The sequence below is a fragment of the Stegostoma tigrinum genome, chromosome 6 (assembly GCF_030684315.1).
Source record: "Stegostoma tigrinum isolate sSteTig4 chromosome 6, sSteTig4.hap1, whole genome shotgun sequence".
NCBI classification, from domain to species: domain Eukaryota; kingdom Metazoa; phylum Chordata; class Chondrichthyes; order Orectolobiformes; family Stegostomatidae; genus Stegostoma; species Stegostoma tigrinum.
Window position 1 is genome coordinate 14,017,155 of NC_081359.1, and position 72,089 is coordinate 14,089,243.

General features: G+C 39.3%; 1 protein-coding gene across 2 annotated transcripts; it reads left to right on the forward strand.

The window, feature by feature from the left end:
- The first annotated feature begins 639 nt into the window (after nucleotides 1-639).
- Nucleotides 640-55,339, forward strand: ankrd10a (ankyrin repeat domain 10a). 2 transcript variants are annotated; one of them, XM_048533501.2, is made up of 5 exons: nucleotides 640-1,047; nucleotides 16,543-16,695; nucleotides 21,895-21,986; nucleotides 38,326-38,570; nucleotides 53,733-55,339. In XM_048533501.2, exons 1-5 carry the CDS (start codon nucleotides 844-846, stop codon nucleotides 54,233-54,235), a joined length of 1,197 nt encoding a protein of 398 aa, XP_048389458.1. In that variant the 5' UTR covers nucleotides 640-843; the 3' UTR covers nucleotides 54,236-55,339. The 2 variants fall into 2 exon arrangements, with proteins under 2 accessions (XP_048389458.1, XP_048389459.1); XM_048533502.2 differs by lacking the exon at nucleotides 640-1,047 and adding an exon at nucleotides 1,070-4,240.
- The last annotated feature ends 16,750 nt before the right edge of the window (nucleotides 55,340-72,089 follow it).

The window sequence follows — 72,089 nt, forward strand, 5'->3', positions numbered from 1 at the left end:
CTTCTTCTCACCTATCTCCTCCTTCCACCTCCAGCCGCACCTCCATTTCGTACCTCCTAACCTCATCCCGCCCCCTTGACCTGTCTGTCCTCCCTGGACTGACCTATCCCCTCCCTACCTCCCCACCTACACTCACCTTTACTGGCTCCATCCCCGTCCCTTTAACTTGTCTGTCTCCTCTCCACCTGTCTTCTCCTCTATCCATCTTCGATCCAACTGCCCCTCTCTCCCTACTTATTTCAGAATCATCTCCCCATCCCCCTCTCTGATGAAGGGTCTAGGCCTGAAATGTCAGCCTTTGTGCTCCTAAGATGCTGCTTGGCCTGCTGTGTTCATCCAGCTCCACACCTTGTTATCTCGGATTCTCCAGCATCTGCAGTTCCCATTATCTCTGTTGTAATCCAATCCTGGTTTTAATGACCCAGTCTGAATTTTAACCAGTTTGTTCCACTTAGATCCAGTCCAAGTTTTAAAACCCAGCCCAGGTTTTTCGCCTGTGCGCCACGCTTTGAGGTGCCAGTCCGGGTTTTTGATCCAGTCCGTATTTTGATCCAATCAGTTTTTTTGTATTCCAGTCCGGGTTTCGCAGCCGCGCTCCCTCTGGCGGGGTGCCAGTCCGTGCTTTGAAATCCAGTCCGGGCTTTGCGGCTCTCCCTTTGTCTCGGCGCCTGTTGAGCGAGCGGGCGCGCGGGGGGAAGCGAAAGTGGAGTTGGGGCTCGCGCTGCCGAGTGTGGGGGAACGGAGCTGCGGCCGAGAGCACCGGGGCCGTCCCTGAGCCGGGAGTGGCGGTGGGGGATTGAGGGTTGAGGCAGTGAGAGTGAAAGCCGGGGCCGATTTGCTGTTATGGCGGCCTGGGAGCGGGACCGGGAGCGCGGCTTCTCCAGTGAGGAGCTGTTGTCGCTGCGCTTCCCGCTGCACCGGGCCTGTAGGGACGGCGATACCGCGGCTCTCCGCACTTTGTTGGCCGCCTCCTCCCCCACCGACATTGGCGTCGAGGACAACTTCTACGGGTGGACCCCCCTCCACTGGGCCGCTCACTTCGGCAAGGTAAGGCCAGCCTAAAGGCCGCCGATGGAATCCAAAGGCGCGGCTGTGCATCGTGTAGGATCCCTTGTGACATAGAGGTGATGATATGTAACATAGAGAATATGTCAGGTAAGGATGTGAGATTAGGTACGAATAACCAAAAAAAAACCAGCAATAAATACATAAATCTAAATCTCACAACCAAAAAGTCCCCAAAAATTGTAAAAAATCTGCACACTTGTCAACTCGAGTATCTCGCTCACTCCGTGCTTTTTCCCCCCTATGTAAACATGTCACACTGTAGTTACATTGTTCTGCCTGCAGGGGCACCGCGGTACATTTCCATTGTAAACCGGACCTCGGATTAAATCGTGAGAATATACAATACAAAGGAGTTTAAATGTGATTTTGAAACGAGGTCTGGGCTGCGTTCTGCGCTCACATTGGTTCAATTAATTGCCATCCTCCTACCTTTTTTCACCTAAAAACCAGCATTGACTGCATCTGTCTCAGTAACAAGACTTATAAAATACATTTGTGATGTATATTAATCTGGTGGCAGGACGTTACAGCTTTATAGTGTGACAAGTTTACACGAGTAGCTTATTTTAAAAATTCAAGGATATGAATTTAACATGGATGAGTTGACAAGTGTTTACAGATGCAAGTTTCTAAAATACCCGAATTGGGTATGTGTCAGATTTTCTTGAGGTAACGTGTAGACAAATACAAACTGCATAATATGGTAGAAGTAAGACAGTAGGGAGTGTGTGTCAGTAACCTTGGTGTTAAGGCAGGATGCAGAACTATAGGTCACATGGCTGTAAAATGAAATTGCTAACAAAATATTTTGAACCTATGAATGAAATGGGTAGTTAGATATGTAGACTTAAGTTATCAAAACTAAATATTTTAAAATTTTGAATCCAATTGCATTTTATGTCAACTTTTCTATTAATTTGTATCCATATTTTCAGTGGAAACTTCTTTGTGAACTCATCATATTGCAATTATATATTCTTGGTGGAAGCACTCCAGTGCATCACTGGCAGTGGGGTAACCAGCATGACAAGTTTGCACAGGTAGTTTCCATTATAAATGTGGAACATCAATTTCTGATTCACATATAGAAACAAGGATATAACGTCTGACTTCAAAACAGGAAACAGCAACATGTGCCACCTCCACTATAACCACTGACTTGACTTGCACAATAAGCCTCCCCCTAACTTCATATTAATTGCCCATATGATCCCCATGTGTAAGTAGCTCATGAAATATCATGCATATGACTTAACCTGGACCTAAATATACAAATATGAAAATATGAATTCCACATTTATACGTAATCTATAAAGGAATAGTTCACTGCCTAAAATAACCTGACTGGCCAAATTTTATCTCTCATTATAAGTGTCACCCTGATTTTAAAACAACGTGCCTTGTCCTTTGGAGAGTAATTGAATTGACTTTTGTTTTATGTGATGAATTTAGCTCCCCAAGTCAGAAAACACAGCTGTTGGGTTTCTCATTCCATGGCATGAGTTCCAGCAGTTACCCTCATCACAACACAGCATTCGGCTCTTGAATATTGTACATCTGGCCCAACAGGCAGTGCCGAGTCATCTCCAGTGATTAGTTAATTTTGTGCTCTGTGACTCTTAGTTTACGAACAAAAGTATATGTAGCCATTGCCCTGGAAATAAATAGTTATGCCCCTGGTCTATTCCCAAACACCCCTGCCTCCGCCAATTCCCAAACATGCTCACAGCTGTGGGAACCCCCAGCAACAGGGACATTGAGCACCACTTCCCTTTTCAAACCCTCAGGATCAGCACATTGATTGAAGTGAAATGTCCAGGAATCAGCAGTCTCCAGGGACTTGGGTGCTGAGCAAACTGCAGTTGCCAGTGATCCAAGATTTATTCCACACAGAAGAAAGATTGTCACCAAAACCACTGAGTTTAATGGAGAGTTGTGTTAAGTACTTACCATAATGAAGGCAGGGCAAACTGCATGCATTCAGAAGTGGCAGAAGAAAACTAGAGTGTTGAGCTGATGGAAATTCGCAAATCAGCACAGTCTACAACCTGCAAGCTGTGAATTCCATGGGATCATCCCCTTATGATCACCTGGGAACTAGACAGTCAGAAAGCCATGTTTGCTGGGGATCAACTAACTGGCTGTTGCCAGAGCTTCAGCCACTCTGCAGACTGCAGTTCCCATGGTTCCATAATGATAGATGTCTTGTCAGCAGACTGTTTAATATTAAGGAATGGGCTCTTCAGTACTGGCCATGAAACAGATACATCTAATTGTAAGCATCACAATAGTGGATAGTAAAGACAATGACATAATAGGAATAAGCACATAGGTAAACACAGTTTCTCCACACAGTTCACAGGCATCTTGCACAAATATGCCAGAGTTGTGTAATCTGTCAAATTCCTATGGAGCCCTCAGTGAAAAAGTGCACTTCACTTTCTTCCCACTTAAAAAGATGGAACTATCTACATTTTCTTATAAATCCTCAAATAGACATCCAGCAAATGAAGAGTCGTATTAATCCTAGTATCTGAACATTCTAATTTACGCCCTTTCTTAAGAAAGAACAAGATATGTACTTTTTTTAAACAAAAAGCAAAATACTTCAAATAAGAAATCTGAAATAAGAATATAAAAGCCTGGAAAAACTCAGCCAATCAGGCAGCATCTACAGGGAAACATTTTGGGTCAACTACATTTTATCAAACCTGAGTTGTGATGAAAGTTCATAGACCTAAAACGTTAAGATTAGTGCTGTTTACTTTCACTTCCCCCGCCCTCTGCAATCTGATGCAATTCGGAGTTTACTGAGAAGAATGTGCCAGAAATTCTAACTAGAATCACACATTAAACACACTCCTACCTAATCTACAGATTACTTTCATTGAGGTCAGGAGGAATGCCTCCAAACTGACAAGACTCTGTGTTAAGTGCTGCCCTTCCTAATTCACTTTGTTCCTGTATATTGTTTTAGGTACGCTCTAACCTTTTCTTTGTACAAATTGTTGTGAAGATTATTAGGTACTGGATCGCAGTGCTTGAAAGTACAGGTTGATTGGTTGATTACAGCTTTGAAATTTGATTGATACGCTGCGAGGCGGGCCATCAGAAGCACTGGAGCATTCACTCTCTGCTGCTGGCCAGCTCCAAGACAACCGTTTGTACAGAGGTAACATCAATTTAAAGCTAGAAACTACAAGGAAAGGAAGGAACAATGTTTTCACCCAGTACGTTCGAAACAAAAAAAACCTTGTTTTTTCACTGAGCATAAGAAATTGCTAAGTTAATACTGTGGTGTTTCATACGAGCATATGATACATTTCTGGGTACCCCACCCCCCCTCAAGATAGGAGGGATATGAAACTGGTGGGAAAGTTGCATTCTAGATTCACTGGGACCTTCCATAAGATTGAGAGGGTCTGAAGGTTAACTGGCTCCAACTTAAACTTTTCTTTGAGCCACCTGAGATGTTTGAGGGAGGTTTTCCAGGGTACAGAAAAGCAAATACTGATTCATTCTTGATGAAACCCTAATAATGAAACACAAACTGACGCTAATCACAGAACTTTTAAGAGGCATTTCAAGCAGCATATTTGCACATAGAACATAGTATCCTGTACTGCAAAGTATGATTATTTCAAGGGGAACCTGAGACACATGGAAATATCTTGGATGTGTAATGAGTACACTGGACAGTTGACCAGAAAAATAGCTGTGGGGAAGCAACGTGGCAGGCCCTATAAGCCAAGTAGCCTGTAGATCAATGAAACAATCTGACTTCACTCCGGATTTTTTTCTGCCAAGTATAAAACTGAATTCTCTTGGTACGGTGATTTATGTCTTCAGAGTAAAGCTTCTTTTATCCCTAAGCCTGATGAATTAACTGGACACGACAACCGGTCCTGTAGCCCATCAGTAGGCTGTTACAGAGAAACTGGCAGTATTAATGGTGTTGTCCAGTGTCATAGCATTTGCTGTTGTTTCTGATAGCAACCTTTTGGTATTTGCATGTTCCTTTCTGGTCTGCAGATTTCAATAATTAAACAGCATCAAATCAGGGTAATTATATTGAAATATTTACCCAGCTGTATAGTTCTGACATTTCCTGAGTGGTGTTCTAAAACACGATGGCGGCAGAATACAATTCTCCAGCTGGAGCTCCTCAGCTCTGCCTGTTCTTTTTCTTTACCTTTTGTCTCTTGTTTCTTTCTCCCCTCCTTTTCTGCTCTTTTTTCAACATCTGACTTGGACTTACCCAGAGGGAAATTGAAGAGCTGGTGAGCCCCAGAGCGGAGGCTGGCGCTGGGAGGTGAGACCTGGAAAAAAACTTAGCTTCAAGCAGCTGGGAGCCGCTGCAAAGCAGACTTGAAGCTTGGAACAGAGCGAGGTTGTTGGTCTGGGTTCTGGCATGGGCAGTCAGACCTCGTGTGGAAGCACCTGCACTGCACTACTGCAGTGTAATATTTATTTGTATTTTGCTTATCTACCTGTAATGTCTATCCTTTTCAACTGTCATATTTTTAACATATACTGCGAACCACTGTGCTGCAGCTACATTTTTTAAATTCCTGTCTTGTTGATAAGATTTGTACCTGGGTACATTGTACCTAAGGTGGGACCATAAGGTGTGATACGGTAAAACTTTTCACTGTACTCCTGTACTTTTGTACTTGAGTGCACATGACAATAAAGGATATTCTATTCTGTTCTAAACTTGCTGCTTAAAACTGGGTCCAAAGATATATCAGCTTCCCTCTCCCCACTGTAGCTGCAAAAGTTTGGCTTGGCAAAATGGTATAGTGTATGCATTTGGGAATAATGCTAATGGTTGTATGGAAAGGGGAAATACAGGAGCTTCATCTAATCTTCCACTTCACCACCCACCCCTGCTGCCAACGCCTAACCAAAAAGGACTGTACTTTCAAAATTGAGCTCAGAGGCTTTTTTGTAGTGTAACAATACATAGTCAGATTCGAAATATATGGTCGAACAGGTTTGAGAGGCTGAATTGCTTCCTTGTTGCTATTTGCCTACTTGGCAGGAGGACTGAATGGAATGGAATTTGGGAGTTTAAAGCATTTGCAAACATGGGCTACAAGTAGGCAACTGGCTCATTTCACTCTGTGTGTCAGTGCGTGTAGGCAGCTGGTTAGTTTCACTGTGCATGTGTCCAGTCTGTTTTTGGGAGTTAAGTTGTCCAAATTCATCCACACACAGTCACCTTCTGTCAGTCTGATTAGATTGTAAGTCAGCAGACAGTTGTTAAAAGCCTGGAAGCTACTATCTAAGATGGTAGTACTTCATTTGATTGAGTTGAATTTCCTAATTATCTTACTGTGTTATTTAAACAGTTGTGTAAATGACCAGTGAATTTGAGACAGTGCAAATTATAGTAGTTCAGTTTCCTTCTGATGAGGATTGTTTCCTGGTTTGTAGAGATCCTCATTTCTAAATTCTTCAATTATGCCTGCTGTCAGAACATTTCACTGCCTTTTGACTGTTAATTTCCTAATTATGATAATTCTTTTAGAGCTCTTAGGTGCGTGACCAGAAAAGTTGTTACAGCTGCATCCTGAAGTTAGTGCATCTTCAACTAGTCCTTCAGATTCTCGTGCAAAATCTGCATGAGCTGGCATCCTCTGCAACATTCATTGCATACTTGCATTATGTTATGTAAAATCTATATTTCAACTTGCTCTCTATTTTCTCTCTCCCAAGTTTACTTATATCATGGGTCACAAGTAAGGTGAGATCTGGGTTCAGTTTATCTACTCAAGAGCTTTGAATTCATTGGCTTCTGTCCCGAACCATTTCTTGTCTCAATTTTAGGTACTTCACCCACTCCTCACAATTCAGATATAGGTTAATTTTTCTCTGCAAAATCAAATATCTGAATTGTTTCTTATATGACGAACAAAATTGTACAAAGTGTTCCGATTGTGGCACTTTCTATACCAGTTTTTTCTGGCATTTGTTCTATCTTTCTCCAGCTACACATCTGGGTGTGATTAACCTTCTGCACTGTTGTCACACACACAGTTTGGTTCTTGCTGCTGAGCTAAGAGATGTTAAGCCGAGGTCCCACCCATGTCTTATACTTGCAGTCGATGATTAAAATCCGAAGATGCAGTTTGTTGTTCTCCTTGTCTCCTGCCCAAGATATTTCATTTAACCAATATTTTGTCAAAAATGTATTCATTGGTTTATTTCATTTTCCACTGTGGGCTGTTGTTTGGTATAAAATTGGCTGGACATAAACCTGGACCTAAGTGAAGAAATCATATGCATCTTTTTATTTTCAGTTAACCTGTCTTCAGCTAGCTACTTGGAATTGTGTTATCACATCGATTTGGTAAACAGTTTACAGTTTTATGAGCATGGAGGATAGATTGTTAGCTGTTTGCTACTACTGTTGGGATAAGTGTTTTTCTTTCAGGTTACTGCAGCAGTTGCTTTCAACTGAAGTTACCAGAGGCTTTGGAAATGTGATTCTGCTGCCAAGAGCAGTCAGCAGAATTATTTTTAAGTAATGAGAATACATACTTGTAAATATGAATGCCAGATTTTACAAAGCATCTGTGGTAACTGTCCAAATTGAACTTTAAAAAGCATTAGTCATTGATCACTTCTGAATGTGCATTGAGGATTATTCATGGTAAGTACAGATAGTTAAAATGGTTGTTGTTTAAGCACATGTCTGTGAATTTACTTTTGTCATTTTGTTTCTCATAACCTTGGCAAGGTTCATGATACCCTTTTTAAGGACTCGTACAATTGAGGTTGTTGCAGTTCTTTCTGTTTATAAGTTTTAGGATAGCAGCAGATATTATATTGAATAAAACTAATGAATACTAATTTATTTAAAGGAACTGCATTACTCCATAGAAAACACAATTGAACCCATCTATTTATTGATTTAATTGGCAGTAACTCTTTGTAATATAAGTCACTTCATGTATTATGGAGTAGTTTCTCACCTGGTGTTGTTGGGATTACAAATATATTCTCTCAGAATATGGCCCACTCTTTCTTCACATGCAAGGCCCAGAGTTTGTTATGTCTAGTCAGGTGTTTAAGGAGTGGCTAAGGCACTTAATTCAAATATAAACATTTGTGTGATTTATTTGTTGTTGGACATGGATGGCCCTGCAAGACTTTTTTTAAACAGTTTATTAAGTTATTGGTTAACTTGACTGGATGTTGTTCGTATGTTGATATGGTTGAATTTGGAAATTACAAGATAGTAGCACAGGTAAAGAAGGAATGTAACAGCACATAGTCCTTTTGGCTCATATACCTCAAGCAAAAGCACTTTATTTGTGAGGGGAAATTGCAAGTTATGGTGTTTCATAAGATTAATGTACAGTACTTGTCAGTTGGTGAGGTTGTGTCCCCTTTGAATTGCTACTGCACATCTTTTAGCTTATGTACCCAGCAGCCTTCATGCACCCTTGGGTGTGGAGTGTGCTTAGCAAGTTCAGTAGTAGGGGCTTTGAACTGAGCTATATTATTTAGGACAGCAGTTGGGGGTTCTGTTCCTTTGTTGATTTACATTTGCCAATAGAATTTGACAAATCAAGTAGTGAAATACCAGTTGCTGGGAAATCAGTGTCTGATCTCCTCAGTATTCGGTTTGGTTGGCAGTTCTTTTTTGAGATGCATTTAAATGTCCTTGTGTTGTGAACTTTGAAAATTGTTTTTTAGCAAGTTAGATGGTCTCAACAGAAACCAAATAAACAAACTAAAACAGCTACAAAAAGATTAATATTGAGAAACTTTTTATTTGATTTATGCTCATTACAGCTTAGCACAGCAACCATGACTATTTCTTAATTTGCAAAGCTAAGTATTTAAACTTGTCTGTTCTGTAAATCTGTAGTGAGTCATTGCTGTCACTTATTCATTCAGCAAATGTATTTTCTCATAACCATGCTACAGGTTTAACGTACATTCTACTGCCATCTGAAGCGCTGGTGGGAAGTGCATTTGATGTAATCTGTAGCTGATACCACGATAGCTAGAGATTTGTGCAATTAAAATCCGCCTGGTTCTAGAGAGCACATTTAAGTAACTGTGACACTGAACACGTAAGATGGAAAAAAACCTCAGAACAATCCCCTCCCATAAATGTTTGATGAAACTAGCAATGCTTTTAAATACAGCAAACTTCTTTTTAACAGAATCTATGGGACAAGGAATGTGCCGATATTGAATATTCAATATAATCAAGACATATGCACAAAGTAATAGAAAGAAAATAGAAGTAATGCAAGGTGCATACATGTCCCTGTTATATTTTATTTAAGTGATTTATGCTGCAAATAATAATGCAACTTTGCCTTAAATAAAACTTACCGGCAGAGAACCTTCTTACCGTCACACTCAACCAACTACTCAGATTTTTTGGTATATCGTGTATTTGAGGAGAAACTGACTTGAAATTGAATCAACTGTGATATTTTGTGTGGCCATTCAATTGCGATGAATAAATTAAGAAATAATAATTGGCCAGAATAATATAGTAAACTTTGCTGTATTTAAAGTACATAATCTTTGCTAGTTTATCCAGGGTGCTGGTTAAAAAAAGTTTGCTGCAATTACAATTTTTAATTTTCAAGCAATCTGAATTTTTGGGAACTGAAGTTTGATTCTCTGACAGTATTCCTGTTCCCTTCAGATACCCTAAGATTTACATTTGTTTTTTTTTCCTGATCATAAATAAAATAGGTAAATAACAGGATTTGGTCCATTGAGCCTCCTACTCCGTTCAGTAAGATCTTGCTGATTTGATTGTGGGCTTAGCTTCACTTTGTTTCTTTTTCCCATGGCTCCTTTGTAGATCAAAAAAATCTGTCGATCTCTGTCTTGAATGCCTCCAGTGGCCCAGCCTGCACTGCTTTCTGAGGAAGAGAATTCTTAAGGTTAATAATCCTCTCTGAGCGAACAAATTTCTCCTCATCTCTATCTTAATTGGTACATCTCTTATTTTTAAACTGGCCCTTAGGGCTGCATTCCCATTTGAGAAATATTCTCTCGGCATCACGTCAAACTCCCTCAATCTTTTATGTTTCATTTATCGCTTCTAAACTGCAATGAGTATAGGCTGAATGTGTGAAACGTTTTGTCATGAGATCAATCGCTCATCCTAGGAATCAGGCTAGTGAACCTTCTCCAGAGCAAGTACTTTGGTCATTAAGTTAGGTCGCCAAATTTGTGTATGCGACTCAAATTGTTGTCTCAGTAATGCCGTGTACAAACGTAACATGATTTCCTCACTCATGTACTTCATCCCCATTGCTATAAAGGCTAGCATCCCATTTGTCTTAACTACTTGCAGTACTTGGATGTTGACCTTTAGTGGCTCATGTATGAGGATCCCAGATTCCCCCAGCACTGTAGGCTTTTTGAAGTTCAATTTAAGTAATTCTCTACTTTAATATTCTTCCTGCTACAGCGGTCATCCTCCCATTTTCCTACATTATACTTCATCTGCCAATTTTTTGCTCATTCATTTAACTAATCGATATCCCTTTGCAGACTCCTCATCCTTCACACAACTTGTTTTCCTACCTATCTTTGTATTGTTAGCAAATCTGGCTACATTGGTCATTTCCTTTTTCCAAGACATTAATAAATTGCTGAGAGAGACACGTTTAGTTGAACCTTGTCATCTTGCACTGATCTGGTCAATTCGCAAGAAATACCAAGATAAAAAGATGTCACTATTATTATAATGAATGAGAGGAGAGTACTGATGGATTCATAAGCAGATTCTGATTGGTAAAGGAGCCGCTGTGGAGGATATGCCAGTTAATTGCCCAATTTTTCTTAAATTTTAAACAAGTCAGTTTGACTCTGACAAGCCAAGGTAGTGGCCTGAGAAATGAACTGGGGTGAGTTTGTTAGCTATTCTGTTTAGTTGAAATAGATAAAATTTACACATTTTCTCTGCCTCCAGAGGAACAAAGGCCAGTGAATTAATATGTCATCACCAATAACAGGATGTTGCCATCAAGCCACAAACACATTCTGTATCAGAAATAACTGTGGTGGGATATGAATCTCAATGCCAGTGTGATGTTAGGTATACATACAGCACATCCCAAAGAAAGGTGGACTAATAGCACATTCTATCAACTATTCGCAACAAGCAAGGTACGGACTACATCTAACCAGTACTTGCTTGTAACACTACTGTCCAACATTAAATGACATCTTGCCATTGGACAACATTTGCTTAACAATCCTGACTGTGTGAAGAATTACACCAGTAACTAAACTAAGATTCAGTCAGATTTGCAGTGTGGTGCATTTACGTATACTGGTAGCCACATATATTAATTCAGAGGGCCTTGTTCTGTGCAGATGCAATGTATTTGCACGTTGCACTTAAAACCATCTAGTTTTATAAAGTTAGACAATCAGAATCCAGACTGAAATCTAGCTTTGAAAGCCATAAGTTTTATTTTTGCTATTTTGGTGACTGTAGTGTTCAGTCACTGAATATGCTCAAATAACGCCATACATGTACCTTCAGCAAAAGAAAATAAAATTCTTACACAAAAGGAAAAAAAGACACAATTTGCAAATATCTTGTCATAATCAGCAAAAAGATTCAAGCTGGTTTCCGTAGCAATATCCTTTACATCGATCAACCCAGTGAAGTATTACTCCTATCTTTAAAAGGTCTTGTAGAACTGATGAGAACACAAGCATTTGCTTTTGGTATCTCACTGCATAGTCACTGAATGTGATTCTCTTCCTCTCTCGCTGAGGCACACAGACTGACTGTTCTCTTACTATGATTACTTCGATGCTGCTCATACAACTTAAGATTTTTCAGCTTTGGTCTGAAAAGGTATACAAAATAAATACTATCCTTCCCTACTGGAATGAATCTTTTTTACTTATATCCCTGACCATTTGCCTTTTCTGTGGGTCATAAAAATTGCCTTGTTAATACCCCTGCAATTATATCACCAGTTAGCTTACTTAAGTCATTTTAACTGAGGTCACATGATTTCTTGGAGAGGCTGTATTTAACTCATTGTTCCAAATGTTGTGTCTATTATGTTTGAGAGAGAAAGTGGGAACTGCCATTGCTGGAGAATCAGAGATAACAAGATGTAGAACTGGATGAACACAGCTGGCCAGGCAGCATCAGAGCAGCAGGGTGGCTGATGTTTCGGGTCTGGACCCTCCTTCTGAAGAAGGACCCAGACCTTCAAACAGCAGCCTTCCTGCTCCTCTGATGCTGTCTGGCCTGCTGTGTTCATCCAGCTCTACACCTTGTTACCTCTGCTATACTTGGACTTGAGAAGGACACGCTCCCTGTGTCATTCTGGAATTTTTGTGAGTAGACGCTTAACAATTTTTCATATTCATGATTTTTTGCCAGTAAAAACAAAAACTTGATGGTGACCCAAATTTAGGTGTAACGTGAGAATTGAAGGCATGTGAATTAATCCAAATTTTATGTTTATAAATTCGATATCTAACAGTGATATCTTGTGTCTTAGATGTGTTGATCCTTCCAAATAATTGTTTGTGCCGGTGTTAAATGCAATAGTGATATGTGGTAAGAGTAAATGGGCAGAGGAATTGTATTGGAAGAGGATAGCTACTGAGTTTCCATGTAAAAGAGGTGCATCTGTGGAGAATATATCATACAAAACTGAAATGCAAATCCTGAAGTATTGACCACATGCATGATCATTCAATTGCGAACAGCTGACTCTGAATAAAGCAAATATTGTCTATTTAATAAATGACTGACAAATATTACAACTATCTAGTAAAAAGATGTTTTCTGCCAGAATATGGCATTATTCTTGCCCCCTCTTCTTCTTAAAGGGGAAATGTATGAGCTGTTGCACAACCTGAGTAGTGTAGACATGTTTGTCTGTTGTATTTTTGGTCACTTTTGCCTTGCTGTGAACCTTTGGATAAAATGAAATTCTGTCACTTGATGTGAAAGAAGGAAGTGATCATGGACTTTATTCCTGTTTACAATGTCTCATCACAGGAGAGTATTTTTTAACAGATGGTAGAGGATTGTCAGTTTTACATGGAAAAAAATGAAGGCTGGAGTCATTTTCAAATTAGTCCAATCTCCTCCTCTTCAAGTATTTACCCAATTCCCTTTTGAATTTTACTATTGAATCTGTTTTCACTGTCCTTTCAGCTTACATGACATGCTGTTTTTCAAAATATTCTTCTCATCTTGACTCTGACTCTTCTGCTAATGGCATGAAATTTCTGTACGTCCTCTCAACCATCTGCCGTTGGAGGTTGATAGTCTTCTTTGTTGCAGGGTTTCAAGGGTAACAGTCTAAATCAAACCTTAATGGAATTCCGCTCTTCTAAAACTGAAACTTAATCAAGAGAACTAGAACTATCAAGAGGAAGTTTGTGCTTGGTTGAAAAAAAAATGAACTGACGCATGCAGTTGTAAACTACGGGAATACATTTTTTTTCCGACCTGACAAAATAAAATATGAAACCTGCTTCCGGAAAACCATTTCTTTGGTGCCTTTTTCATTGAATTAATTAAAGAAGAAAAGCATAGCAGCGTTTAAGTGAAATAATCTAAACCACTTGCTCCGCCCCCGAGTTTGCAGTGCTCTTTCAAGTAATCGTTGAATGTGGGATCAGATTGCATGTGGACTGCAAAGTCTTCCCAGGATAGACTGTTCCTGAACTCCTATTAAACTACTGCAAGTCAAGCTGGTCTCCAGGCTCGTGAAGTATGGGTGGTTTCATTTCTTGTACAACGTGTTTATTAAAGGATTTTTCTCCCTTTTTAAGTGGATGCAACATGTCTTGTGCAGTTCTGAGAAGAGCAGAGTTTGTTATTCTGACGAGCACTGCACTAACAGTATTCATACTAGTGTGGAGTTTGACGTTTGATACACACCCACTGGCTGTTGTGCTCGACTGAAGTTTTCCACATAAAAGACCTGAGGTCCCTGTTTGATAATTGTGTTTTTTTTATTAAAGGATTTACAGGTTGAGCCTGCCTTTTCTGCCTCAGACCTTAATGACAGGTTCATCCCTCATGTGTGATGTGAAAAGAATATTTGCTAGAAAACATGTGGCTACAATGTGATTCAATAATCACATTTTCTGTCCTCTCAATCTTGTCCCATTCAATTTGTACAATGTGTAAATTCTGTACGGATGCATTGAGAACTTTGAAATTACATAGCACAGACCGGACCTGGACAAGTCTGTGTTGCGGTTTATGCTGCGCAGGAGCCATGTCTCTCCGAACTTTATCCCACTCCATAGCAGTATATCCTTCTTTTCCTTTCTCCCATTTTGTCCAGCCTCTCCTTAAGTGTGTCTGTGTTACCCTGTAAATTGTTCCCTGTGGTAATATGGTAGATAACACTGTGTTGAATTGCTTTATGTTTGAGGTCTTCTGGACCTTAATATGTTCTGCGGACTTGGAACAGCCTTGCTACCAATTTTGGTGAGGTGTTTATAGCTGAAAAATCTTTTGGACTAGAGCTTTAAAAGATCAGAACATGTCGGTACTACTGTGCTCCTCCTCCTTGCTGCAGATTCCAAATTCCAGTTTACTTACAGCATGTTACATGTAACAGTATATCAGTTGTGTCAAATTTAAAGGACTTGAAGGGTCCAGTGATGTTGAGAACAGAGAACATACACTGGGAACTAAGATTGCTTTTACCATTTTCTCAAAAGGCTGCCATTTTCTTCATTTTGATTTGTAGAGCAGGCTCAGTGGGCTGAATAGCCTAATCATGCTGCTGCTTTGTATGTTTGATGGGTGAAGGCTGACTTACCTGATTTCTGGTGTGATAAGCACAAAGAGCTCTCTATTGTACTGGAGTGGGAGTGTTTGAGCAAAGAGCCAGTACAAACAAGATGGATAGAACAGCTGCCTTAAGTGCTGTCCACTTCTGTTGTCTATAGAATACAGTATTGTAAATGTGTTAAGCAGCACGAGTTTACACATGTTTAATGCCTTTAATGTAAGAGAAACTTGTCCCAATATGTTGTGTATAGATGATGGGGTTTAGGTGGGATTGGGGAGAGGGAGTGGCAGGTAGAAAACCTGTTGTTCTCCTCAGTACATGATTGCATGAGTGGTAAGCTAAATTATCACTTTCAAGAGCATTGCAATTTTTGATACATCTTTAATTTAAAAATGTATTCAGGGTCCTGCAGACTAAATTTTTTGTTAAATGATTGTTAGACAGTTGGAGTGTTGAAAGTGCTGTCTGTCTACATCAGCAATCCTAATCGTAATCGTGCCAATTCTGTCCATAACTACTTTGCTATGGAATAGTGCTTGGGATGAGTAAACACCCTTTGCAACCTCTCTTCGTTTCTCCCAGTGTAAAATGGATTAATTCTTTACATAACATGTTGCTTAAAGAGAATTTCAGTCTTTGTATTTTGAATGATCAAATTGGGAATCTTGGGTCCTCCAGAGAAGGAAAATCTGCCTTCCTTGCCTGTCTGGTGTACATGTAACTCAAGATTCACAAGAAATGTGGTTGACATTTTAGTGCCATAGGAAGGCAGAAGAAGGCATTCGGCTCAACAGCATTTGGATTTGGACAACAAACACTGACTTGACCAGCAATGGCCACGTTCTGCAAAAGATTAAAGGATTTGTGACATTTTGGAAGCTTCTGCTTCAGGCCATCTCTTCATCAAATCACTGCTGTTCTACAAAACAGTGACTTGGATTCTGACCTATTGTGCCTGTTTATGGCAGTTTGGGCTGTTAAATAATCTGTGCTTGGAACTTCACTGGAGAAAATGCCTGTCAATTTCTGCCCGAACTTGTTTCACACTGAACCAAGTAAGAATTCAACACCTTAGCTAAAGCCCTATGTCTTTACTTTCAGAATAGCCCTTGGTCATTCCCCAGGAGCATAACTGGAAAAGCCTTTAGGTTGTCTCTGGGTGATTTGACTAATAAATTCACCATGGGCTATAAATCCATGCACAGATGTGCTTATCATTGGATAACAATGGTAAGTGACTTATTTTTGTCTCAGTCTGAGGCATCTGACTCCCTGGAGCTGCCAGAACTTTGTGTCTTTCTTTAAAGCTTCTAAGTTGTATTTTTCTTCTTTGTCACTTTCTGATGAAGCAAAAGCTTTCCTTTTTAAAGAAAGGATGCTTTACTTTTAATAATCGGTTTCTTGATTTGACGTTTGGTCTCACTTTTATGGAACTGAGTCTATTCAGTGCAGAGCTCACATCTGACAATGTGCCTGCTCTCAGTGATGGAGCCTGTAGTATCACGTTGACTGGAAAAAAAAATTGAAAATGCATATTCATACTTGAAGTAATACTCTGAGAACCCACAGGCTACAAATTTCACTGTTTGCGTCACTGTTAGATTTTCAGGGCTACTGTCATTGCGTTGAATGGGTAGTAGTTTAACATGTAAATCGGTCATTCACTTTCTTCTCTTCTGTTTTGTAGCTGGAGTGTGTAATGCAGTTGGTGCAGGCAGGAGTTGGAGTCAACATCGCAACAACACGATTTGCACAGACTCCAGCCCATATTGCAGCTTTTGGAGGGCATCCTCAAGGCTTGTTATGGCTGATCCAAGCAGGGGCAGATTATAATATGCAGGTAAGCCAAAAGGACACAAGCGTTTGCAGATTCATCAGATCTGCATTCACCATAATGTGAACTCTGTTTCAAGCCTTCATTGCACAGAGACAGCAGTCTGGTGTAGTTTCCATCAGTTCTGACAATAATGATCTGATACTGAGAACAGACGCATTGATTTAAACAGGCGTTCCAGCACCTTCCTTACAGCTACCATAAAACTGTCATATTTCAGGTAGCCGTAGAGAGCATTCTTGTCAAACACTGAATAAAATGCAAAAAGACTCGTGGACCTGCAATTCAGACAGTGGAAATGCGATGCCATGGTGTCTCTGAAGCAGTCACTATTTTGAATAAACTACAGATTTATTGCAGGAAATGTGTTGCATGTTGTGTATCTCTCTCCCTGCATATCTACACTTCTTTCTGTGTGTCACTGTTTGTCCTTTCAGTGTGTCTGTCTTTCTGTTTTAGTTCTCCTCTGTGTGTGTGTTATCGTGTGGGTTTTTGTTGTCATTTGGATACTTTGTAGAATGTTAATAGACTAATTTGTTTTTGGAAATAATTTAGATTTGGCAGCAAATGACTGGCTATTTTCAAAATCTTTAACCATTAAAAATATGTTTATTTGAATTTATGGAATTAATTCCATGCATAGTTTACAATAATTAGGACAGTAGCTTTTTATAATGGATTCCCAACTGCAGGGATAATGTTCATAGTGTTTGGCCTGACCTATTTCAAAGCACATGGCACAATTCTTTATTTAGTAAGTGTTTAAAATCCTTGCTGTAAAGGATTGGATTGGCTTGCGTGCTCTGGTATGTTGGATGGAATTTTTTCCATCATTTTTTCCTGATGAGTCTTCTGCAAAGTATAAGACATCAACATATGAGCAAGAAGCAGAAGGCCATTCAACCACTTGAATTTCCACACTATTTGATACAAGTATGACTGATCTGATGGTAGTCTGAAATCGACTTTAATGCCTGCCCAGGTATCTTTTGAACTCCTTGTTAGTCGCAAATCTGTCTACCTGTGCCTTAAATTCAATGGCCCCGCCACTCTTGCTTTCTACGAAAGGAGTTCACAGAATCCCATCCCTCAGTGAGGAAAAAAATCTCACCTTTGACCTTAATGGGTAAACCCCTTTTGTGACTCTGTTTCAAAGAAAACTTACTTGGGATCTTTTGTTCTAATAAGATCAGCTTTCATTCTTCTAAATTCCAAACGATATGGATTCAGTTCAGTAGTTCATCATAGAATAGCATCCCTCGTCTCAGGAATTAAGTCGTGAAATTTATCTAACTTGTTTTTATTTCAGTTATGTGTTTGTAAGGAAACCAGAATTGTGCATGGTAGTCCAGATGTGGTTTCATCAATACTCTTTAGGTCTATCAAAACTTCACAATTTTTATATTCCATTAAATGCCTGCATTTCGTTTGCCTTGCTGTACATGATATTAACTACTTGTGACTTTTGTACTAGGACTCCTAGATCCTTCTGTACCTCGGATTCTACTATCTCCATTTAATAAATTGCTGTTTATCTGTTCTTCCTGCCAAAATGAATAAGCACATATATTGTTGCATTGCCAAAATTAACAACATCTTAAATTACCTGTGCCAGTAACTGATAAAGTTATTAAGAAATATGTCCAGTCCTCCTCCTGCCTGCCTCAATGTGCCAAAGTGTTTTGTAGTTTGTGTAAATCACTGTTGTGAACATAGAACAGTACAATATAGTGCAGGCCCTTCAGCTCACGACGTTGTGCTGACCTAATATCCTTCTCTTAAAATCAAACTGCCCTGCATACCCTACATTTTACTATCATCCATGTGCCTATCCAAGAGTCGCTCAAATGTCCCTAATATCTGACTCCACTACACCGCCAGCAGCGCATTCCACGCACCCACCATTCTCTGTGTAAAGAACCTACCTATGACATCTCCCCTCTGCCTTCCTACAATCACCTTAAAATTATCTCCCCTCGTAATAGCCCTCTCCACCCTGGGAAAAAGTCTCTAGCTAACGACTCTATCTATCCCTCTCTCCATCTTGCACACCTCTCAAGTCACCTCTCATCCTTCTTCGCTCCAGTGAGAAAAGCCCTAGCTCCCTCAGCTTTCCTCATAGTACCTGCCCTCCAGTCCATGTAGCATCCTGGTAAATCTTCTCTGCACCCACTCTAAAGCTTCCAAATCCTTCCTATAATGAGGCGACCAGAACTGAACGCACTATTCCAAGTGTGGTCTAACCAGGGTTTTATAGAGCTGCAGCATAACTTCGCGGCTCTTAAACTCAATTCCCCTGCCAATTAAAGCCAACACACCAGGCATCTTCTTGACAACCCTATCAACTTGAACTGTGGACATGGACCCCAAAATCCCTCTGTTCCTCCACACTGCTGAGAATCCTGCCATTAACCTTGTATTCTGCATTCAAATTCAACCTTCCAAAATGAATCACTTCACACTTGAATTCTATCTGCCGCTTCTTTGCTCAGCTGTACATCCTGTCAATGTCCCATTGCAACCTGTAACAGCCCTCCACGCTATCCACAACTCCACCAACCTTTGCGTCATTGGCAAACTTACTAACCCACCCTTACACTCCCTAATCCAAGACATTTATGAAGGTCACAAAGAGCAAAGGTCCCAGAACAGATGCCTCTGGAACACCGCTGGTCACTGAGCTCCAGGCTGAATACTTTCCATCTACTGCCACCTGCTGTCTTCTGTTGGATAGCCAATTCTGAATACAGACAGCCAAATTTCCCTGAATCCCATGCCTCCTTACCTTCTGAATGAGCCTACCATAGGGAACCTTATCAAATGCCTTACTAAAATCCATATACACCACATCCACTGCTCTACGATCATCAGTGTGGTTTTGTCACATCCTCAAAGAATTCAATAAGGCTTGTAAGGCATGACCTGCCCCACTCAAAGCCATGCTGACTATTTCTAATCAAACTGTGCTTTTCCAAATAATCATAAATGCTATCTGTCAGAATCCTCTCCAATAATTTGCCCACCACAGAAGTAAGACTGACCGGTCTGTCATTCCCAGGATTATCCCTGTTCCTTTTTAACCTTTACCACACTCCAATCATCTGGCACTACTCCAGTGGACAGTGAGGACGCAAAGATCATCAAAGGCGCAGCAATCTCTCTTTCACACCGCCTTCTAGCTCTGAGTCCATTCTTCAGTTACTTCCTGGCTACCTTGTAGCCCTCTAGAACCCTGTACAATCCTGCATCCTCAACCTGAAGTAAGGTTCATTCTCCCTCTTGACTGGATGTTGTTCTGTAACTAAATGCAGAAGTCGGTTTCTGTACAACATAATGTCACATAACAAGAAGACAATGATCAGTTAATTCTTCTTTTGAGATAAATTTTGGTCAGGACACTTGGCGAACATCTTTTAAATAATTTGTGTATTATGTGAACCCTCAGACAAGGCTTTCATTTATGTGTTATTTCAAAGAGAGTGCAGAGCTTCCTCAATATTGACTCTGGTGTTAAAGCACACCTCACCACTGACCTTTTGACATTGTGGCGCACACTCAGCACTGACTTGAAATGACAAACTGGATTATGTGCCTAAATCTGACAGCAGAACCTCACTCCTTGGCCTATCTGATTTTGAGGCAGGAGTCCAATCCCTGAATTGTGGTTGGCAGTAACATTCACAGTCGACAAAATTCCCAGTGCCTGTACTCTGATTGAAATAGTGGATACATTTTCTTTGGACTAGATTGATTGTAGCTGATATTTTTAATATCTCACTGTCAATGTTAATTAGGGAAAAGTATGGTATTCCCTTTAGGCAGCAGAATATAGTATTTCTCATTATCATTATCAGCAGTGTTAATGCAACAGTTTACAGGATTAGGCTATCTTAGCACATATCTCTGCTACGTATATGTCACAAGTATGATGTGCCTTTTCCTTCATCAGTTTGTTTGATACTTGTATCCTTCTTTATGGATCAACCAGATTGGACTTCCTGATTACATGACTACCTTGTGAGACCGTGGCAGACAGGTTGGTGGGTATATGAGCATCAGCTCTAAACTGAGCCACCCTCCACCTCCGCAAACCGGATTGAAAACAAAAAGTGGCAAATTAACATGATATCAAGTTCTTTGCAGATTTTGGTTAAGTGCCACTTCAAAGATCAGAAAAGCCAAAGAGGATGCCGAGAAGGAAAGTTAAACAGACAGTGTTAGCAACTAAAGGGGGAATAATGTCTTTGTAACTTATGCAGACCTTGAAATAGTTAGGACTGACCTCCCCCAAAAGTTATGAAAAGCCTGCACTCAACGTAATCTTGTTAAAGTATGTTACCTTACACAAAAGGTGGATTGGTTTGGCTAAGTGCTCATTAAGGCTGTGATGAATCACAATCCGTCATATTGGATGGTAGAAGAAGCCCAAGAGGCGATATAATGATGTCAGGTTTCGATAATGAAAATAATGGACAAGTGGGTTAGTATTGTTGTCTCAAAAAGTTGGTCTAGCTATGATGGACTGAATGGCTGAGTTTCTGTGGACTTGGAGGACAGAACTGGGGTGCTATAACATGGATCCCAGAGGTGTCTGTTGTTGTGTGGTGATGCACAGAAGACCTTTCCCATATTAGAATTTGCAAAAAGTTAACTTAAATTTCAAATTTATCGTCCTCTGAGTAGAAGTATGTTATAGAACCGCAAAAAGGTACTTGGCACATTGCTGAGAGAGAGAGTTCATTGGTTGAGGTAAATTTGAGAGTAAATATGAAAATGATGAGTTCTTAGAAACTGCAGTCCGCTGGCTACTTGGTTGTTTTTGGAAATTAGAGTAGAGTTTTGCAGATTTAATTTCCTCCGAGGGCTTGCCTTTCTTATCCTTGCAGCAGACACACATGTTTCCTTTAAAACGTGTTCTTTCATGGCTACTTTAGAAAGGATTTAAATTTGAAATTGAGTTATCTGGGATAATGCCAGTAATAGAAGTTACCTTCTTGTGAAATCCCCATGTTTGTTCTGCTTTTGAAACAATGTTTTCCAGTTAGTTCTGAATTTGGATTAATGAACAGTTTGCAAACCTGTTTTGAAATACCTGGTTATTGCTAAAGTGGAATTTCATGTATTTACCTTGAACAGCTGAAATATATCAGCATCCATATGAGACCTAGTGTCTGTACAGTGACGTTCATCTCTTTTTCACTGCAGGATGTTGTGGGTGAAACCCCTGTCCATAAAGCAGCACGATCAGGAAGTTTGGATTGTCTAAATGTCCTTGTATCTCATGGGGCTAAAACAGAGTAAGTGAACATTTCAGCACCTCTTCAGTAATCAGTAGAGTAATTCAGATGCATGAGAGGCAATGGATTTAAGGCACATTTAAAGGAGCTGAATGCTTAAGTTGTTGGCTCAAAGATTTTTAAACCAAAATAATCCCCAAAAATACTTGCCTATAGTATTTTCGAGTCCTTTTTTTCTAGTCACTTTACATTTCCATTCTAGTGAATATTGTTGTAAATATGTTCTAGCCTTTCATATTACCAGCTCACCCTGATGACATGAGTGAGGGCTATCACTGAATCCTGTAAGCTTGTTATTTGTTGGGAGCGAGTTGCATTGTGGGTACTGTTAAACTACTGTTAAAGTTTAACAGTAAGGGTTGCATTTGTAAGGGTTGCATTTTGCTGATGCACTCTTTAGATTAGAAGCCTACCCGCTCTAACGTAAATTGGTAGGCCACCTCCCTATAGTATCCTAGGCATATTTCATAGAGGAAGAGTTTGGGAGAGAGGGTGACCTGTAATTTCCCAAGGCACTGAGTGAGTCGCTGGCAAGTCTGTGTATTCAGGAAACCAGCTCTTGATTGGTTTGCTCATAGCATTAAGCTCCTTTAAAACTTATAGCCCAACTGAATGCGGTATCTTGTTTCACTGTTAATTTGTTAAACCTCTCTCCAAATTATTGTTTAATAAAGACAATTACATCTCTTTTTAGTTTCTGCGCTTCCATTACTTATTCTTAAAATAGAATAAGATTGTTTTTGTTTGCCCATGATTCACTGCAACTAATAAATCAAAATCTGCATTTTAAAGAACACCCTTGAGTAACCAACATGTCACTGAGCAGTTACTTTATCAAGTGCTGTACTGACTGGTTTCCAAACACACTTTTTTAAAATTTATATTAAAATTCATAAATAGGCTAATAAAAAAAAGACAATGGAGGATTAAACATAAATTAATGTGTAACTTTCTTATTTTTCCCTCTAGTTTTTGAAACTTGGAATTCCGCTCTAAGTTGTTTAACAAACCAAGGTATTCTCATTCAGTGGAGAGTTATCTGCTCCACAGTATTTAGTTTATAAGCACTTAAATTCCTGCAACCCGATAAGTACATTTACTCCTTTATTCAGTTGATAAGCTAACTTTCTGTTTTATTAAAATTGAAATCTTAAGATGTGCTGTCTGTGGAGTGCTAATCTGAGAAAGCACTTTGGGGCAACTTTGGCCCACCCCCTAGCAAAGTTGTAATGTGTAAACTCTTTGAAAGCTTAGTAATGCTCCAAGAATGCAGGATTTATTCCATGCATTAAAGCCTGTTCATATTTCAGCTTCATAATTGCTTCCATTAATTTAACCACTAACTTAACTGTTTTTCTTTTAATATCATGTTGAGTTCCTGGTCTCTGATCCATTCCTTAACTTACTCACCCATAAAGAACAGGGATTCTGATGAACAGTGAGTAGATTGGGAAGAATTAGCAATTCCCATGTTTCTGACCAGGAGCTTCTCACAAAACAGGGACTGGGATTTTGGATGCAGTCAGTGGGTCCAGCTTTTAATTCTAACTGCAAAGGAGAACTTCCTAAGCAGGCCGATTCCTTCAATCACCATTAATCTTTCATCCCCAGTACGTATCTCTACCTTTTATAATCACCTTAATTTCTTGGAATGTGTAACCTCTTCAGCTGCATATTGTCCTGTTCTTGAAAGCATTGTAACCCTTGTAAGTGTACACTTAAAAAGATAATGCTATGAACACTGTTTGTTCAGATGTGAAGGTTTTATTTCAAACACGTTCTTTAGAAATAGTGGATTTTCACTAAATTTAATCGAAGTTCCTTTAAAGCCTTGGTCCCTTTCAACCGCAAGTGATGATTCTCACAGTAGTGTCTAGTGACCCTAGCCAACAGCACTTTTGGATTTTCACCAAGTTCCCAAGTGAGTTCCTCAATTATTTAAACAAAACTTGCGCGGTCTAATTGGTCGCATTTGCAGTGCTCAAGTAAAGATATAACTCCATAATCGACACACTAAAATTGTGGCAGTTTTGCTTTAATGTCTGAATGGTTTAATACTTTTGCCATTAATTTTAAAATACACAAAAAGCTCTACTACATTTGCACTATGGTTTATTAACAGATAACTGTGCAGGTCTTCTATTCACATCTTATTTTTCAGTTGATTTCCACAACACTTAGCATATTTCTATTGAGCAGGAAATGCGTTTGAGCGTGGCTTGTGTTCTTTTGAATTTTACTTGACCCACCTTGGTGCATGGTTGAAGATTTCATAAACTGGAGAGACAGCATTCACATGCTTTCTGTCTCTTCTTCTCCTCCCTTTGTTACCTTTCCAAGGTCTTTCCAAGTTAATCTCTGCCACAGATATTTATCAAACAATCAGTCTATTTTCTTTCTGCATTCGAGTATTATTAGAAGATTTGTGTCACTTAGGTATGCATTCATGTTATTAGAAACATCTTACAGTGAATACAGGCTAGGTACAAAAACTATCTCTTATAGTTATTACTTTCCAGTGCTCCACCCATGTCAACCATCAAACTGAAGGGATTGGCAAGTATTTTGCTTCCCTCTGGCTGCCTGTATATAAACACATATCTACATTCACTCCAGCATTGTTCAAACATAATCACAGCACAGCAGTGACATGACATTTGAATTGTTAAAAGTCCCAAGTTCTGTGAAAGCTACTTGTCCTCTTTGGAAATAAGGAACTAGTAGAGTACAAAGGAGTTGAAGGTATGCCCATGTATAAAGCATGTAATGATGCTGCCAGTAGTAATCCCTTATTTAATCTTAGTGCTGTGGATAGGGAGTACCCAGTATAACTCTAGTTCACTCCTTTTTGCACTTTTTTGTTAGTCATCATTATTCTGAGACAAGTTTTTAAAAACGTTACATTTATTTCAATGGTTTAGAGAAAAAGCTGTGAAGTTATAAGTTGCAGAAAATTAAATGAAAGTGAATTCTAAATTAATTTGTTTCAGTGAGCCAGTGTGGACAGCTAAAGCTCAACAAGAGCTGACAGTGAAATCTCCTCCATTTGTATTGCCTTGAATTAGTGGGTAGAAGCAGATAAAGATGGTACTCAAGAACCACAGTTTCTAGAACCAAAGATTAGGGCAGATTGGGCAGCTACCAGTTGATACTGGTATATGGTAATGTGTATTGGTGCAAAAATATATTGAAAATCAAGAGTGAGGCTGGAGTTGGTTTTGATAGTTAACCAAGTATTGAAAATTCATGACAAAAAGAACAATGTGATCTGCAGGGAGTTTAGTGTAAGCTAAGGATGTGATGCTGTAGTAAAAAGTGTTGATGAAGTCAGGGGTGTGGGGAATGGGATTGAGAGGGCTCAGTAATAACCAGTCTTAAGGAAATAAACTAGGATGAGGGCACCAGCACAATCTAAGTGCATTACTTTTTAACAGAAAGGAAATGTAGGAAGGGGAGTGACTAGTGGTGAAGCCAGTAAGTGCACACTAGGGTGTGGGAAATGCAGGAACTTGATCCTAAAGTACAAACTACTATAAAGTGAAAGGAAATTAGGATATATTGCAAGCAAAGCAGATTCTTGAATAATCAGTAAGTGCAGATTTTGGACTGCAGGAGGACTGAAACAAAACTTTGTTCCATGATAGAGGGTGTTGTTGCTTGTTGGCTGGTTGATTTTTGTTGCCTTGGTTGAAAAGGGTGCGATGACGTCAGGTTTCATTGGAGGCTATGGCAGAAGTTGCTGAAAAACAGTGAAGAAAGCATCAAGTTTAGTTTTGGTTTTCTATGACACGTCTTCCTGAAGTAGAATACAAGTGTTTGCAACATTTGGGACTTCTTTTTTTGAAACTTTCATGATCAGCTTCCTACCCACAGACATTGAAAATAAATACATTTTGTTATGAATGCCACTTGACAGTTGAACCTCCCCCACACTACCACATTTTGTTAGTATCGTCATCTATTAACTGCTGTTAAATCTCGACGAGAAGGAAACTAAGCATGGTAAGATTTTTGGAAACTCCATAATTATTGTTGTTGGTGACTGCTTTTTTTTCAGTAAACGTGTTGTTAACAACTGATGCCATGTTTGCCTGCACTGGTTTCCTAAATATAAAATGGATGTAAAATCTTGCATCTTGTTTAAAATTTGATGGAGGTAGGTGGATCAGGAAAGCCAAAGAAATTCTAACGTCTTTCCTGTCTATACTCTTTGAAATCATGCTCAGTAGCAGGGGTGTATTGATCAAGTTGAACAGCCAGTGTCTTTTTCTGGTTTGGTTACTAGCTGTGCTCCCAAATTTGGTGGTTTCTGCTGCTGAAATTTGCTTTATCATGGTTTCAGTTTTTTTTTGTAGCAAATGCTGTAGAACATTAATCAGGAAACAAAATTTAATAGAATCTAGAAAGGTCCATAGGTAATATCACTGAGGTTAATTAGGGAGGTGGAGAGATACAGTCCGTTGCTAAAATGACCAATGCAAGGAGAATTCACAGGAATTGAAGGGAATGGATGTTCATCTTGGAGGGAAACAGATGCATATGAATACAGTGCCCTTTTGGAGTGGAGCACAGTAGAAAAGAAGGTGGTATTTCTTCAGAACAGAAACAGAAAACTAAAAGCAATATAGCCATGGGCAAGAGGTAGAAATAAGGAGGAAAACCTGAGGCATTAATTAAAGCTTTTCACCTGTGTAGTTGTGTTCGGATAAAGTTTTCTCTAGGTACCCATGTTCTCTGTGTTCAGTGAAGTTAGCCTGACGTCCCTAGACCCTCCAAGGTGTCTTAAAAGGATTCCTTCCAAAGTGCACACGCACAGACAGGAGTAACCATTTTATCAGGACTTGATTTTACAATTTTAGGTTGCTTCAAGAAGTCACGTTCTACAATTATAATTGACCCAGGTGGAAATAATTAAATGATCTAGCACAGTGATAGTTGACATAAAATAAAACTGCTATTTTATTCTTGGAACATAAGATTCGAAATGGCCACTTATAGTTAGATTATACATAATGACATCTACCACACAAAGCCAAGTAAACAATAACTACAATATTTTTGAGGGAATATTGGATAGCTGAAGATTGAAGGCATTAAGTACAGGTAAAGTGAAACAGTCCATAGCATAACTAAATCAGAAGTTGGGGATATCAGAAATTGCCTCAACTTGGGGTCTGGGGCACTGTGGATACGAATTTATGAATGTGTAATTTTTCACCCATTTCAGAGTTACCTAGAAGTAAAATGTTTCCATCTTTTGCAGGTAAATACTTGGAGTAGAGAAATGATCCACAAATCATGCAGTTTAATTCTCTTTTCTTTCATAGCAGCATTGTAATTCTACAAACCTCATTCTCTATGGAGCCCACGTTAGTATATGCTGCTACAGAAATTAAAATACTCCACATGAATGGATAAAAGTATTCCATATATTTACGGCCAGTACAGGACTTGGAAATAACATGAAATGGGTTAAACAGCATTATTAATTCAAGATGTATTCATGTTCTTGTTTCATTGTTAAGATTACTTTCACCAGCACCCCTTAATCTGTTTTATTTGCCATTGCCCATGTAACTTTAACAGTGCAGAGAATTGAGTCTTTAAGAGATTGAAAAATGTCAAATGTTTTCCAGCTACGTAATTTGAATTTGACTTGATTTTGAAGTAATCCTAGAAAGGGGGATCATTCCCAATAGAAACGCTGAAACTGCCACAGGGGCTTCATGGAAACCTTACAGTTGTGGCATTGAGTGCGCAGTATCGCTTCCCCTCAGCACACAAGGCATACCGTTGAGGTATTTGTTGTGGTGATTGGTTTTAATGCTATGTAGGAACTGCGTTATAGATCTTTTAGTTGTGCATGCTTTGTTTACCCTAATTTAAAATATACTTCAGATATGTAAACTAATATAGTTAAGTTGAGAAATTTTTGTTTTAATGTAAGTGATACACAGTCTTTCAAGAAAAAAAAGTGGTTTACTTATTGTGCTTAATTGCCGCATGATTGTAACCAGGAACAATTTGATTGTTGAAAGCGATATGAAACTTGCAGCTTATTCAGATATAACTGCTTTACTTTAAAGAAAACTGCAATAACAGTATTAACATTGAATTTAATAACGCATTTAAAAAAAATTCCCCTCTCAATTCTTTTAACACCACCTATTTTTCTTTTCATTCTCTGTACACAAGAATCCTTATGTGCCACTGTAAAACAAAAGAACCCCTATTAGTTTATCATTTTTACAAATGAATATTAAAAGATCACCTTGGTTGTTGAGTAATAGAATCATTCAGCGTGGAAACAGACCCTTTGATCCAACTGGTCTCGGCCAACCATTTTTCCCAAACTGAACTAGTCCCACCTGCCTGCATTTGACCTATATCCCTCCAAACCTTTTCTATTCCTGTGCTTATCCAAATGTCTCTTAAATGTTACAACTGTACCTGCATCCCCCACTTGCTCTGGCACTTCATTCCATACACAAATCACTCGGTATTTAACAAAAAAAGCTTCCCCCTAATGTCGTCTTCAAATCTTTCTCCTCTCACCTTAAATATATACCCCCTAGTTTTGAACATCTCACCCCTGGGAAAAGACCTTTGCTGTTCACCTTATCTCTGCCCTTTAAGATTTTATAAGCCCCATAAAGTGGATCAGATTTGTAATTTGTTTTTTTATTTTTCTTGGCTTCGGATCCACATTTCCCTTGTCATACATCTATAAAACCACTAATCCACTCAGGGCTGTTTGCTATGTAGCCCAGTCAACAATAAATTCTCAGTAATTTTTGGAAAGTCATTTTCTGAAATTGCAACATGTTTAAAAACCAATATAATTCAATCTTTTCTGAAATGCCATGATTTGCTTCTCATTTGCCATTTTCAGAAGCAGCCCAGTTTGTTAGGTTTTCGGATTGCCAAGCTTGGTAACTTGATCGTGTGACTCAGTAACTGATAATAACTTCACTCAAACCATTCTTTCAGATTTGACCACAAAATGAGCTGTCTATTGTTTCTGAATGCTAACCTGTTCTGCATTGCACACACAGGTAACAAAATAGTGACTGGCATCATTTTGTGCACCTTTTTGTTTGGTAGATGCTCCTATTTGTAGGCTGACTCATTTCCCAGTCTCAAAGCAAGAAATTACTTTCCATGATTTTTGCCTTTCTGTTAATGTAATCACAAACTCGAGAGGGTTGGAACTATGCCTCTGCGTGGACATGTGATGCAAGAATCCGCCGAGACCAAGATTTCACAGGAAAGCAACTGCAGTGATGATACATAACAACTGCATTGAGCTGCACTGGAAGTGCACAGATCATTTATAAGCCACTGTGGCATCATGAGCTTAAATATATTATTGGAGCCCCATAGGTTACGTTATAGTATTTTGACACCACAACCCTTGTTGTATTCTTATTTGTAATACTGTCACAAGGATACCATTACCATGTAGCAGTTAGTTGTGAGATGTTTACTGTACTATGTTGACTAGAGCTGTGGAATACTTCTCCAAATGATCCTGCATTTCGTCCTCCCATTCTTCGGACGTATGTTAATATCTGGCCAGTCTGCCAGTTCAGGTAGGTAGGAAGATTGCAATACCTTCAAAGAAGAAGACATTTTTAATTAGAATCTCAACCAATTCTCGTTCTTCAAATGTCAACGCCAAAAATTAATTAACTGGTATTCAATATTTATAGTGTCTGTGCACTAATTGGTTGTCGCCAGTGGGTGACTGTAAAAAGGAAATAATTCACCTATATGAAGTGTTTAGAATATCTTGAAGCACATACCTTGCATTGTATAACTACAGTTCTTGCTTTTGTTTCTTTTTTCCAATTTTGGGTTAGGTGAGTGGGATTTGGTCTTTTTTTTTTGGTTTTCCAGCATTATTGATTGGCTGAAGTAGATGATGCTTGGGAATTACCTTTACTCTGTCCCAATGATTAATGCAGCCATAAAGATCTTTCAACATTATTCCTGTCGTAAATACGGAGTGCTTGCCTGAATGCTACTGTTCTTATCATTTTGGCCCATGTTTTACCTTATGTGAGCAATACTCTTAATAACTTCTGTGATGGAACATAGATGCCATTTTGCCCTTCAAATGTACTGAGTCATCAATTGAACCATGCCTCGTCTCTACCTTGACTTCATTTCTTGCCCTATCCCTTGATACCTATCCCCAGTATGACATGATCAGTCTTGGTCTTGAGAGGTCCAATTGTCCAAATATCTGTCTACCATGGAGCTAAATGAACTTCAGATGTTCGCTTAGGAGCTGATGATTTTGTTTGGAAAGAATTTGTTACATCTGCTAAGTTTAATAAAGTGTATTTTTTTTCTTCTGGAAACTATGCAGAAGAAAAAGCAAGTGCAATGATAGAATGGAGATGGAGTTTCCATGTTAGTAGATGGGCAGAATGGCTTCCATTTGAACGTATTGCTGAATAATGAATTTTTGGTGGTTGGCATTATCGGGGGCCTTATTTTACAACTTAATGGTAAAAATTGTATAGCATCAGCTACTGAAAAAAAAACAACTGTGTAACATCAGAAGGAATTCTAAATGCTTTGAATGGAGCCAGAGCCAATCTTGAGTTTCAAAGGCCAAATGATTGTTAGAGAGAGAAAATTTTCTCAGAAATGAATTCTGGTTTCACCATACTTTGGAAATTATTAATGAGTCAGAAAGTGTGTGATGTGCCTTAATTTCGTTTTTTGAGGAAGAATAAGAGGACCATATTTGGAGCTTGTAAGAAATAGTAAAAAGGAGAGTGAATAATTTTAAGACATGAGAGAAATAAGATTTTCAGTGATCATTGAAAGAATCGAGCAAGATGAAAGCCTGCTGATTGGAGACTCTGATAATTCAGAACATGTGGTCTGAAGAAGGTTGAATGTACATTCAAAGTTTTAACTAAGACATCAGTGTAAGGAAGGAACAGCCATAGAAAAGGTAGCACCTTAATGGAAGGAAAATTGAGAAATTAATTTCGGCACAGAAAACTTAGTCTGAGGAAAGATAATTGATATGAAATCATTTGGGCAAGATTTGCAATGGTATTTAATTCAAAGCTTCCGGATACGTTTAAGTTGATGATTCACCAAGAATTTTGCAATGTTACCACTAAAGGGTTGGGCATGTGTAACAAAATATCGATGATTACGGTTTACCTTGGTAGTGAAAATTGATTTAATAATTTAAATCTTTCATTGCATTGGAAAGTAAAAAACCAGGAAAAGTACTTAAGGGTTAATAGGGATAGGACGGATTCAAGAAATTTTGCTTCGCCACAAAGCAGTAGATTGATGGGAAGAGATGGTGAAGACGGCAAAGGACAAGGAAATTTGTTTTAAGCATACTTTGGTGGCTACCCCTAGAGCCTGGGGTTCTTCAGAATCAAATTCAACAGACTGGCCGTCATGATGGCAGAAAAGGACAAAAAATCGGCTGCATTCTGAGATCGTCAAACCTGGATTTGAAACAAAAATTAGCCCCAAGGTTATATGCACAAGAGATGCATAATTGCTAACTTTTTATGTAGCCAACGATTTGTTGTACGATGAAAAAAATATCCATCTCAACTGAGGAGCATATACTTAAATTATTTTCAGAATTTGCTCCATTTATTAGAATGAATTGAAACTAGGTACAAAAACTTGGGGCATTTTGAGTTCACATTGCTTAATTGGCTCATTTAAAGCCTTTTGTGAATTTGTTCCGCCGTTTATTTATATTAGATGCCTTGAGCTGAGGTTGTGGACATAATGAACAGAACTGAATTTCTATTTATTCCGATATTTAAATTGATTGCCAGCAAAAATACAGGCACTTGTCATGGTTGAAGATTGTGCATTTTGGTCTGGAAAACTCCAATTTGACATCAACAGAAAACAAAAATTACAAAGCACATTTTGTATTATAATACGTGCAAATGAAGATCAACATAAATTCCAACTTCAGATGATCTTTTTTGTCCCTTCTCTATGAAGTCTTGAGTATTTTAAATAAATCTTGATCAAACATAAATGAGTTTCATTTCTTTCACTGGTTTTCTTTTGAAAATGAGAATATTTAAAAACATTTTTAAATCATGATTTGGTGTTGTCTATTTTTTAAAAACTAAACGTAAAAGTTATTCCATCTCAAATGCCCGTGCTTTTGAGTGTAGCATTTATATCTTCAGTCTGCCCTTCCCGTTACCATGCCCATTCAGTGAACTAGCAACTGCTACCATAAACATTCACATTATCAATTAGTGCCTTCAGAAGTTAAATTTGAACCTGAATGTTGTAAACTTATTGTAATTTAACCTGATGTTAACATGCCTCTAGTTAACAGCTGACCAGCAAAATTGGTGGCTAGACAGTTAGGGAATCACTGGATGTCTTTGTTGAGCATGTGTGGAATAGAGCTTCAGTTCTAAAAAAGCCAAGCCATGCAAGTTTAAGACAAAGTAAACAGTGTGTTCATAGGAGGGTCCCCATACGCTAGTGGTCCACACAGATGCTGTTTCTCTGTTAATTATTGACAATTGCTGCTGGCTTTTGTTCCCACAGCATTGCTCTTTGTTTTGAAAGTGTTTGACATTGCACCGGTGTACCTCCATCCAATTCAGGTTATCCTTGAATTTTTTTTTGGCACCAGACAGTTGTTCTTACTGCAAATGGGTGGTGGACACCACACCTACGCAGTCTGACACATGTCCAGACAAATGGAATTATTCCCATTTCCCCATGATGCTTGGTAATGTTAGTACGCTATGTATCACTTGGATTTTCTTTCTTGCTATGGGACTGTCATTTTCAAGGGATGGTACTATATGCTGAATCTTAGCTTCCTTGTATGTTGATGAAGGATCTCTCATTTTAAGTCATGTAAAAATGTGGAAACCTACCAAGTAATTGGATTTTTAAATAGCATTTACTGTTATGATTTTGAATTCAATGTAACATTGACCTTTTACAATCTATGTGCAACTTTGTCAGTTTTAAGCTGGTCAACCTAGCAGGCCAGATACTAATCAGCATGAGTGTGGATGTTGTACAGTAACTAGTAATCAGACGTTCACTAATGGCATGTTGCTTTTAATTGGATTCTGTCTTTGATCTGTTGGAACTGCATTTAGGATGTCCAGAATCTCTCTGGTGTTCTAATTCAAGACCTCATTCTATTTTGACATTGCTGTGAGAAAGAAACCCAAGACCCTTGTACATCAAGCTTTGCACATCTTGTGATAAGTGCACCAGTGAACAGTAAGTGTTCATCACGTGCTATTAGCTGACTTTTTTCAGTGAACTTCTTGCGGACAACTAGACTTACCAGCTTCCAGCCTGCAACAGTTAGCACTAATATTGTATTTGGTTTTCTTGCATATTTTAGCCCGAGAGTTTTTGCCAATTGGTACCTTAGAAAGTTGGCCTAAAGTTGATTACATGTCAACTCCCCCACAGTTGAGAGAAGAAAGAATGTTAACAACCTTTTTGCTCCTTTCAACCCCAAATGGGAATGTGTTTGAATGGCTTATTTCTGTGGCATAAATATTTGTTTCTGAATATTTTTAATTAGCCTTTTCTCGTGTGACTGGGTTAAGTGGGACTTGAACCTGGCCCAAAGCTCCTCTTTATGTTACTGTCATGAACGGTCTCCTATCAGGTGGATCACTTTTAAGAGATAACTACTATCTCTTCGTAGTTGGGACTTAATTTGTTCTTTGCAATGTTGCAGGTGTGTTATTCATTTTGAATTTCTCTTTTTTTTAAATGTAAAGTAGTTTCAGCAAGTGCAGAAGAGCATTGAATGCCATCGACATTTCACATTGTATCTCTCTTGCAGTTAGGACCGCAACTTGGCAGAACACAGTTTTCAGGGCATGACAATGTTTTTGTGATCTGGCCAACTTCTCAGCCTTTGCCTTTCTACCTGAATGTGAACCTTATTTCAGCTCACTCTCTTCTGTTGATATGCATTTCACTCAAGACTACTGACTGAGCAAAATAATTATTTCACCATCAGGTTGGGTTTTTTAATTCTAGCTGTTCAGTCATTGAGTCCAATCTGTGTTCTAGCATTCTTTTATTTTGTAACATTAGCCGTGAGATTACATTTTCAAGAAACTGGAATTTGAAGTGGAGGGGGTGGGTGGTGCTGTTGAATATTTTGTGTTGTTTCATTAGGTGAACTCAACAATTAGTGTCCTGGGCCACCCTCCAGCCTTCACTTGGTTTGAGCCTTGGTGGCTGGTGAGCGAGTGTGCTTCTGTGATGTTTGCACTTGATTTGCTTTGTCTTTTGCCCATTGAGTGAAGTACCATCTGAACCAATGAATGGTTTACTACTGCCCAGTGAAACTGCAGTCATTTATCTGCTTCGTCCAACTGGTTCTTCATCTGTTTGTCCAAGCCACTAATTCTTGTTTGAAGTGTTAGGTCTCTCTTTGACCTCTTTGTTGTTACTTTGTGGAGATTCCCTGCGTCAGTCCATTGGTGCTTCAACTGTAATCCTGAGTTCATTTCTATATTAGCTTTGGAAATGCCTCTATTTTATCCAATGACACATATATTTACAGCAGACCCTGCTGGGATAGATTATTAATTTTAAAGAGGTATGTAAATAACACACAATGACTCCAAGCAACACCATAAGTGACTCTGATAAATTAATTTTGCCAGTTACACATTGAATTAACAAGTTTGAAGCAACACTGATTTGTGACTGCTCAAGAAGACGAGACAATCACACAGGTTGGTTTGGGCTCTGAATGCTTTTGGTGTTGACCATGTACTGAAATGGAGGCCAGTTCTTTGACCCTTTAAACGTGGTCTTGCCAAAGTAGTATTGCTGTGGATTCTATCAACATCAGTTCTTGCATTAAAACACCTGTGTGCTGGACAAGGATGTCAGATATATCAGGATGATGCTCTAAACATTTAAAAAAACTTGCATTGTACACATCCTTTCCACAGATCTTACTTCAGATAGACTTAGTTCTTGCTGTTGTCAGCTTTAATCACTAAATTGCTGTGTCAGTATTTAGTTTCCTGAACTGCCAAGTGTCTATACAAGAGATAATAGGAAGCTTTGGTCACCCACAATTCCATGAATAGTTTTAAAATGTTTTCTTTAGTTTCTTCACATTGTCTCCACCCTGCCCTCACCTCAAAAACTGGGAGATTAAGCATACTGTAGTTACAAATCAAAACAAGTCTTCATCACTTGAATATTGTCGGAGGAAATCACTTTCCTAATATGAGAACTTATTTAGATTCTTTTGTTGTTAGTTTGTGTCTCTAAAATGCTGTGACCATGAACAAGGTGCTCAGCCAGCTAACTTCAGTCAACTGCGGGATTTGTTCCACTTATTGTGTAAATCATTTGCCTCTTTGATGACCAATTTAATCTTTTTAGTAATTGTGTAGTTTGGAACAGACTTAATAAAAATATTTTGCAACTACAAATTGCATGATTTATTTTTCAGAATAAGTATCCTGAAAAATCTGGCTTTTGTTTCCACAGATTCTTGATTTGTTGACATACAGGGCAATAGATGAATCAATGGATGCTCAAACTTAAATGAAGCTTAACAATGAGCGAACTTAGCAGCAGTGATGTTCTAGGATTCTGAAAGTAAACTTAGCTCGTAAAGATGGGCTTTACGGATTTGAAAACTACTCATACAATATGTCCTAATTCCAATTTATTACCAGCCAAGCTAACTGTCTAAGTTACATTTGAGATTTAACCATTCTCATTTTAGAAGACCTAGTTGTTTATAGCTATAATCATCACAGGACTTAAGCACAGTAATTGGTGTTGAGTAGAACTTAGTCACAGCTTTGGATTCATACGGTATAATTTTATTGCGAGTGCAGATAGAACTTAAGAAGTTAACTACACGATGAAAGGTGTGAATGTGCTTATTGTTAGAGCAAGTTAAAGTAGGGACAGCCTGGGTGATGGGACTGGATACATTGGTGTTAAATTTAGCTCTGTCAATGGAAGGTAAGTTTGTGGACTATCAGGCTTAGAGCGGGCAAATGGCCCAGAAGAGTTTGTGAATTGGGATTATGTGTGGAGTTCCTAGGCTGAAACAAACAACAGCTTTTAAGTTTTTGGCAGTGTTCATGTGGAGTTGTGGTAATTGCATGACTATTTTGTAAATGTACAAAAACCATGCACAGTTGAGAAATAAAGCAGGATGTTATTAACATGGGTGTGGGATATGTGCGTCTGTTTATAAATGATTACCAAAAAGGCAGAAATATATGAAAAATAATGATTGGGAGTATGTTTGGGTTCAAGCTGAGCATGGAAGTGTAGCCTTTGAAAGCAGGACCATGGCTAGCTGCTGACTGACATTTGGAATGAGGATATGAGATGTCATGTCACAAAGATAGCCAAAAGACTTGAAGGACAAATTGACCAATTGTGCCCAGAGTCAAGACATTGGCAACGCTACAGTAATGTGGAATGTCATAATGACTGACAGAGTAGGATAGAACCGATCAGGACTCAAACTTTGGTCTGGTTACTCGTGTAATGAATGTGAGGGAAAAGGAAGCTCGAAACTGAGCCTGGTGGTGGGGTGGGTGAGGGGTATGGGGGTGTAGATGGTGGTGATGTTTGATAAGTGGAGGCTATTATCAGTGCTTTGGTGATATTGGCTGAGGAAAAAAGTTGAGGATCTGAGAAGTTTGTAGATTATATAGAATAAAAGAATTTGATGAGCTGAAAAATGCTTTTAAGTGAGGGGTAGCAAGTGATTCATATTTTGGGGCGGAGGTTTGTGAGGCACTAGGAAGAGGTAGTGCTTTGAGGAAGTTGTTGCACATGGCTTGATTTAGATAAGGTTGGAGGCAACTGTGGAGGAATTTAGAGACATGGGAATGCATTTTTGTCCTAGGTTAGAGAGGAGTTGGATGCACAACTATTAGAGGTGAGGGTAGAACTGAAGAGAGAATTATGAGGGAAGGTGGGAGTTTTTGAGAATGATGTTAGGTGTGGGTGAAGTTAGAGGGGGGATGTCAAGTGAGAGTACAGTTGAATGATAGCTGTAATGAGAAATGAACTTGTTGAGGTGATAGCTTTTGGGAAGAATTCATGGAAATCTGGTTTAATTTATGAATAAAATGACTCAATATTCGTGTTTTCCACTGCAAGATTTTTGATACCAGCTTTATGCCAGTTCTAATGTGTCATTCTGCAATGTAGGTGTATAAACACACTTTCACATCCTTAAAGGGTCTGGTGGGATGGGTGCTCAGAGGTTCTTTCCTCCTGGCTGGAGAGCCCAGCATTGAATCATTGCGTCTGAACATGGAGTTAGTCATTTTGAACTGAAATGAGAAGTGTCTTTATTTAGTCTATTATGAATCTTCGGAATTCTGTAGCCAAGAGGGATGTGAATGGTCTGTGGATGTGATGTTCAACATACACTTCTCTGTAGGGAATCAAGGGGTATGGAAAAAGGCAGGATAGTGGAGTTGAGGTAGAATATCAGCCATGATTTTATTGAATGGTCGAGCAGGATTCTTGGCTCAATAGCTGACTCTTCTATACTGATTAAGGCCCTAGTTAATATTCAAGAACATTCGATGTGCAAGTTCTTTGACATTCAGTTTGAACTTAACTCTGCTATCTGGTAAATGGGGCATATGGAAGAGGCACTTCCCTCATTCACAAGTTCAAATGCAGTTAAAACCAGTTGATTTTTGACAAATCATTCACAAACCCAAACAGGAATATTTGGTAGTCCAGATAATGTTTCTTTAAAAAAAGCTACAGACAGAAGAAAAGCAATGAGTCAAAAACCAAACAGTTTAGAGTAGTAATTCAGTTTTTAAAAATGTCATGTTTAATTCTCATGTTTGCCTACTTCAACCTGAGGAATGATTAAGTATCACTAGTGTGAGCCATCATTTTTGCAGTATGATTCCAGGGAGATTAATTTAAAATCAATTACAAGTATGTTTTACAAGTGAGAGAATAAAAAACGTGCTGCAGATTTGTTTGGAGCTCTGTTCAAATAAAAGACAACTCTGTTCATGGTTTGCTTTTTCTGATAAAATTGCTTCAAGTAGCCAGGTGTGACTTAGGATCAAATGAAGTTAATTTCAGTAGTTAGCAAAATCAAATGTGTAAATGCTGCAATAATACTTTTATACTGTTATTAGCAGATTCCTTTAATTTATTTATTATAATGCAATTTTTCATATCGCCTTCTACAATGTGCCCTAACTAATCTTTCCCACATGTCTGGACCTATCCTATGTGTGAGATATTGTGATATGGCAGAGTGTAATTGTTTCTATGTTCCTTTGTGCAGTTTAAGGAATGCAAATGGTTTGACAGCAGCTGAGCTTGCCTTGGCTCAGGGCTTCCAGGAATGTTCCCAATTCCTATGCAGCGTGCAGAACCATCAGCTAAATGGTTTCTATACCAATGGCATCGCCAGTGGTCTTTACCGGGATAACCTGATCACAGACGGCCTAAACGGCTACACAGGAACCAACCGGAAGAGAAGCCATGAGGAATCTGAACGCTGTGGAATCAAGAAGCCTAGAACTGATGGTGAGCACTTTCTGATATTATGCATTTTATTCCAGGATATAAGGATTCTAACATCATTTCATGAACATTGTAATAATGTGAGTAACAAATATTGTCCAACGTGTGGTATTTTAAAACTTCTTAAGACTCACACAGCATAGCAGGAGACCATTCAACCCATATTGCCTGTGCTAGCTCTTTGAAAGAGCGATCTAAATTTGTTTCACTCACCCACTCTTTCTCTGTGACAAAAGTTCCTGTGCAGGTATTTAAACAACTTGTTTTATAAGTTATGGTTGAATTGGCTTCCAAAATCTTTCAGGCGTTCTGGATCATAGCAACCTACTGATTCCATCAATTCTACATTGGATAGATTGGGCTATCAACTGAAATTAAAGGAAAACTTCAATCAAGGCTCAAATCAATTGACAATTTAATTGTTAATATTAAAGTTAACTGTAAAGTGAGTCCTTTCCCTTCATGCTTTGGTTGAATACAGGCCTATCTTAGGACTGATTTCGCATTTATCTCATTTTCTAGATTTTGTTTTTTTCATGCTCCTTTATACTCTTTGGGAAACTTTTCTAGCCCTCCTTCAGTGCTCTACCCTGTCTCTCCATGACTCCATCCCTGTCTGTACTGGCTTCATCTGTCCCTCTTCCACAATCTGTAAGACGATAAGAACTATGAGCAGAAGTAGACCATTCAACTCATTAAGTCTGCTCCAGTATTCAAGCAGATCTTAATGATATAATGAACCTGAGCATCACTTCCCTGCTTTTTCCCAATGCCAGTTAATTCCCTCATTTCTTGAAAATCTATCTTGACCTTAAGTATTCTTGACAGCACAGCCCCTACAGATTTCAGATTCACAACCCTCTGAGAAATTAAATTTCTCCTCATCTCTACATGGGACATGTTACTTTCAGATTATACCCTCAGTTATGTTCTCTCTCAGGGGAAAATATCTTGTCTGCAATAAAAATCTTGTGTTTCAGTAAGGTAGCTTCTTATTTTTCTAAACTCCAGCGAGTACAAGTTCAACCTATCTTCATAAGAAAATCCCTCCATGCCTGAGATCACTCTAGTGAGCCTTCTGTGCACCCTACAGTGCCAGTATGTTTGTTTTTCCTTGGGTAAAGAGACCAAAGCTGTTCATAGTGTTCCAGGTATGACCTGAGTAACAGGAGGCCGGAAGAACATAGCAGGCCAGGCAGCAGCTAGAAGAAAGGAACAGTCAACGTTTCAGGTATAACCCTTTTTCAGGATTGGGTAATACCTGAAACGTTGACTATTCCTTTCCTCCATATGCTGCCCGGCCTGTTGTGTTCTTCAGCCTCCTGTTTGTCTACTTTGGATTCCAGCACTTGCAGGTTTTTTTTGTCTCTAATGATCGGAGTAACACCTTATATGGTTTTATAACAGTTCCTTACTTTCAAAGGAAAAGGAGTATAAAAATAAGTCCAACATTCATTTGCCTTCCCTATAATCTACTGAATTTGGATGTTAGCTTTTTGTGACTCATGCACAAAACCTCTAAATCCCTCTGTGCAGCAGCTTTCTGTAATGTTTCTCTCTTTAAATAACATGCAGCTTCTCTATTCTTCCTGCTACAGTGCATAACTTCCCATTTATATTGCATTAGCTAATCGATCCATTTCCCATCTCCTTCTGCCATGCTGTCGTATTAGCTTTTCATAGATTTAGAATCAGTCACCATTTCTGACCACGCATTCCACATTCTACAGTATGAAGATGTTCCTTCCAACCAGTGCTTATTTTATAGCCTTCTGTCTGTGACGTATCTACACTGGAAATTTCCCAACTGCTAATCTGTTACATTCCATTTATTACTGGAATACATCAAACTCCCCAACCTGATCACATTCAGGAGAACACAGCCCTGTGTTGTTCCAGCCATTCGTCCTCGGTGCATCCTGTCCAGAACGATTTGACCCTTCATCTACTGAAGAGCTCCAACTGCATAAGATGTGTTAGTTGCTTTCATAGTCAGCAGCAACTCTGACTTTGTTTTCTCTCAATGATTTTTAAATGTATTTTTTTAAATCCAGTTCAAAGCTTTATTTCATCTACCCACCTAGCCTGTTTGCTCATCTGCACTGCTTAATTTACGGCATGCATCATCCCTCACCCTCAGTCTGCCAGCCAGCCCTCCTGTCTCGCATCATTCCCTTACTTTACCCTCTGTCTACTATTAGCTACTTTGGGTTTTGCATAAAGTCGTATCTTAATACTAGCAAACATCTCTCCAAACAAACTCCTAATTTCAAACTAACGCTTCTTCCTTTTCCGGCCCCCTCGCAAAATCATGCTAATAATGATCATACTGCTGATGCTTTGCTCCTGTGCTCAATGTGTGCCATCAGCCCATTGATTAGGGCTCCAGTTACCTAAGCAATGGGCTGGCAGCAGTCCTAGTTAAGACCTCGTCACTGGGTTTGGAGTGGAGTGTGTTTCCACGGCCCTGACTGCTGGCGCTCCTGTTAGTGCGGTACTTGGCAATGAAGTGAACAGGTTCTCATCTGAGATCACCAGAAACAAGTTTTATTTTGATTTTTAAACTATGAGCCAGGTAACCATGCTTCTCAGCCAGTAAGTGTCAGTGGCTCCTTTAAACCATAAATGGACATGTATCCATTTTTCCTTCTCCTTCTGATACTTTGTTTTCTCACCATGCTTCTGTAAATCAATTGGGGATTGTGATGCAAAAAGACTTGGTTAATTTTGTAGCAAGAAATCCCATGGGCAGTCCTATCCTTTGTATATGTGAGGGAGTCAGGTCTTTCTTTGCTGTGGAGATTACTGACAGAATATTTTTAATGAGGCTAAAGTTGGGAGTGGGGGAGGGGAGCTTGCAGCTCTGCTCATTAGAAATAGAAGCTGTCAAACAGGAACTGACAGAGTAGCCTCAAGCTAGAGATAGAGATAGAATGTTCCTAAAGATACGGAAGGAAAATGCTTTTAAGAAACTGGCTAGTTCTATGAAGTTTAGAGTAAACCATGTTCTGTTTTAAAACACAATGAGTGGCAGTCCTCTGCTTTTGCAGAATTGTTGTAAATTGTCAGGTGTTTTGTGCTGTAAGCTCGCAGTATGTAGATCTGAACCAATTGCAGGTCACACGTTCATTCTGACTAGATTGAAGTCCTGGTGAAGAGGTGATTAGTGTCTGTCTTTACTGATTGATCACTGCTAATATATGGACAGTGGCAGTTTAGAGAATTGGAATGAGAGCCTTTGGCGTATCCAAGTGTGCAGTGAATACTCATTTGTTTTTGTTCCTCTTCCTTCCCTTCCTGGCGGTGATTCCCTGACCAAGTCAGACACTGCCCATGTTGGCACATACCCTTGCTTCCAGACAAATAGTAATCCTTTACCAGATGCCCTCAGATTATGGTAAGACACTAGGAGGTTCATCTCTTGTCAATTCCACACGTGGAATATTGCTGCCCAGTGCCCCATTTTGTTCCAACTCTGGTATGTTATAAAGCTCCTGCTTGGGATGATAAACTAGAGTCCCCACCATCTGTCTTAATTATAGACATTTACAAGTATATTGTACCAAATCGTTTGTAATTACCACAGGAAACAATTTGAAGATGCTACTTACAACAACATGCTTAAAAAAAATTACTAATCTGGGCAGTAGATCTAATGCTGCTCAGTGCTATTGTGGTGATCTAGTACTACATGTTTGGAGGCAAAATATGAAAGCTTTATCCTGATGATGTTTACAATCATAACTTTCTCCAAAATGAATATCTGTTAATGGCTAAGTGATTTAATCTGCCCTTTTAAATGCTTTTGAATTGATTGACTCAGAATATTTTGAAAAGGCCTCCTTACTCCATTATGTTTTTTCGCCTGCCATACAACAGACAAGTAAATATTGATATGATCACAATATGGCTTTTAATTTATGGGAACTGTCACCACCGAATGCTTTCTTTAAGGCATTTAGAACATTTTGACCATGATTGTAATTCAGTTTCATGGTTATCTTTTCAGTAGATTTTGTTTTCCATCTTTGAATTTAATCGGATGTTTTAACACTGGAATAGGTTAAAGATAAACCCTTGGAGTGCTTGCAAGATGTTTTAAGTATGTAATTCAGCAAAAGCTTGCTGAAGCGTTAGTTTAATTTTAACACCACAAAACACTTTGGAAGTGAATGAAATTCCGAGGACCTTTGATTGTCAGGAAAGACATCCCATTAGAATTACAGGTTCGTAAGGCAGCCCTTTTAACATTAAGTGCATGTCTATTTTGTATGTATCTCTGGTTACAGCTATCATCACATTTCAGCAGAATTCTCCACTGGACCTAAAGTAAATCCTTATATACAGGCTGATGTCGTATACTTAAACATGCAAATGTGCATGTGTGCTTACGGCAGATTCCCTCCTTCTCACAGCTCTGGGCTTTGGTGACTTCAGGACGGCAGCCGATGGCATCGCCATGGACAACTCTGAAAGCATTTACACAGAGATCAAGCCTTCGGCTATTTCCAGTGAGGCTGAAGGATTCCCAAATGAGTGCGGCAACAATCAGATCAAATTGAACCACGCAGCTCAGGAACCTATGTCTATTAGAGGCCAGGATTTTGAAGTATTCACGGTCTCTCCCATGCAGACACCATGTCGCTGTATAACTAAATATGCCTATGACTTTTGACATTTTCAATCTTCATGTTACAAATTCCTTACCTTTTTAAATGGGATTCATAAACTAGGCAAATACTCTCTAATGATTCTTACCCACCTCTGCTCAAACTAGGAAACAAGTGGTTTTTGAGAAAAAGAAATTAAAACCGGAGAAACATTCTCTGAATGGGTGCCGCCTTGGCACCTCCTTGCCTGTCTAATATACATGCAGCCACACTCTTACACTGTTTTGAATTGTTTTACTCTGGACAGTAGCGACTGCACTTCATTGATAATCAATCATCTGTGAAGTACTTTGAAGTATCTTGAGGGTGTTATAAGGTGCTCTAAGTATAAGTTCTTCCTGCATGGCTTATGTGTGCACAGTATCTTGGTGGAAGTCTATTATATCATATTTATTGCCATATAATACACTGTTTATGTTCCAGAAATTTGTATTTCAAAAAAATGTTAAACTAAGGCCCCATCAGGTGCGCAGGACGTCCAATGACGATACTTCAACAAAACTTGGGAATTCTTCCTGATGCCCCAGCCAATATTTCTCACTCAATCAATATCGTCAAAACAGATTATTTGGTCATGATCACATTTATTGTTTGCAAGACCTTGATTTGCTTAAACTAATTACTGTCTGTCTTAAATTACAACAATAATTACACATCAAAATAACTTCATTGGCTGGAGAGTGTTTTGGAATGGCATGAGGCCATAAAAGATGCTATAGAAATGCAATTTTTTAAGATTTTACTTCTGTGCTTTTGGATGATGCATTATCCAAATGCATTTAGTTGCCTCAAATGTTATTTTTAATAAATACTTTTGATACATTAACTTTTGTTTCAGCCTTTGTTGGTTTTGTTCCCTTCGCTTGCCAAGGCACTGGTTCTTGCTCTGCGAAAATGTAACTCTAGGACCCAAGCCCGGGCAGTGCCAGCAACCTACTTATCCATGGTGGCATCATGGTGAAACTGCATTTTGTTTTTTTTCTTCAACGTCCATGAACTTGCAGTTACAGCACTGAGCACTGTATAGTCAATGGCAGGGACCATGCCCGTTTGTTTGCTCCCCTACTAATCTAAGGCACTGAGGCCAATTATAATGTCTTTGCCATCACTCTGACAAAATGTAGGAATTTCTATAGTGTTTAGAATCTTGACGGGTTCCCACATAGCCTGTTAGATTCCAGTTCTCCCTAAATATACCCTTAGAGAAGCACCTTTTACTTTGAATATTTAATTATTTCGGGTGCAAATATTGGTTCAGAAACTTATGAATGTTCAAGTTTTAAGTATTTGTAAGTATACAGTTACTGTTGAGTGATTTGAGAGTTTTTCCCCTGTTAATGTCATTTAGTGTGTCTGTGTAGTTTTAATGTGCAGAATATCATAGTTTAATTGCCATCCAGGTTTCTATGCTGTATTCAGCCACATGCTAAGACTGTAAGAGAGAATCTGCTAAGACTGTAAGAGAGAATCTGCAGGACATCTGTTCAGTTTGAATTGGTTTCCTGTGGTGATTTGGTGTTTCAGTTTCATCACTAAATTTATCACCACTGTTGAGCTACATATTCTGTGACTAAAACCACGCCTGCCCAGTCTTGCTTAGAGACTCAGCAATTCAACTAGCTTGATCGTTGATGTGGCAAAACACTGATCGTCTTTCACAGCATGTTCCTATCATTTGTCTTTAATTTTAACTATTAGAGCATTATTGAATTCATAGATGTGTTCTTGAAGCTTTTTAAAAAGGAGCTTTGGAAACAGCTGGTTTTTATTTTCTAATCAGAGTTGCAGGGTTTCTGCCCCAAACAAGTGAATTTTGCAAAATTCACATGAGGAAAGGGAAAACATCTTGGACCTTAAAAGTAAATAATAGATGGCTGCACTTGTCCGTGCATAGCATCTTAGAGTACACAGTTTATAGTGTTGAATGATCAGTTAACGTAGGTGAAGTATTACTTTGTGAGATTTAGTTTAAACATTCAATTCTGTATAATAATGAAGGATGGTGGTGTGGTAAGTCTGCTTTGACTTAAGGGCCTTTGATTTTAATTGTGGGAAAGTAGAGATGGCGAATCTACCTTGGACAAACTGACTAAGCTACACATTATACTTCTCTTAAATCTATTTTGCTTGGAGCCCAGGGCTGTGGGGACATGAAATGGACAGAAAGTTGTTTGGTGAAGGAATGAAAATGGGTAGGTACCAGGGAATGTGTGGCGAAGTGCCAGCAATTTTAAAGATTAATCATTTGGATTTCTATGTTGTTAATACAGACTGAGATGTGAAATAAAGTATTGATTGTAGGAGAAACATAGATAATGACCAAATGAAATCTTACCACAGAATTGGGAATGTGAGGCATTTTAGAGCAAGTGACTGATCCTAAATCAATTGCAACTTTCAAAAAATGCCAGAAATATAGTGAAATATATGAAAGAACATGGGGAGAAAACAGGAAAATGAAGTTATTTTGAGCAAGTTAGAGAAAAAAGGTTCAGAAACAGTGTAATATCTGTCCTGAGGATGGCATCACCTAAAAAACAGAATATCCAACCTGTGCTTTAACATTCACGTATAAAACAATTAAATTACAGTTTATTTCCCAAATGTCTTTTGTTGAGCTAGTTCACAAAGGGAGGAACATTTGAGCAAGAGGCAAAGTCTTAGCTGAATGGCATCCGTTGTGTTTAGACTGGCCTGCTAGATACAGTTGAGGCAGTTCCCACATTGCTCCGTGTGAAATTAGGCAAGGACAGTTCCCTTTAAATGCGGAATCGACACGAATCTAAAGACTCTAGTAGTAGTATGATGGTGGATGCATTTGACAGGAAATAAGGACAGTCTAGTCATCGTGTCTCTTTTCAGTCATCTATCTGTTAGTGGTGTCAGCAGATACTCCTCATCCTTCCTGCTTTAGTCAGCCTCCACTATCAGATTCAGTCCTTTGAATAGTAAACATATTATTGTCGTGCATAGATTTGCTGTGTTTGGATCAGCTGGATCAGGTTCCCTGTTTGTATTTAAGGGACTCCAAACTAAGGCTAATTTAGATTTTTTACCCAGTTTGCAGATATTTGCTTTTGGTAGTTGCTGCTGTTATTGTTTTTTTTTAACTTTGGCAAAGTATGCCTCATCAAACCAATGCTGTTTTTTTTCCAGTAATGCCCAAGAATGATCAAAATAAATTAACTCTCTTTCACATTCTCACGTCGCACTTTTTTTTTAAAAAAACGTTTGTTAATGGAATCTGAATGTCACTGGTTCGATGAGCATCTATAACCCTTTCTTAATTGAACTTGCAAAAGTGGTGTTGAACTGCTTTCTTGAGCCACCACAATTCTTTGGATGTAGGCATATCCACACTGCTGTTAAGAGGGGAGTTCCCAATATTTTGATCCAGCAATACTGAAAAAATGGTGTATATTTTCAAGTAAGGATGGCGTGTGGCCTGGAAGAACCTTGTGGGTGATGGTGTTACCATTTAGCTCTTCCTTTCTATGTGATAGAGGTCACAGTTTTGGGAGGTGCTGTTTGAAGGATCTTCTGTTTGTGTCACTATCAACTTTGGTTGAGACCAAATCACTTGATTTTAAGAACAACGATCATGGATCTTCATGATGCATGATTAATTGTTTTGTTACTTCACCAAGTAAGAAAACCAAAAATTGGTTTATTAATCCAAGTTAATATTGTCCTATCTGTTACATTTGGCCAAGTGTTAATTTGCATAAACTGTAAATACTGTATATAAAATTAGTGTTGGACGATTGGGTGAAAGCATCAACTCAGTAGCATAATTAATTGTCCTGAAGATTCTTGATTTTGTTCTTCTTAGATTTTGAAATGCTTGATCATTATTTAGATCAATCCAGGGTTGTTTTGCCCATGTGTTGGGATCAAGCTTTCAAGCTTTGCAGTAGGCTTTCAGGTTGTCTTTATTATCTAAGTTTGGTCAACTGGCTGTAGAAAACTGAAGTTACTACACGGGGATCCTCCTCTCAGTCCACATGACTGACCCAGTGATGCTTGGTGCTGAATAACAGACTCGTTGGGAAATAGACATGGTACCACATAACATTCTCAGCACTGCATAACAGACTCACTGCCAAGTAATAGGCTTGAAGCCAGAAAATAAGCTCACAACCGGGTAATGAGCTCAATGCAGGACTGCAGGCTCACTGCCAAATAACAGATTCTACGCCCTATCAGACCCGATACGAAGAAACAGGTTCGATGCCAGATAGCAGACGCACTAATTAACAGGCTCGGCACTGGTTAACAGTATCTCACGAGGGACCAGACTTAATGCTGGCTAGGAATCTTGATGCCAGATAGCTGATTTGTATCAGAAATCAGGATCAATGCCAGATCACAGACTGCCATTAAAAGCCAGGATCCGTGCTGGATAGCTGACTTGCATCAGAAACCAGGATTGATGCTGGAACCAGGATCAGTGCCAATAAAAGGCTCAAAACAAGCAAGCTTGTATCTTTTTATTCCCCATACCAGGCCAGTCTAACGACAAACCAATTTAAAGCAGCTTTGACTCAACATTCATATTTTGATACATGGACAATACGCGGCTAAAAATGTTCCAGTCTATTTCCATTCCAGTTGGTGAACTGAACTCTAATGGGATCTAGCAGTTAGTTTTCTCCTCTTCAAATATTGTTTATTGAACTTCATAAGTCTCAATACCTCTGTGTTTTAGAAGCCATGTGCACACGTTATAATTGATTTTTCAGTGCTGAAAGCTTTGTGAATGAGGAAAAATGTTCATTTCCTTATTTAACATGGCCATCTCCATTCTTTCCATTACATGTGCACTCTCTCTTACTTTGTTTTCTTACCTTCCACCTCTTGCTCTTTGAAACTAACTAGTCTCTGTGTTGATGTCTCTCAATCCTGGTAAAGGGATTAAAGTCTGGTCCAAAACAACAACATCCTTTTGATCTTATTTTACATATTGTGCTTAGCCAAGGGCTCTTAATCCCAGTGTCTCAGCTGAATATGAATGCTTCAGAATTCAGGCGTTGATTTTAAAGAATGAGCTAGATCCTAACAAGGAAAGACATTAGTCATCTGATTATTTTATATCATTGATTTTTCAAAATATAATTTACTCAGAGAAAGTTTTGGTAAATAGTTTTATTCAGATTTTTAGATATTCTTAGTCACAAGTGTAATTTGATATAAAAGATTTATATGCTGCAAATAGCTTTTAAGATTACTAATAATCTCTGCTAAAATAAAGGCTGCCAGTCATGGGATCAGTCACCATCTATATACGTGATAGCCTATAAACTCATGATCACCCCATACAAGACTAAACAGACATTAACATTAAAGGTGTAAGTAATGGTTGTGTCTGTGGTTAGTCTGTACTTTGATTATGTGTTGCTTAAGTTACTTGGAAAGGATTTGACGTAACTATCAATTTTGGTTACAGGTTCAAAATTAAATATTTAATTCATCTGCGTCTCTTCTAATATTTGTATTTGTGGGTTTTTTCGCACTCGTGCAACAATAAAGAAATCTTAATATCTAACATGTTAATTCCCATTATCTCTGATGTTAATTCTGCTAATTTTGGTTTTTTACTTTTTTTTTCCTCTCTTCCCTCCAATACTGCTCACTGCTCCCAGCCAGAGTGAAAGCTGGGGTTCTGATTCCTCACCTATGGTTGCTCTGTCATTAACCTGTTAGTTACAAGCCTGGGTGATAGAACCTATGGGGTTTTTGTGCTTTTTCCTGTCCACCTGGAATGGAGTAAAAGAACTGCAGTCACAATCTGAATTTATAATGTGGGAAGTTAAAGGAAGAAGCACAGTGTTCTCTCCCAATGTATTTTTCTATCATACTGCACACTCACTGAGAGGATTCTTTGACTCCTGTGCATTCACTTGTACAAAAATAGGGAGAAACCATATCTTTCAGAAGACAGCTCCATTTGATAATCTGTGCAGATTTATCTTCAAAGCCCTTTATCATCTCACTGCTCCCTGTCTTTTAAAAGCCTGTCTAATTCTGGCCTCTTGTGTAATTCTGATTTTAATCCATCCAATGCTGATAGTCTTGTTTTCAGGTTCCTTGATCCTTGGCTCTGACATTTCCTCCCTAAATTTCCCCACTCCTTTTTATTTTCAAATACTGCTTTTGTTCATCTGTCCTGATGGTTCTTCCTGTGACTTGAATGTGCTATATCACTTTTTTGTTGATAATTCATTTGTTAAGCACTTTGGGCCATTTATTTAAGAGAGCAAAATGTTGTTTCCAATAGGTAAGATTAAAATTTTCATTGGCTCAGGGAAAAACTCATGCAAACATAAACATACCAAACTTTTGCTGCTTATAGCCCAATCCCATATGTTCGTCATGTGTGGTGTTACAACCCTGCCCTACTACCCATGTTCAAGCTTTTGATATAAGGGTCTAGGCCCAAAACATCAGCTCTCCTGCTCCTATGATGCTTCTTGGCCTGCTGTGTTCATCTAGCTCTACACGTTGTTATCTAACATTCTTGACCTTCCGTTTTAATTTCTCCATTTCTTCACCTCAGTCTTCAATCCGCCCAACACCACACACTCCATTGCATTCTCAACTACCTCCTTTGCCTCTGGAAAGGCAACAGAACGTTTGACAATTGGGTACCAACTTAGAGTCATAAGCACAGAAAAAGACAGTTAGGCCTATCTTGTCCATGCTGACCAAGTTTCCCAAACTAAATTAGCCCCACTTGCCTGCATTTGGACCACATCCCTCTCAACCTTTCCTATTCACAAACTTATCCAAAGGTTTTAAATGTTGTAGCTGAACTTGCATCCACCACTTCCTCTGACAGTGCATTCCATTCACATACAACCCTCTGTATAGAAAAAGTTGCCCGTCAGGTCCCTTTTCAAATCTTTTTCCTCTGACCTTAAAAATATGTCCCCTGGTTTTGAATTCATCCACCCTAGGGAAAAAAACCTTTGTTATTCAGCTTATCTCTGCCCCTCATGACTTTATAAACCTCTACAAGATCACCCCTCAACTCCTATACTCCAGTGAAAACAGTCCCAGACTATTTGGCCTGTCCTTATAACTCAAACCCTCCAGTCCAACAACATCCTGCTATTTTTTTCTCTCTAGTTTAATTTTCCCATAGCACAGTGACCTGAACTGTACAAAATATCTGCTTTAAATGTCGTGTGGAAACTCACTGGATAACTATGCAACTCACATAGTTTGGGTGATGTTTCCTTTAGATACAATTGCAATTGACATTCTGGAACTATCACAGAGAAAGTTGCATTTTTTTTCCCTTTTATAACTTCTGGAATTCAGTCGCTAAATTCTTCTGCCTCTGTACCTCTCCCTACCACTTTTTGTTCAAAATTCCATCCCATCATTTCTTTTAACTGCATAATTCTACTTCCTTATTTTGCTGTGTAAGTAGGTTCGAACTTGTTTATTTTGCTCAGGATGCTAATTAAATGCAGGGTGTGGTCCACCTTTTTTAATGGTGATGCATCACAATTTTATTGAGTATCCAAAGGAACAAGATGGTATTAGTTGAGTTTCGCTTGTCTGAGTATTTGCTGAGAGGTCACCCAAAAGATTTTGCTGATCATTAGAGTTTTAACTTTCTTCCAGGTAAAGCTATCTGTGCTTAGCAAGTGGGAAAAGCTTGTATGTGGAATAAATAATGTGCGACAGGAGTTCATGATATTTTATAGTGGATGATGGTATTCACATCATGTTCCTGATCACTTATGCTGATAGGAAAACACTATTCAGCCAGACTTAGATTAAAGTTACTTCAAATCACACATTTCCAGGGAACCAAAATAAATTGCTAATAAGCAGTAATAATTGTTTTAAAGTATCCTCTGAGGGCAAATTAGGAGAGCTTTTAATAATTATTTTCAGTTCTTTTCAACCGTTTAACTGAATCTTGAGCTTTACAGTTTCAGGCAGTTCTATTTTGCCTACTGTGGTGTGGAAATATAGCTGAGACAAATGAACTGTGAAATGAGTCAAAATAGCAGCCAATTAGACCACTTTCGGCAGCTTATCACTCCCAGGCTATGCTTTGTAGTACCTAAATGCTTTTCCAAGACTGGTGATTGGTGAGTCATTATTTCCATCACGAGTGCAGATGGGAAAGGGCAATCTCCCCAGCTGCTGTCTTGTGAAACACAGCTTGTGACTATCCATTCAGCTCATGCTTGTTCTGCAGGCACTGGTATTCTATTTGTCCATCTGTTGATGGAATGGGAAAGCCAAGTAGCGTGCGTTCCATTTCAAAATCTAGTGAACTTAAAACAACAAGATTAGAGTTTAGAACTTGTATACCTAATTTCTGTGTCAGGATCTAGTAGCTAGAGCCTGTTAATAATAAGACCATAGACAATAAGACATTGGAGTGGAAGTAAGGCCATTCGGCCCATTGAGTCCACTCTGCCATTTAAGTCATGGCTGATGGGCATTTCAACTCCACTTCCCTGCACTCTCCCCATAAACCTTGATTTCCTTGTGAGATCAAGAATTTATTAATCTCTGCCTTGAAGACATTTAACGTCCCGACCTCCACTGCGCTCCATGGCAATGAATTCCACAGGCCCACCATTCTCTGGCTGAAGAGATGTTGGCATCAGGATGTTGGCACAAAGACAGAAGCTAGAAAAGGGATAATTTTGTTTTTATCGTCAAATTTAGGTGCCACTAAAAGGTTCATGTTGATTAGTATTTTTCTACCAGTTTTTTTCATCTGTCTTAAACGATGATTGATTGACTTTGTGATTTTTATTTTGCTGTCATTTTATCCCTTCAATTCTCCATAATTACTAAGTCTTAATGAGCCTATGCCTAAAAAGTGATCCAGCCTTTTATCCTTGCTGGAATCCTGCAGGCCACGGATTCTGACTTGTGTACATCTACTGCAACTGTTAATAACATGGTCTTTAGCCAATTTAGCCCATCACCCATCTCTCGAAGCCCGTGTTGCTCCCTCCTCTCGTCCCAGGTCTTCTCCCAAGTTCACCTCTGCCCATTCCCCTGTATTCTGTCCAAACGCCTCTCCCAAATACTCATTCTCAAACCTTAGTCCCTAATCCCTCCTCCCTATCTGCTTGTGTGTCCACTTCTGTGAAAGGAAAACCACTCAAAATCAGCATTTGAAGCAAAGTTGGTACAATGACCCCCACTGCCCTATCATTTCCCCCAACTCCAACCCCACCCCCACCACTAATGCCACCTCATAGAATCATAGAGCCGTATAGCATGGGAATGGACCCTTTGGTGCAACTTGCCCACCCTGACCAAACATTCTAAATTAATCGAGTTGCATTTGGCTCATATCCCTCCAAACCCTGGCTATTCATGTACCCATCCAGATGCCTTTTTAATGTTGTAATTATACCTACCTCCACCACTTCCTCTGGCAGTTCATTCCATACACATACCACCCTCTGAGTGGAAAAAGTTGCCCCTTAGGTCCCTTCTAAATCTTTTCCCCCTCTCATCTTAAACATATGCCTTCTAGTCTTGGACTCCTACCCTGGGCAAAAGACCTTGGCTATGCCATGCCCCTCATGATTTTATAAACCCCTCAGCCTCTGACACTCCAGGGAAAATAGCCTCTATTTTCAGTCTCTCCCGATAGCTCAAAGCTTCCAACCCTGGCAACATGCTAGTAATCTTTTCTGAACCCTTTCAAGTTTAACAACTTCCTTCCTATAGCAGGGAGTCCAGAATTGAATGCAGTATTTTTGCAAGGCTGCTGTATCAAGTGTCAATCAGGTACTTAACTGGGCAGCAATGTCTTAAGCCTGGAATTAAGGACACTGGAGCCTGAAAGTCCATCTGCCAAGAGCTGCCAGTCATTTAAAAATGAAGTCTGGTTATCCAGGTAGCACTGCTGAGAAGGCTTTGGAATGCTGCCACTTAGTGTCTTCAGTTGGTGTTGGGGTCATCCTTGGGCTTTTCCACCATGGATGTAATAAGGTCAGAGTGAGTAGGGGTTCCCCCACCACCTGTCTGATATTTTAAATTCAGTCTCACCACCAAACTGGCCTCAGGAGAACATTCAACTCCACCCCGTCTGTCCGTTAAACTTACTACATAAATGTAGATTATTACTTGGTGTGTTTGTAAATCCAAAAAGCATGGTTCCGATTGTCTAACTCTAGAGTGTGTTCTTCGCAATTTGCCACTTTCTTTAATGCAATTAAGGGCAGGTAATAAACCATGCCAGAATTTCTCTTATCCCATGAGCAAAAAAGAAATTGTCGACTTTTCAGGCTTACTATATGTCTAACAGTATGTATTCATATATCAAGTTCTTTGCTTCATTATGAAGCACACATGTTAATAGCAAGGGGCTTGACTCTTTCCTCCTATCACCACCTCCACACAACATCCCAACCCTAAGGACACAATTAGAGGAGGGGCTGGTTGTTTGAAATGACACCATGAAATTATTTCAATACTATGAAAGGTGTGTATCTCACCACAGATATGGATCACTGTAACTACATGGATAAAGTGTTGACCATGCAACCTGTCACAAATGGATCCTTCCATAGCTTGCGCTACTCTTCGGTTCAGGAGAACAGAATGAGTGATGCCTATATTGGAGGAGCTGCGGAATTGACTAGTGGGTTCGGTAGCATCGCCAACCAGATCCTTTGCAATAAAAGTGGCTTTCAGTCCAACGGAATCATGCAAAACACAGGGAGCACCCAGTCCAAGTCGGAAATGTGCGGCTCACTGCACCACAATGGAAGCCCAAGCAGCTGTGTGGCAATCAAACCAATGTTGCCATCTTGCCACGGAACCGGAAGCGGAAGCATGGAAGACTATGATCCGCTCCAATATGGCCACTATCACGGGTTTGGTGACACAGCTGAAAGCATTCCTGATAACAACAGCTTCATGGAACATTCTAGCTCTGTTAAAGTTGAACAGAGCTATAACAATGCAGTTTACAGTGCAGTCCACCTTTTCCATGGCTCGTAAAGTTGGGGTGCTGGTTCTTAGGTGGTGGGTTGTTGCTGGTATAACCTCACTGGCTTCTGTAGTTGGTCACTGATTTTTTTTTGTTTTATTTGCAGAAATAAGCAAAATGCTGGAATGTTTTTGTTGATACTTTTACATTTAAATTTAAAATGGTTTTGTCCTGGTAAATTGTACCTTTAATTTAGATTCAGATGTTAGAAGGAGCAGGAGAGGGCACTCAGCCCTTTGAACCTATTTGAGAAGAATTGTTCACCTGACCAAACAGTTAATATTTGTTGCTGGTGGCTTAAATTGATTCAATGAAAACACGGAAGCATTTATAAATATCACTTGTTAGAATGGGATCATTAATATCATTTGAACATTTTGGATGGATTCTGTCATGGCAAAGTACAGGCTCATGAGATACTTTAACTTCCTACAAAAACATAACAGCTTTTTTATGTCCGTGAGAAAAGGAAACTTGCCAACCTACTGATCTGCGTGCGCACGTGACTGAATTGTGCATGCAAATGTACAGCAGTTAAATATTTCACAGCAGCTTGGAAGACACAGTCTTATCTTCTGTTTTAGTCCAGACATTACCATTTTAAGTTCTTTGCCAGGTTACAGCTTTAAAAAAAAAGGTAGAATTGTTTCTGAAAACTTGTTGACGTATTGAGGTTCAATGGTTACGTGTTTTTATTGTGATGAAAAGTGGATTCATTTTTTTAAAATTGTAATTAATTTTTTTTGATATTCTGCATGACTTAGAACTTGAGTTAATTGCAATCATTTACATCAGTTATTTTCAGTCTGCAAGATTTTAAGCAGCTTTCCGCATAACCTTTGCTGTTTCGGTTAAATCAGCAAGAAAGTCAATATTTTGCTTTTTTTCAAAATGAAAACAATTTTGTGTTTCTATGCCATTATAAATTCCATAATTGTATGTTTGCCTGTAATAGGAAAGTGTATAATTCCATCAATTATATCCTTTAATGACATGCATTAAAAGGCATTATCCTTGTCATTATCACTGCTTTATTGCATGATTTATATTTTTCTTGATTTTTGTAAAACAATTGGTGAATTTCAAACTTAATAAAGATTTTTTGTTTTCTCAAAGTACTGTTTTAAAAAGTTGTCTTCCAAAGATGCATTTCAGTTTAGAGATATCATTGATTGTCGTAAATGACACATCTTGAACATACCTGTTTTTTCAGTTTTCATTGAAACAAGAAATATTGCACTACAGCTTGTTGGATTTGGATCTTTGAGGGATTTTCAGTACAAAAAAAAGTTCAGTCTAAAATTCTACTGTATGTATGCATCCTGACATAGTCAGAAATTTATTAAAAATAGCCAGCACATCTTGCTGTAACTTTTTGTTTCTGAAAACCCAGGATGACACCTTGAGATTTTTACCAATTTATTCCAGAAAACATCTGTGGATCAATCTGTTATGTTCTCAGTAAAAAGCCAAATTTAGGTCACATTGAGTTAAATAAGAGAAGCAACCCACTTGCTAATCAAGGGAATGGAAATATCACAAGAAACATTTTTTTAAAAAATGTGATCTGATCTACCTTGAAATAATAAATGGGGAAGAATCAAACACGTTATACTTTAGTACACATCATTAATGGTGAGATATTTTCTGGAGAATATCCCCAACAGTAGAGGAATCTTGCTATCCAGATCATCAACTTATTCTTCATTCCAACAGGCTACATGACTTGCTTCCATTTCCGGTAAATCCAGTGCACCGTCTGCAGACTCTGCCATATGTGAGGCTAGTTGTGTTTGAAGGTTTGGGTAAATAAGTGGTTAACAGCTTTGTGCACACACTCCCATGCCTCAATTTGTCCCTGTATATTTGTGACAAAGTGTCTTAACGTGTTTGGTGCCTTTTGGAATAAACGTTCTCCATTATTGTTGGCCACAAGCCAGGAACTCTCGAGTCAGCAGAGACAATTGATATCTTCAGGATATGTCCTGCAAGCATTTCTGCTTTGCGCTTGGGAGTCTTTTGCTACAGCCACCTTCCAAGTAGAGAAACAGATTACATGATTACTATACCTCCCACACCAATTGGTGACATTTCACTTCAAGGCACTAAGCTTTTAGATTGGTGACCTGCTCAACATGACTCAAAGAAGATCCGGAATTCAACTGCGGTCTCTCAAACACTTTCCGGTGAGGTCAAGTTTTGTACTTGGAGGCTGGAACAATCCAAATAAGATCATCTTTGCTCTGTTAAGGTTAGTGGCATTTTATAGAAAGACACCTTAACTTGAGTGACTTTTGTCCATGACTAGAGGCAAAGCCTTTTTTGTATTTAATGATGTCAAGACAACTTCTGTGTTCTATTAAAAATTCAGTTGATTTACATTGCATTTGGATGTCGCTTCCAGAATATTGTTTGAGAATTTGCAACACCAAGACACACAAGATTTGATCTTTGCATCTCTTGCATTACATGAATGACCATGTTGTTAAAAAATATTTGATTGACAATAAATTACTTTGAGATTCTCTGAACTCATGCAACATGTGCCATGAACACAGATCAGTCTTTGCTCTTCTTTTGTTGGATATTGGAAAACAAGGATAGTCTCCAATTAGTAAAGGAAATAAAATTGACTTACAGGAGTTACAAGGATAACAATAAGTTACCTTGCTATCAGGACTGGAACAAATGGAAGGTCAGATAATCAAACTCCTGTACTCCATTTGTTGCACCGTTAGTATTAATATGTTGATTCAATCGCCAACATTTGCCAGTTACTACTTTTTCTACACTATTATCCAAATTAAAAGAGATGTGTATTAGCTGCCTTTAATTAAGTCAATAACCTGTTTTTTACAAGGATACGTTTTTCTGGAAGCAAATGTCTGACCCTGGTCACTATCTAAGCAATAATACAGAATTAGAACTAGATCTATTTAGTCCCAAACACACAAGCCAACTGACACATTAGCAAATGACAACAGCCTCTGCAGAGTTGTGGGGTTTTTTTTTGCAAAGGGTGAAAGCCTGTTGGCTAAGGGCCTTGAAATAGTGGATGGAATATGATGATTTCTCAAGGTCCATCGGGTTTCCTTTTGATGAAATCAAATTGCTGGCAGCTGTAGACTAACAAAAGAACTCAATTCTGATCGCAATCAACCTGGATCCAGGTCTTTGGAAAGTGGTGATGGTATACCTTTTCAAGCTTTGCCAAGGTTGTTGACATACTGATGTTTCTAAATATCAGGTTCCCAATAGCAACCATTCAGAAGAAAATTCGAATGGATAACAAAGACTGGTGAGGTTTGTTAAGTAACTATTAGCATAGAGGCTCCATAGTTTACTTTTTTTTTCAAAACACATATTCCAATATTGAAATGCCATGAGCCCCATAACATAAAAGCTTTGTCTTTTCTCCAGTCACTTGTTTGTTTGTGTAAACAGGGAGTGGCTTAGTGCACATTAGGCTGTTGACTGCTTTTCTTGACACCATTACACAACTTTTACCATCGATAAAATACCCATATCATTCTAAATCTTGCAACTTTTTACATTGTCCTTAAATATTAATATAAATGTGAATTTGTAACATGCCTCCACCCTTAGGAAATGCAACATTATTCCTAAGTGCATTACAATGTAAACGTGAAAGCATGTACAAGATAAGGACACCTAAATTTAGACTTCATTTTCATTCATTTGGTTTATGGAATTTATACAGTTTCTTATCATTTTCTTAACCTCGAAACTATTCCACATCGTTACATTCTTGATAGTACATTTATATTATATGAATGAAAAAGGGCAATAGATCTAGCACTGATCCTTGTTGCACACCCCTGGTCACAGGCCTCCAGTCTGAAAAGTAATCTCCCAACACCCCCGCTCTGGATCCTACCTTCAAGCCAGTTCTGTATCTAAATGGCTAGTTCTCCATGTATTTCACATGATCTAACCTTGCTAACTAGTCTATTATTAGGAACGTTGTCAATGCCTTACTGAAGTCCATGTAGATCACATCCACTGCTCTGCCCTCATGGATCCTCTTTGTTACTACTTCAAAAAACTCAACCAAGTTAGTGACACATGATTTCCCACGCACAAAACCATTTTGACTATCCCTAATCCTTGCCTTTCCGAATGCACATAAATCCTGTCACAGAGGATTCCCTCCAACATCTTCCTCAGCACCGATGTCAGGCTCACCAGTCTATAGTTTCCTGGCTTTTCCTTTCCACCTTTCTTAAATAGCAGCACCAAGTTAGCCTCCAATCTTCGGGCACCTTACCTGTGGCTATCTATGATCAATAGTTATATGAGGAAGTGTCACCAGATCCAAAACGTTAACTCTGTTTTTTCCTCCACAGATGCTGCCAGACCTGCTGAGCTTTCCCAGCAACTTTGTTTTTGTTCCTGATTTACAACATCTGCAGTTCTTTTGGTTCTTAATGATATAAATACCTCAGTTAGGGGCCCAGAGATCACATCCCTAGTGTTCCAGGGTACACCTGATGAGGTCCTGGGGATTTATCTGTCTTTATGTATTTTAAGCCATCCAGCACCTCTGTAATGTGGACTGTGGAGTGGCAGATGGAGTTTAATTTAGATAAATCTGAGGTACTCCATTTTGGAAAGGCAAATCAGGGCAGCACTTATACATTTATTGGTAAGGCCCTGGGGAATGTTGCTCAACAAAGAGACCTTGGAGTGCAGGTTCACAGTTCCTTGAAAGTGGAGTCACAAGTAGATAGGGTAGTGATGGTGGTGTTTGGTACGCTTGCTTTTATTGGTCAGTGCACTGAGTATAGGAATTGGGAGGTCATGTTGCGGTTGTGCAGGACATTGGTTAAGCCACTTTTGGAATACTGTGTGATAGTTTGGTCTCCCTCATGTAGGAAGGATGTTGTTAAACTTGAAAGTGTTTAGAGAAAAATTACAAGGATGTTATCAGTGTTGGGGGGGCTTGAGCTATGGGAGATGCTGAATAGGCTGGGGCTGTGTTCTCTGGAGCGTCAGAAGCTAAGGGGTGACCTTATGAAATCATGAGGGGCATGGATAGCGTAAATAAACAAGATCTTTTCACGGGGTAGGGGAGTCAAAACCTAGAGGGCACAGGTTTAAGGTGAGAGGGGAAAGATTTAAAAGGGACCTAAGGGGCAACTTCTTCATGCAGAGGGCAATGCATCTATGGAATGAGCTGCCAGAGGAAGTGGTGGAGGCTGGTACAATTACAATGATTATAGGGCATCTGGATAGGTATATGAACAGGAAGGGGTAAGAGGGATATGAGCCAAATGCTGGCAAATGGGACTCGATATCTAGGATATCTGGTTGGCATGGACAAGTTGGACTGAAGGGTTTGTTTCTCTGCTGTGCATCTCTATGACTCTACATCATCAATTATTTCCTTTCTAGCTAAATGACCATTCTTTGTGAGAAGGCCTCTAATTGTTTCCTAAGTCCTTCACATATTGCTGTACAGCAATACTTCATCCAAGTAAACAACACAAGTAAGAACGAGTTATAATCTGGTTCATAAGTCTTTGGAAAGTAGCTGGTCCATTTTAAATGTGAATGGAACTATCATTGGTATAGCTCATTTAGTGCAAGAACAGATGGCTCCTGTACTCCAGATGTCAATATCCCCTCAATAACTCAATCTCAGTAAAGATTGAGGCAGTCCTCAACCCTTTCAAAACAGTATTCTTGCTGAGGAATTAGTATAAATCTGTTTACATTACAACATTTACTTAATTGTAATCTATGCAGAATCTAGTCAATGCATTGGATTTCAAAACAGATACTGTTAGAGAACTTCACTTGTTTTGACAAGCTTCAACAAGTAATCTTCTAGCATATATTGAATCTTATGTTTTCACAGAATTAAGTGCTAAGGATGTTATCATTATTGGTACAGATTCCCCTTCATCCACATCTTGCCTGGCTAACACTAATTCCATCTGTTGTCCTTTAAGTACAAGAACATAGTATCTAACTGTCCCAGTATTTCTGTGTTGGCTAATTGATAGTAGGAGTTTCAATTCTGAATTTCCTTTCTGTTCTTTATCCTCCATTGTTTTTACTACCTGGCATACTTGCTCCTTCTTGATATTATCTCATATGTTATTGTGACACAACTGATTCTTCTTCCTGTGATCTGAAGATAATTCACGTTACCAACCATATTAATTTCCTTATATAGACCACTGGACTTTGCATTCAGAGTTCTGCTGTAAAAATACTTCATCTCCTGTGTGAGCTGCTGTGATTTCACCATGCTTAGCTGCCTATTCCTTCATCTTTGTCTTTTTTAAAAAATGTTCCTGTGCTACTTTGCACAGTCACAAGAGTCATTAGCGGAAGATGAAGACATAGACAAACATAAACAATTTATCTTTGTCCTGAAAACTAACTCTTGATCAATTCTAATGGACCTAATATCTCATGACCATAAACTAACTCAGATAGACTAAACCAAGCAAATACATTTGGCTCTGGTTACAAACAACAGAAAAACCAGACCTTTATCCCAACTGTGGGGATATTTATAACAGTATAGGTAATTCATTGCCCTGAGAGTCTGATAGCAATCTTGAAAGACATCTATGAATATTATGCTGAGGGCTTCAAATGTTTTTGATGTGTAACCTGTACTTCTACTAGTAGAGCAAAATGAGTAATTCGACTAGTAGAATAAAATGAGTAAAATAAACTGAATTAATTTTTTCAACCTCTGGGGACCAATTTGTCATATCCATAATTGTAACAATGTACCGATGTCCCAATTTTGTTTTCAGTCCTATATTGTTCTGAAAAGCTGGTAGAGGTTTTAAAGGTGCTGGTTTGAATGGATTTTGAGGCGTTCCTACATTTTAACATGATTTACAAAGCTACTCTCTGTCCTTTTGAAGATCCCAACAGAAGAATGTCTATTCATTAATTCATATCCATACATTCCCTGGTGTAGAAAGTTTGTGCTACTTCCTTTATGATACACGGGCATGACTAGTATATAATAGATATCAGAAATTGCTAATAAAATTCAGCAGGTCTGGCAGCATCCGTGGAGAGAAAGCAGTTACTGTTTTGGGTCCGATGAACCTTGTTCAGAACTGTGATGTGTAACTATCCACTCTTCACCTGCAGGCCTGTGATGAGATCTCCACTTCCTCATCAGAACCCCATTCTGATGAGTGTTCTGACATGGCAACAAACAACAAACTCAAATCAGCCTCCCCATCCCTGTATTCACAACATAGTAAATTTAATATATTGAATGGCCCTCAAAATTGACCCCAATGGTCCCTCACCAGATTTTGCGAGTAACAAATACCAGATTTTGTAAATAACTGAAACTAGCTACCAACATTATAGCTTAAATAAAATAATTAACAAATTATTATTAATACAGTTGCTTTAGCAAAGTGAAGCAAAAAGGTAATCTAATTAATGCCTATGATTTAAACCCAATCTGCTTCGTTTCTAGATCCTACATACTCAAAGGCAGATAGAGAGACAAACATAGGTAAAGGATAAATCAAAAGAAAAACAAATAATATGTAATTGGCCAGTTCACTTGAGCACCTTCAATCATTATAATATCACAGGAACATGGCATTGTATCTTGCTTGATTTCTGAAGACATCAGTCAATGCCAACAGCTTCCAGTAGGCTATGAAGAATATTCACTTAATATTTACAAATAAGATTCTATTATCTGAACTCTCAATAAGTTGATAATGGGAGGATAACCAGGGACCAATCAAAATGCCATCCTGTAGCTCTGGCAGCTGCAATCCTTCGGATAAAAATAAAGTTCACAACCAGTTCAAACTTTGATTTCTGTTTCTATTTTTCTTACCCCACCATTTTCTTATTACACTAATTGGTATCATGACTCCCTGTAAGACCCCTGTCAACATTCAAACATCTACTATTTGTTTAAGTGCCGAGCCTCTCCAGAGTTGCAACATCTGTAGAGTACTTTGAGCAACAATCAATTAGTAATTAAACTCTAGGCCTGGCTTCAAACATGTATCAGTTTGTTCTCCTCATTTTTGTTTAACAAGCTGCTGCCCACAGTATGAAGTATTCTTTCAGCTCTCAGCTCGCAATTTGTAACTCCAAACCATGCTCTCAGATCGCATGTAGACCAGCTAGTGGGAGTATTTTCAGACATTGTAACCTCTCCTTACTATGATCTGAAGTCCCCACTTGCTTCAAAAGATAATCATTACCCCAAAGTCAAAAATTATGCAAAGTGCCTCAATGATTACCACCCAGTAGCTCTGACATTCATAATTATGAAGTGCTTCAAAATGATAGTCATATCTTGCATCAACCCCAGCCTATCAGATTCTCTTGATCCCTTGTAATTCATCTACCAGCACAACAGACCCAGAGCAGATGCCAACTCCCTGGCCCTCCGTTCAACCCTGGAACATCTGGCCAATGAGTATACCTACATCAGGCTCCTAATTATTGACTACAGCTCTGCATTTAACATCATGATTCCAAAAACACTCATGCCTAAGCACCAAGATCCAGGTCTCAACACCCCACTCTGTCACTGGGTTCTCAATTTCCTGACCCCATAGACCACAATGTGTAAGGATAGGCAACAACACCTCCTCCATGATAATACTCAACACCAGTGACCCACAAGCTGCATGCTCAGCCCTCTACTATACTCCTTATAAACACATGTCTGTGTGGCCAAACTCAGTCCCGTTCCACTTACAAGTTTGCTGATGACATCATTGTTGTACATTGGATCTCAAACGGCAACATAGGGTACAGCAAGGAGATAGTGTGCTTAATGGCATATTTTCACGAGAATAATCTCTCCATCAATGTCAGCAAAATGAAGCAGAGTGAAGGGCACACCCCTATCTGCATCAATGGTGCTGAGGTGGCAATTGTTGAGAGCGTCAAGCTCCTGAGAGTGTCAATCACCAACAATCTGTCCTGGTCCACACAGGTTGATGTGATGGTCAAGAAAGCACAACAATTCCCCCACATCCTAAGGAAATTTGGCATATCCATAAAGACTCATGAAGTTTTACAGATGCACCATAGAAAATATCCAATCCGAATGCATCACAGTATGGTATGGCAACTGCTTTTTCCAAGACTGAAAGAAACTACAGAGAGCACAGGCCAATCTGTTATGCAAGCCAGCCTTACATCCATTGACTTCATCTATATTTCCTGCTACATGAGGAAAGCAGCCAATATAATCAAAGACCCTTTCCATCCCAATTATACTCTCTTCCACTCTCTCCCATCAGGCAGAAGATACAAAAGTTTGACTATACATACAAATAGATTAAATAACAACTAATAGGCCTCTTTAATGTTAATGTTCTTGGCAACGGTAACATTGTACCCTGCACTCTGAGATAGAAAGAACTGCAGATGCTAGAGTCAGAGGTAATTCAGTGTGGAGCTGGAGGAACACAGCTGGCCAGGCAGCATCAGAGGAGCAGGAAAGTTGATATTTCAGAAATTTCTGAAGAAGGGTGCTGACCCAATATGTCAACTCTCCTTCTCCTCTGATGCTGCTTGTCCTGCTGTGTTCCTCAAGCTCCACACTATTATCTCTGACTCCACTGTCTGCCGTTCTTATTATCTTTGAATGAGTTGTAACCCCAGTGCGAAACCATTTCTGAAGAATGGTCCTGAACAAAATGTCAACTTTCCTGCTCCTCTGATGCTGCCTGGGCTGTTGTGTTCTTCCAGCTCCACACTGTATTATCCTGTACTCTATTCTGTAGCCCTGGTGGACTTATATAAGATGACCTGCCTCTAAAGCACATAAGACAACACTTTTCACTATATTTGCGTACCCATGACAGCAATAAATCATATCAATTCAAAATGGCCATTTGTTTTTGTTTTCTATTAGTACCCAGAATGAATGAGATGTTCACCAGCTCTTTAAATAATTCAACATAATCAGTTACTTACAAAAAAAAACTTATTTTTGAAACAAGTGACAACATCAATTAACATCAAGACATAGTCCAGAAATAGAAACTATACCCCTTTAATCCTAACACAAACTGACATGACACAAATAGACAAAAATCCCAGCAGAACTGATGTTTTAAAAATGTGCAAAAGAGGAAAACAATCATTTGGCCAAGATTTGGAAACCAAGTACAGAATACTGTAGGTTCCCTGTCATTGAAAAATAAATTGCAGACAGCCATAGTCAGCCATCTTATCAAATATGTTGTGAAAATCTAAGTAGAGTGCAACAGATTTATTTGAAATCACAAGCTTTCGGAGTGCTGCTCCTTTATCAGGTAAAGTGGAGGGAAGAGGACTGGCACAGAATATATAGGTGGAGCGGTAATGGCAAGATAATTCCAGGTAATTAAGACATCACACATAAGTATCAATTGTGTAAGTGGAGCATTGACAGGCTGCATACTAAGTCTTTGCTGGTGATCAAAAGTGTCAAACTCACATAAGAGATAGCAAGGAGTAGGGCTGGATAAACACCTGAAAAAGGGTCTAGGCCCACAATGTCAGCATTCTTGCTCCTCTGATGCTGCTTGGCCTGCTGTGTTCATCCAACTCTACACCTTGTTATCTCAGATTCTCCAGCATCTGCAGTTCCTACTATTTCTGTCAAACTCACATGTCGTGTTCACTACACTCTGTGGTTTCTTGCAATCTTGGGAAGTGCAATTACCATACTACACTATGATGCATCCAGACAGGATGCTTTCTGTAGTGCACCTAAAAAAATAAATGTACTCACACCATTTGACACTTTTGATCACCTGCAAAGACCTGATATTCAGCCTGTCGACATTCCAATCACACTATTTGTACTTAAGTGCTGACACTCCTAATTACCTGGAATTATCTTGCCATTATTTCTCCACCTATATATTCTGTGCCTGTGCACTTCCCTCTACTTCACCAGATGAAGGAACAGCACTCTGAAAGCTTGTGAAGTTCCCCCAAGTCCAATGCTGGCATATCCACAATATAAGTAGAATGCATCCACATTCTTCATCCACGTGCTTGTTACTTCTCCAAGAAATTCCAAAAGATTAGTTGACAACCTAAATTAGTTGACAGGATTTCTCTTTCAAAAAACCATGTTGACTCTGCCTTATTGCATTGAGGTCTTCTAGATGTCCAGCTATGTTCTCCCTTGAAAAAGATTCCAGCAGAAAATGGGAGATGATAGGCTGGTAGAGAATGAATTGTGCCTTCCTTACCTGGTCTGGCCAAAGTGTGGCTCTAGATGCATAGCAATGTGATTAAACTTACCGGCTCTCTAGAGCAATTAAAGATGGGCAACAAGTACCAAGTTTACCAGCAATGCCCTCATCCCACCAACTCACACACAAGAAAATCCCTCTGCCAGATTTTTAGCTAACTGGCCTGTAGCTCCCAACTTTCTGGTTCGCTCTTTTCATGATTACAAGATTCATACTCACTATTCATATTCGATAAATATTCATATTTTTCAGAAACAAAAGCAGAAATTGCTGGAAAGGCTTCACAGATCAGGCAGTATCTGTGGAGAGAAATCAGAATTAACATTTCAGATTTGGTGACCCTTCCTCAGAACTGAGGAACTTACTATTTTTCAACCAAGTGATATCTTTCCAGAGTCTAGGGGAAATTAAAATCAATTTATCCACTACTTCATCAGCCTTTGCTTTTAAAACTCCTGAATAAACCCAGTTTGGACCTGTGGACCTGTGAGCTTATTGTTCCAATAATTTTCCCTGTGAATATAACTGTTTTAAGCTCCTCCCGCTGTTTCACCTCCTGATTTACAATTATTTCTGGAATATTACTTGTATGGTCCACAGTGAAGGCAGATTTTTTTTTACCCTTGCCATTATCTCTCCACCAATGTTCTGTGCCTGGGCGCTTCCCTCCACTTTACCTGATAAAGGAGCAGCACTCCGAAAGCTTGTGATTGCAAATAAATCTGTTGCACTCTACTTAGATTTCTACAACATATTTTAGGCAATAATTCTATCTGTCATTTCCTTATTTTGTATTAATTTGCTGTTGGAGGACTAACATTCACTTGACTTAATTTATTTCTTTTTAAATTACCTGTAGAAGTTCTTGCTAGTCTTTTTTTTCTAACTAGCTTTCTCCCGTATGCTGATATTTCTTCTTTATTAACATCTTAGACATTAAACGCTTTTCTTTGTATCCTATCCACTCTTCCGACTTGCCATGTTTCCTTAAGGAATTATGTGCTATTTCTTCCAAATTTATATAATATTTAACTTCCTTAGTCAGCCACAGCTGGTGTGCCCTTCCCTTGGAGTAATTATTTTTCTCACTGTATTTTACCTTTTCCGGATTTTGTGAAACATCTCCTTATATATCCGACACTGCAACCCTACTGAATCATCTGTAACCAAACTTTCCATTTCACTTCAGTCAGCTCTGTCTTCATGCCCCCGTAATTGTCCTTTATTTAATTTTAAAACACTTGTCTTGGATTCATTCTTCTCTCCCTCAAAATGAAAGTAACATGCAATCCTGTTACGGTCATTACTGCTTAAAGGTACCTTTACTATTTGATGATTAGCTCAGCAAGCCTTATTGTATATAATCGTGTGTATGTTGTTTCTAGAATATGCTCCTCTAAGAAACTGTGCTGAAAACATTCATGGGCTCATTTTTCAGATTACCTCAACCATCAATGATATTGCCTTATCTTTCTCCCAAGCCTCTGTTATTTCTTCACATGTTCCAGTGAAGTTACACAGAACGTATTCAGTGTCTTGAAATTTGTGAGTAACAGAAAGTTTTCTCTGCAAATTAATTAACCAGATCCCTTTGAGAATTCTGCAATTTCTTTTCTGAAACTTGTTCCTTATTCATGAAATGATTACTTACAGTGGAGACCATATTGTGTATAGTGAAAACCACAGGTTTTTTTGTTATTTTTTGGGAACATAAATGGACATGGTCATTATACTGATATAACTGGAATACCAGGAAAGCATTTTACAACTTGGAAATTGTGTGTTGCACATTGTTGAGCTGTGCAATACAGTACTGCACTTTTGGGATTGAAAGGCACTGGGAGTCTTTTGAGTTAAGGAAACTTTGCCTTGGAACAGCCCATTTCTTATTTGAGCTGCAGAATTTGTGAAAACACTGTAAATACCAAGGGCAACAGAGAGTGGAAAACATCCAGAGCCTGCAGCCATCACTCTCTCTTCCTTCATGAGAAGGTTAAAAAAAAATCCAAGAAAACTTAAAGGAAAGAATTCATACAAGAAAATATCAAAGTACCAGATCAATGTCGAAGTGAATGACAACATCAGCATCAGACAATAGCATCTCATCATTGCAAAAATCAAAATAATTGTGAGGAAAATTGTTTTCCACCTTGCGATCTAGGCTTGTAATCTTCAGATGTTAGTTCACCCTATCTAATTCTTTTCCACCCATTATAAATGGGTCACACCATTTGTCTCTTATCTGTCTTAATTATGATTTTATGTTTTGAAGGAGTATCATAGGATCCCTACACTGTGCATGCAGACCATTCAGCCCATCAAGTCCACACTGGCCCTCCAAAGAGCATCCCACCCAGACCCATCCCCCTGCTCTACATTTCCCATGACTATTCCACCTGGTCTGCACATCCTGGCTATCATGGGCAATTTCGCATGGCCAATACACCTACTGGAACATCTGGAGGAAACCCACACAGACACAGGGGGAATGTGCAAACTCCATGCAGACAGTCGCCTGAGGCTGGGGTCAAACCCGGGTCCTTGGTGCTGTGAGGCAGCAGTGCTATCCACTGAGTCACCGTGCCATTCTTTACAGTTAAAGTTGCCTAAGTTAGAAATCCTTTTTTTTCATTGTTCTTGTTAAAGTCTTGTGTTGCAGTGAATAGTCTTTATTTCCTCTGCTACCGAAGGAAGCTGGAGTGAACTTCTTTCATCCTGAGTATGATTCAGTCAATCAAATTGATCCATTTGGTCACTGTGTTGGGATTTTATACATTACTACAGTTTGTGACAGCTTGTAAAACAATAGCACACTGATAATTATGGCCCATTGATCAGTTAAGTTGTGGCAGGTTTATTGGAAAAGTATCTTTTAAATTGCTGCTTTAAACAAGATGAAAGTTCTAAAAAGCTTTTAAACTCAGTCAAATAAACTATTAAAATAGATCTTACCCTCTCGCTGATAAGGCAACTGCTGCCATCTTGTGCTCAGCTGCAGTATTGCATGCTCTTTCACTGGCTTTTTTGTATTTCTGGTGTGTGTGAAGAAGCCATCAATTAATTCATGAACCAGAAACCATGAGAGACAATTATTAAATGATTGTCCGTGCTGCTTTAATACAGCTGCATTTTGTCATGCCATGGCTCAGGTGTAACAGGTTTTATTTGGTCTCAGAACGTGAGAATGTGCCCAATGTGAGCACCAAGAGGAGGAGTGGGGCTAAGGAGACCACACAACATACCATAGCATATCATGGGGCTGCTTCCCATCCCATACTATTACTCACAGAGACCTTCAGAGGCCTCTCTCACTGACACATTGAGGGATTACACCACACGAAGAAGTTATTTGCCAGTTGTGTCTGTGTTAGAATACTTTAAAAATGATTCAGCTCATCCCCAACCCCTCTCCCACTTTTTTTTGCAATTTCCTGTATTTTTTCTCTTCCGGTAATGACCTAATTCCCTTTTGAAAGCCAAGATTGAATTTACCCCCAGCAGTGAATTCCAGATCCTAAACCACTCACTGTATAATAAGGTTTATCCCCATGCTACATTTGGTTCTGAAGTGCATAGAATCAGACAGTACAGAAAAGGCCTTTTGGCCATTGAGCATGAACAGCCCAAAAATATACTATCTACACTCACGCCACTTTCCTGCACTAGGCACAAATACGTAAATATTTAACACTTCAAGCGCTCAGCCATGTATTTTTTTAAAGGTTATGAGGTTTCCTGCCTCAACTAGCCTCCCAAGCATTCCAGACCCCCAAGCCCATCTCCCACTGGGTGAAAATGTTTTTCCTCAAATACTCTCTAAACCTCCTGCCTTTCACTTTAAAATCATGCCCCTTGTTATTTACTCTTTGACTAAGGGGAAGAGCTGATCTCTATTCAGCTTACTTAGGCCTCTTATAATCTTATACACCTCTATCTGGTAATGCCCCCACCCCACCCCACCTCCCCCAAATGTGATTGGAATGAGGTTGACCAGGTGGATCTCATAAAATGTGAGTTCCCTGATTGGGGCTGTTAACCTGGTCCAATCAGGGAGCCTTGGCTGACAGATATAAACAAGAGTACGAGGTGTTCTGCTCACTCTAGGAGCTGGATCTGAGCTAGCAGGGTCAGTGTCATTATGCAAAATAAGGGGTGTCTTAGTGATAGGATACTGGCCTTTATGGAATTGTCTCACCTTCAAACTTCCCTGTTTCAACCAAACAGCCTGGGTTTGTCCAACGTCTCTTCATTGGAAATGCTATACCCCAAGCAACATCCTGGTGAATTTTCTTTGCACCCCCTCCAGTGCAATACTTTCTATAGTGTGGTGACCAGAACTGCACACATTACTCCAGCTGTGGCCTAACCAAGGCCCTGTACTGCTCCAACATAACCTCCCTTCACCTTTGCCATGACTGATTAAGGCAAGTGTTCCAATGTCTTCTTAACTATCCTATTGACTTATACTGCCACCTTCAGGGATCTGTAGATCACCTCAAGACCCCTCTGTTCCTCTGAGCTTCCTTGTGTCCTGCCATCCATTGACTACTCCCTTGTCTTATTCCTTCTGATAAAGTGTCACAGTTATCACAGTTTCTAGGTCTATTCGTCCGTCAGTCCCATCCTCACTGGCCTGGCCTCGCAGCACTTCTAATTTTCAAATTCTCTTGGTCACAATTTAAATCCATTGGTTTCTTCAGCCCTTCCTACCTCTAATCTCTCAAACATACCCCTATAATCCTCACGTCTAATGTCTCTATTCTGTTGCCTTATCCATCCTTCCCATGGTTCCAGTACGTGCCACCTCTCTGCACCCCACATCTTGTCACGTCCCTGTACTGTTCAAAGAACCTCCTTAGAAACCACCCACTGACCAAAGTACATCAGGAGCCAGAAGAATTTATTTATAATACCAACTATCCCAGCAAACTGAGGCATAGAAATAACAAGCAGGACAGAGCACAAATGTTTCACCAGAGGTGCACTGACAATGTTACCTAGCAGAGTGACGAAACGTTTGCAACCAAGCGCACCAGCTCAGTGAGCAAGTCTGCAACCTAATACCTTCTGTATTTATGCTGGTATGTAGGGAAATTGGATGTACACAGCAGCAGAATTAGAAGAATTATTTTAACATGAACAGTTCATTACACTTTAAAACCACAGACAGGAAAATTATTAATTTCTTAGACATTCCAAAATGGAGCAAAAACAACAAGCTAAAATTAGCAATAGATGTTTCTCATTATAATTGGCACACAAGACCGTCACCCAAAATACATCTACCACAGATGAGTAAACTCACAACTTGCGTGTTTCCATTTGTACACGCACAAAAATGGAACAAGATCTTAAACCAGCGAGTTTTGAGAAGATTTGTAGCTCAGGTTGAGGTTCTGGATGTGAGTTTGCTCGCTGAGCTGGAAGGTTTGTTCCCAGATGTTTCGTCACTTTTTTTTTATTTGAAAAAATATACTTTATTCATAGAATGTACAAAAAATAAAACATTTATACACCTACCCAGTCATGCAATCCACTCCGGGTTACCCGGGGGTACGTACACCAACTAAAGGAAAAAAAAACAAAACAGAGAAAAAAAACAAAGCAAAGAAACCGCCCCGGCAGTCGTCACCCCGCACAGTCCCAGTTGGCCCCCTGACCAGTTGGGGAAGGCGCCAGCTGGGCCCAGTTACCAGATAGGATTCTTTTCCCTTTTCTGGACGAGGGGGCTCATACGGTGGTGTTTCCCCACCGCGCCTTGGCGGCGGCTGCCCCAAGCTTTAGCGCGTCCCTCAGCACGTAGCCCTGGACCTTGGAGTGCACCAGTCTGCAACACTCGGTCGGGGTCAGTTCTTTCAGCTGGCAGACCAGCAAGTTGCGGGCAGACCAAAGAGCGTCTTTCACCGCATTGATGGTCCTCCAGGCGCAGTTGATGTTGGTCTCGGTGTGCGTCCCCGGAAACAGCCCGTAGAGCACGGAGTCCCGCGTCACAGAGCTGCTCGGGACGAACCTCAACAAATACCACTGCATCCCCCTCCAGACCTCCTGCGCATAGGCACACTCCAGAAGGAGGTGATCGACAGTTTCGTTCCCCCCCGCAGCCACCTCGAGGGCAGCGTGCGGTGGTGCAGAGATTCCGGGCATGCATAAAGGATCTCACTGGCAGAGCCCCTCTCACCGCCAGCCAAGCAATGTCCTTGTGCTTGTTGGAAAGTTCTGGCGATGAGGCATTCTGCCAAACGACTTTGGCAGTCTGCGTGGGGAACCACACGACGGGATCCACCATCTCCTTTTCCCGAAGGGTCTTGAGGATACTACATGCTGACCACTGCCTGACGGCCTTGTGGTCAAAGGTGTTTCCTTTCAAAAATTTCTCCACGAAGGACAGGTGGTACGGAACGGTCCAACTACTCGGAGCGTTCCGCGGCAACGAGGCCAGGCCCATCCTTCGCAACACTGGGGACAGGTAGAACCTCAGTAAGTAGTGACACTTGGTGTTTGCGTACTGAGGATCTACGCACAGCTTGATGCAGCTGCACACAAAGGTAGCCGTCAGGGCGAGGGTGGCATTCGGTACGCCCCCCTGCCCCCCCCCAATTTTCCAGGTCTTTGTACATGGTGT

Coding starts and splice junctions, on each gene's coding strand:
- ankrd10a (XM_048533501.2), top strand. CDS start 844: ATGGCGGCCTGGGAGCGGGACCGGGAGCGCGGCTTCTCCAGTGAGGAG. Junction 16,696..21,894: donor GGGCAGATTATAATATGCAG/GTAAGCCAAAAG, acceptor TTTTCACTGCAG/GATGTTGTGGGTGAAACCCC. Junction 21,987..38,325: donor TCTCATGGGGCTAAAACAGA/GTAAGTGAACAT, acceptor TCCTTTGTGCAG/TTTAAGGAATGCAAATGGTT.